At 43.0% G+C, this 51,191-nt stretch overlaps 4 protein-coding genes across 4 annotated transcripts in view; all 4 read left to right on the forward strand.

Moving 5' to 3' along the window:
* LOC138427655 (scavenger receptor cysteine-rich domain-containing protein DMBT1) overlaps positions 1-3,419 on the forward strand; it is a 26,011-nt gene extending 22,592 nt beyond the window's left edge. Inside the window, exon 6 of the mRNA XM_069567429.1 lies at positions 2,693-3,419. Within this exon, the coding sequence (XP_069423530.1) occupies positions 2,693-2,984 (292 nt within the window). The 3' untranslated portion in view covers positions 2,985-3,419. The remainder of the gene's footprint in view (positions 1-2,692) is intronic.
* Positions 3,420-14,176: 10,757 nt separating this feature from the next.
* On the forward strand, positions 14,177-14,682 carry LOC138427564 (ubiquitin-ribosomal protein eS31 fusion protein-like). The gene has a single exon (XM_069567182.1). It carries the CDS (start codon positions 14,200-14,202, stop codon positions 14,665-14,667), a length of 468 nt encoding a protein of 155 aa, XP_069423283.1. The 5' UTR covers positions 14,177-14,199; the 3' UTR covers positions 14,668-14,682.
* Positions 14,683-18,328: 3,646 nt separating this feature from the next.
* Positions 18,329-38,378, forward strand: LOC138427453 (ATPase PAAT-like). Its single transcript, XM_069566777.1, has 6 exons — positions 18,329-18,668; positions 19,584-19,787; positions 20,590-20,662; positions 22,955-23,161; positions 31,697-32,151; positions 36,658-38,378. Exons 1-6 carry the CDS (start codon positions 18,505-18,507, stop codon positions 36,890-36,892), a joined length of 1,338 nt encoding a protein of 445 aa, XP_069422878.1. The 5' UTR covers positions 18,329-18,504; the 3' UTR covers positions 36,893-38,378.
* A 5,004-nt stretch (positions 38,379-43,382) lies between these two features.
* Positions 43,383-46,877, forward strand: FAM24A (family with sequence similarity 24 member A). The gene is made up of 2 exons (XM_069566790.1): positions 43,383-43,503; positions 44,594-46,877. The coding sequence occupies exons 1-2, from the start codon at positions 43,394-43,396 to the stop codon at positions 44,778-44,780; spliced, it is 297 nt and encodes a 98-aa protein (XP_069422891.1). The 5' UTR covers positions 43,383-43,393; the 3' UTR covers positions 44,781-46,877.
* Positions 46,878-51,191: the final 4,314 nt, after the last annotated feature.

Here is a 51,191-nt window from a genome sequence, read left to right on the forward strand (position 1 = left end):
GCTTAGTTGCCCCGTGGCACATGGAATCTTCTGGAACCAGGGATCAAATCTGTGTCCCCTGCATTATCAGGCAGATTCTTAACCACTGGACCACCAGGGAAGTCTGACCATTGTCTTCTTAACTGGCAGTCCTAAATCAGAACGTTGTGCCCAGTCTTCATCCTGTCCAGAGGCGGAGCCCAGACCCTAACCATCCCTCTGATTCCAGCTGAGGGCAGATAATTATAGGAAGTCCAGACAATGTCCCTTGAATCCCCAGAGTCCTAGGCAGAGCCCGTGCTGTCTCAGGCTCTGCTGACTCATGCTTCTCTTCTCTCCAAGTTTTATAACTATTGCATTCCCCATTCCTCAGGGTATTTGGCCAGCACTGATGGGCTGCTGAGTTATCAGGCTAAGCTCTTACAGTGATGAGGTTTATTCTGGCACCCTTGGTTAGACAGAACATTTGCCAAATTAGAACTCAGGCAAAATGTTTGCCTTTATAGCTCTCTTATCCAACCCGTGCAAAATGCTTACGGATGGGTAATTGGCAACCAGTGAGAAGACATCAAAGCTCACTTTCTGATGGCAGCTCCAGAGTGGTGAGAGCCACTAAAGTGGTGAGCACTTCCTAAAGCCCCTGAGAGGCATCATGGTGCCTGATTCCAAAAGTTGGGGAGGGCAAGAGGCAGCACCTTCCACAGGCAGAGTGAGCCACGGTGTGGGAGGTGCACAGATGTGAGTCAGAGAGAGAAAGCTCTTCCCTTTTCAGGTCTCCTGTTTCAAAACTTGTCAAGGAGAGGGAGTTCTCTAGTGGTCCAGTGCTTAGGACGCAGTGCTTTCACAGCCATGGCCCAGGTTCAATCCCTAGCCAGGGAACCAAGATCCTGTAAGCCGAGTGGCTATCTACATCAGAGAGGCCAGAATTTAACAACTGTCATACTTCCGCTTATTTTATTAACAGGTTTTACTAGCTCTTCTTTCTCTAGTTTCCTAAGGTGGGAGCTTGTTGTTCAGTTGCTAAGTCATGTCCAGCTCTTTGTGACCCCACGGCCTATGGTATGCCAGGCTTCCCTGTCCTGCAGCATCTCCATGAGTTTGCTCAAACTCATGTCCATTGCGTTGGTGATGCCATCCAACCATCTCATCCTCTTTTGGCCCCTTCATCGTTGTGTAATGCCCCTTTTTGTCTCTAATTATCCTGGCTCTGAAGTCTGTTTTGGCTGAAATTAATGTAGCTAATCCAGCTTTCTTTTGATTGGTATTAACTTGGTAAGTCTTTCTCTATCATTTTACTTTTAATTAATCTTTGTTTTTCTATTTAAAATGGTTTTCTCATAGACAGCATATAGTTGGATCTTGGTTTTTAATCTACTCTGGCAGTCTGTGTCTTCAGATTGGCGTGTGTGAGTCATTCACATTGACAGTGATAGCTGACATAGCTGGGTTAAAATCTGCCATCCTAGTAACTGTTTTCTGTTTGTTGCATTTGTTCTCTGTTTCTGCCCTCAATTCTCCTTTTGCTGCTGTTTCTGGTTTTAATGCAGGTTTAATGCATTTTATATGCTGGTTTTAATTGAGCATTTTATTTTATTCCATTTTATCTCCTCTTGATATATCATTTACTTCTCTCTTTTGTTTTTCAGTAGTTACACAAAATAAAATTTAAAATAAATTAAGTTCACCTGCAAATAATATGTACTGTGCTATGCTTAGTTGCTCAGTCATGTCCGACTCTTTGCGACCCCATGGACCGTAGCCTGCCCGGCTCTTCTATTGATGGGGATTCTCCAGGCAGGAATACTGGAGTGGGTTGCCATGCCCTCCTCCAGGGGATCTTTCCAACCCAGGGATCAAACCCAGATCTCCTGCATTGCAGGAGGATTCTTTACCGTCTGAGCCACCAGGAAAGCCCAAGAATACTGGAGTGGGTAGCCTATTCCTTCTCCAGGGGATCTTCCCAACCCAGGAATCAAACTGGGATCTCCTGCATTGCAGGTGGACTCTTTACCAGCTGAGCTACCAAGGAAGCCCCTCAGATAATATAGCTACCACTTTTAATCTACCCTTTTGAAAAAACAGAGTAGGTAATAGTTTTGGCTCGCATTTGCTTTGTTTTGTTTTTCTGTTGTGTTTTGTAGTGCCTTTCTGTTTCTGGCTAGGAATGGTGGTTTTTTCCTCTCACCAGTTTAGTTCAGTTCAGTCCCTCAATCATGTCCAACTCTTTGTGACCCCATGGAGTGCAGCACGCCAGGCTTCCCTGTGCATCATCAACTCCCAGCGCTTGCTCGAACTCATGTCCATCCAGTCATCCAACCATCTCATTTTTTTCATAAAAGAAAGAAAGAGTAGGTAGTGGGAGGAACTCTGGTTGAAATTCAGAGGTTTGTGTGCAAGCCCAATTATTTGAGCCAGAATTAATCCACACCATGCTTTAAACTGGGATTTCCCAAGTGGCACAGTGGTAAAGAATCCAGCTGCAAATGCAGGAGACACAGAGATGCAAGTTTGATCTCTGGGTCAGGAAGATCCCCTGGAGTAGGAAATGGCAACCCGCTCTAGTATTCCCACTGGAGAAATTGCATGGATAGAGGAACCTGGCAGGCTGCAGTCCATGGGGTCAAAAAGAGTCCAACACGACTGAGCGACCAAACAACAAATGACAGCGTGCTTTAAGTTAATCCTCTTGACCTGGGGTTTTTCTTCTCATCAGGTGCATCAAAGACAATAGTTATATCAACCTGCACTCCCAGCAAAAGAATGTAGCCCAATTCAAGTTCAACATCTTCAGCATTCTCACCAGCTATGACGTGATCTATCTGCAGTGCAAGGTCACCATCTGCAAAGTGGGGGACCATTCCTCCCGCTGCTCCCAGGGCTGTGCAGGGCGGAGTAAGAGGGGCACAGGCCCCAGGAAGGCCACAGAAGAGCAGGCTGAGCATTTCCGAATGGTGGGACCCCTGGAAATCCACAAAGGAGCTGATCAGAAAAGGACTCATGGGTGATTTCTCCGAGTTCCACATCAACCTGTTAGAAACTAGAAGCAAATTCTATTTCTGCTCAGCAAAGTAATGTTGGATGAATCTGAGGTAGTCCTTGTAGAGACAGATAAAAGAGCTAAAGAGGTTCTCTTCGAGGTTGATTGCTAAGTAAATCTTGTCTGATTACCAAATTTCTAAGGCAATTGCTGTCTTTGCAGCTAGGAGTCTTGTGTTTTATAATTCTTCACTATCAAGAACTCGATCACAGTCTTAAACTGTACAACATGTCATAAAGAAAAGTTATTTCTTGATACCACACTGCACTTAAAGATATTTTTGACTCCTTAATGTTAAGATGCTAGTAGGTGGATCTTTTTGTTTCTGTCCCTCTAGTGGTGGGAGAATTTATTTTCAGATCTTGCCAAGGGCCCTGTGAAGAATAAACTGTCTATCAGAAAATCACTGCTCTTTTTTTTTTTTTAAACTATAGTCATTGGTCAGTTGAATCAAATGTCATTTACTCGTTGTTTACGCAAAATGAGCTTTATTTGTCTGTTTCAAAGAAAACAAATTGGGCCTTGGCTTTGTTGAGCTTGGGTTAAGCTTGCGAATGAGAGCCTGAGCAATAATCACAGGAACCCCTCAGGACTGCTCTGTGAGCTACCACATGCTTAGTCTGTTTCCCAGATCTTCAAAGCCTTACGGGAAACCTGAAAAGCAGACAAAGAAAGATTAGCATAATCTCACGTCCTCCCTGAAAAGAAGGGCAGCACCCACATAATCTAATTTCTCATTATGTCTGAACAGAAAGAATTCTGCACTAGGCTCAGTGCCCTCAAAGTTTTCTTTATAGAAACAGACTTTTTTTTCTCTTGTTTTTCAAGACATATTTAGTAACAGTATTTAACACATGAGCTCTCAAGTCCAGGGGATATTGTTCCCATCTCTGTCAATAAGTAGCATGTACCAGATGATAATACACCATTGTCAAGTCCCTCAGGGAGGAGGGCAGGGTTTGATGGGGCCCAGAAGTGAACCCCAAATTCCTGAGAGATAAAAATCTGATAAGTGACCGGAGGAGGGACATTGCCTCTAAAGCGAGACATGTCAGTTTCACTGCAAACATGCCCTTCACCGAAAACCATCTTGGTAAAAGTAAGTTCCCTGCGGATACATAGTAGAAGTTGATATGTAATTAATGGTCAGTTTGATGAAGATAGCATCTTTATATCCAAAGTTAGTTATCTCTCACAAGTAGCTTCGTCCTCAGTCACATGAAACAGTGATTTTAGCATCTGGCATCTATTTTGTGCAAGTGCTTCAAATTGAAAAAAAAAAAAGGTTTTCCAGATTAGCAAGAGCTGCTAGAGTTTCCACTTTTAAAAGTTCGCCTGCCCATTAACTGTGCTTGTCTAAATCTTGCAGAGAAAGGCTAAGAGCTTCCAAAATTAGCACCTTATGGCCTTTAGCAAATCCCTAATGTGAAAAGTGTTGGCAATGAATGAAATGAATTTTCAAGAATAAATAAATAACGGACTTCCCTGGTGGTCCAGTGGCTAACACTGCACACTCCCAAGGCAGGGGCCCTGGGTTTAATCCTTTGTCAGGGAACTGGATCCCACGTGCCACAGCTAAGAGTTCACGTGCTGCAACCGAAGTTCCCACACGCCTAGCTAAGACCTGGCACAGCCAAATAAATACAGAAATAAAACTTTTTTTTAAGAAAAATAAATAAGGGTCCAGTGAACTTCCAGTTCAGGTACTCTGGGTGTAGTTCAGGGAATGGGACCCAGGAAGCTGCTTTTTCCAAAAGCACTCAGGTGATTCTTAGGAATGATGAAGTTTGAAAACCACAGCCACTGTCAGCATCTCATGTCGAATGGATCAAAATGCACTTAACAAAAAGAAAGGTACAAACCGGAAGCTCCAATTAGTACAGACAAAAATGGCCTGAGAGAAGCCTGCTCTCTCTAGCCAGAGGACCAACAAAGAGGCAGCCGGGCAATTCTAGAAAACTCTGAGTCCATAATTTACTTGCTCCACGGGTGAAACTGTGGCCCCACCCCTTGCCTAGCCAGCAAAGGTAAAGGGGGGAGCCTGGCCTTCCACCTGCTCTCTATCCTCTCCCCTCTTCTCCCCTCCCCTCCCCAGGGTGTTATCAGAGAAGGCAGAGTAAAGAGCTGGGCAATGAGGAACCCCCTGCACCCTCAAGTCAGGTGGAGCCTGGACTTTCAGCTCCACCCAGCAGGTTTGAGATACTCCTTTGAGGCTGCTAAAACTATAGAAAAATAGCGTTGGTATTATTAATCGTGCATTGTATATAGCTCAGTCACTCCACAACAAAGGAGTTTCTTTTTTTTTAAATAATTCCTGGTGATGGGACTTTACACTCCCTAGTGGGTCACACTATTTGACAGGTTTCATAGTATTACGCTATTCCACCTGATGCACCTCTAATACCCCTCTTGCATGGCCATCAGCAGGTGTTCAGTCAGTTCCTGATAGAAAAATGGTTGATGGGCCAGTAACCAGGCAGTTTTCAAGTGCTGCTTGTAAATACTTAATTTGATTTTCCCAACCTAGTTAAGTTCTTTTCACATTACGAAAGATCTTGCCAGTAGCTGCGTTTAAGATGTATGAAGGAATGCAGAGGAGACTGACCCACATGGCCACTGGGGGAAGTATTTGGAAGATCTACATGAAACTATTAACAAGAAAATGGGGGGAATCTGTTTTGATTTGGACCTGGAATTCAATCAGGCACCTAAGGACTTGTTTGCCTTTATCTCCATGGTGTATCCCCTGGCACACTGTATACTCATACATAGGAGTAAAGAGAAAGCCTTTGGGCATCAGGAAAGCGGCTGCTGGTTAGGCGGCCCTCTCTCCCATTTTACATTAAGGAAACTGAGGCTCAGAGAGGCTAAGCAACTTCTGCAGTGGCACGAGCTTGTGAAAGGCACCGTTGATTTTGAACCAAATCTGCCCGGTTCTAAAACCTCTCTGTTACGTTCTGTTCCTACTGCCTGCCAGAGGGGTGTCTCAAAGAACCCCTTACTCCATCCTGCCTCCCTCAAGGACCCTGCAATGCCTGGACTTAGGGTGTACGCCCCACATTTGGAACACACTTGCACAGGGCCTCCCGGGTTCTGGGCACTGTGCTGACCACTGAGTGGGGCTCAGAGGGAAATTGCACTGATGCTCAGGAGCTTGCTGGTGACAAGAGAAAATCCAAGTGCACTTGAACTCCTAAGATGAGGCAGAAAGTAGCAGATGCCAGGAGAGGAAGTGCTCCGGGGACACCCAAGAAGGACTCATCACTTCCAGCTGGCAGGTTTGGGGCAGGCTCCAGGGAACGGGCAGCCTTGAATTTGCCTCTCGAAACACTTACTGAGACTGGGGGCACTCATGTCACCCTCTAGGGAGCTTCTCGGCCACTCCAAGGCCTACTGTGTGAGAGCAGCTTGCCCTGCTGGCTCTAAAGGGCTGAATAGACCTTCCTTAGCCAAGCCCTCAGCTAGAGGACTGCCTATCCGCCAGCAGGCGACCTCTTCCAAATGCTTAGTTCTACCATCACTTTCTCCCTGTGAGCCTAGAGGTAGTAGTTGTTTCTCATTATTTCCTGTTTTCCTTTTTCATCCTTTTTAGTAGGTAACCAACCACTTGTTACTAGTTAATTCCTTGAGTAAAACACGGGATGCTGACTAAGCCAAGGTTGTGCTAATGAGGTAAAGTACAAACTCTGGTTACAAACAGAGAGTCTGGGGCTAGAAGGGGGTTTCAGAGGCTCAGAGAAAAGAGCAGGGACAGAAAGGAGCAGCCCGAGCAGGAATGAAGAGGGGTGCATCCTCCTGCCTGTTGCTGAGACCAGAAGGATCTGGGCTTCACCACTCAGCAGGTTAAAGACACTGTCTGCAGTTAAAGATACTGAAACAGGCGAGTCAGCAAAAATCAGTGTTAACAGTGATGCAAAAAGAAGGAAAATCGGCTTCTGAAGATTTGGAGGCTAGCAGGAGGAGGCATCTCAGGTTTTTAAAATGTCCTTTTGACACCACAGAGCTCAACCCAATCGTTACACAAATCAAGTGCCCTTCACCCAGAGAAAGCCAGCCTGGCTGATACCCTCTGGGATGAATGGCGGTTCCGTCCTGGCCATATAACAATGTCCATGACAGAGCAAGCTGGGTGAGAGTGAAAGAAGTCGGTAGAAGGAGAAGGGCTCGGGCACGAGAAATTTATAGCGGAGTCTGAAACTGGAAACACTCTAACATCTATTTTTTTTTCCTTGGGGTTGTATATATAGATGTATTTTCTACTCTTAACTCTCCTTATATTGCAATATAACATGATAAGCTAGTTGCCCCAAGTCCCAAAGTAGGTAAGACACAAATGTAAGTACTTTTCCAACTAACAACAACAACAATACTGGAGGCAGAAAGGGTTATTTTCAATATTGCATTTATTCAAAAGCACATAAATATGGTATATAGTACATGATATAATGGAAACAGTATAAAACTTGACTTGAATAATAAAAGACTCTACTAAGAAAGAAATATTGTTCATGAAGATATTTGTACCCACCCAAGTCAGAGCCCCTCGTTTACATTACAGCAGCATGGAGGCAGGGCATCGAAGCCGGGATACAAGTTACATTCGTCACAGCACTGGAGGGTGGGATAAGACCCAGTGGTGAGGGCCGCACTGACCTTGTCCGGGCTGACCATGGCTGGATTATTTTTCAAAGCCAAACAAACAGGTACCTTTGGCATGCTTAAGAAAAGACACACACAGAACATAGGATTAGAATTTTTCTTCTTAGTCCACCTGTTACAACTGTCAGGGGGATCTGGAAAGTTTGGGCCTGGAACCAATCAAACCCATGACACCAGCCCGAGATGAAAGCAACTCTGCCCTCATCTCAAGTTCCTGTCCAATCCCTTCCTCTCCTAAGAGTGCCAGAAATGTAAGATCAGGTTCCAGCAAATGAGGGAGAGTGAGTTACAAGTGCGGGTCACCCAGGTGATCACTGCAAGTCAGCCAAGTGCAGAGCACAACCCAGGAGGGTGCCAAGTCAGCCACCCCTGAATGCTGGGAGTTACCTTCCTGCTCACAGACTGAACTTCCCTACAATGGGAATGCGACTGCTGCTTTTTTTTTGTATTATTCTCCCCACTTTTCACATAAAGAATCTGAGGCATGGAGAAGCACAGTGACTTGATCAAACACATACAAGTAGAGGAGGAGCTGGAAATAAAAACGTGGTCATTCAAAGCTTGATGCAGGACTCTGTTCAACAAACATGCTGTCTCCTTGGAACGTTAATGCGTGGGGACACCACTGCTTCTGGCAACCAGTCTTGCCCATATTTGAAGGCTCCTTTCCCCCAAACTTAACCCTCCCTTTTCAGATCTACACTCCCTGGTGAGGCAAAGCCCAGGATCTTCACACAACTCAGCTTCCCCAGGGTCCTACAGGCCCATCCCACTGTGCCCAGAGCCAAGGACCTGCTGAGAGCTCCCCCACTCAGGCGGGGGGAACATCAGCTCAGCCCATCCTCTGAGTGAGCAGAGGCAGACAGTCACACCATCTGCAGCCTGCAGTCCTGTGGGATCAATCCACTGAGGGTGAGGGAAGGCAAGGGAGGGCAAAGCAGCGCAGACCCAGCAGCTGAGAACATTCTCCTTGTGAGCTCACAGCCCCAGACCAAAAGGGGTAGAAAGCCAGATTCTACCCTCCCCGCCTCGGTCCTCTCAAACCCTCCCCAGGTGCAGCCACAGGGCCGGGGATGATCCCGCTCAAGCACGGAGCCCCAGGATCCCATGTGAGGGGGTGTTAGCCCTTCTTACCACATCACTCACTTCAGTGCGTTGGCTACTTTGTAGTAAAGACAGATGACGACAGCCATCAGAATGAGCATGGCCAACAGGATAGCGCCACCAATGCAGAACATAATTATCGCGTTAACTTTGGAGCTTTTATCTAGGCAGAGAAGTACAGGCAAGCAGTGAATGTGGCTTCCCTCCCCACAGTCACTTAGCAACCACAATATGCTTCCTTCAGTGGAGGAAGAATGAACCCAATGCTTGTAAAGCACAAATGAGTCTTCCTAGGGGGGTGCCCAGCACCATAAGCGGGCCCAGAGATGGGGAAAAAGGTTCATTTCTAAGTAAGATGGACTGAAATATAAAGTCCAGAGAGAAAGAAGGAAAGACAGTGGGAAGAATCTTTTTCTCTCTTTCACATGCAGCAAAGTGCAGCTGTAAATAACAAACCTGCTTACATTGGAGCAAATGGTTTTACTTCCAAACATCTGGGCCTCCAGGTTCACTTTCAGAGTCACCTCTGTTCACTCTCAGAGTTAGAATTAAACCCCTGCTGTACATTAGGCTTAAAAATCGCCAACAGCAATTATTAAGGGAACAGCTTTCTTTAAATGTTATGTTCATTAATCTTAAGACTATACTTATCTCTTTTGTAAGAGATACGTGTTTCAGGAAAAGGAAGTTTTTCCATTCTCCCTCTGACAACCGTCAATTTTCTCCTGAAACCTAAATCTTTCCAGGAAGTCCAAGTTTTGTGGAATAAACAGTTTATTTAATCTAACGCCCTTAAACTGGGGTAAAGTAACCAGGAAGAGAGAATGAAACCATCCAACCACCAAAGCATACTTACGAGAATCTAAGTCGTCAAAGCTGGATGAAGGCTGACAGTAAAAAAAAATTACAATTAAAATAAACTTGAGGGAACAGTACATCTTATCAGGGATTTCTCAAGCGTTTGAGAAAGAAAATTCTAACTGTCCGTTAGGAGTAATTGAGATGTAAGTTTGAAGAGCTCGCTTTAGAAGTGCAGCCTCCACCAGAGCAGAATGGAGAATCAACTGTCCAGCTGCAACTTCTGTGCCAATCAGGCCATACTCTGTGTGACATCAACTCTTTGGACATTAGCTCTCTTTCATGGAGTTCTGAATTCCATTCCATGTTCAGATATACTGTGGCACCAATGGACATGTAAATGCCCAAATACTGTTTTAAATCATTTCATTTCAATATCACATTTTCAGGTTCTGTTTCTCTCAGAGGACTTTTTTAAGGTTTGACTGTTAATCAAAACCAAATCTGGGGGTTCAATATAATAAAAAGACAGTGATGTGGGGCGGCTAATATCTAAAAATGCTCAATATTTCTAAAAGTACAATTATAAAAGTCTGCTTAGACTCTGTTTTAGCAATACAAGGAAATAGTGTATACTTATAGCCACTTAATAGAATTCAAATATAAGTTCACTGGAGGAGGGCATGGCAACCCACTCCACTATTCTTGCCCAGAGAATCCCATGGACAGAGGAGCCTGGTGGGCTATGGTCCATGGAGTCACAAAGAGTTGAACATGACTGAAGCAACTTAGCAAGTATAGGTTCACTGACTTCAAAATATTATATACTTTATGGTTAAGCCAAAAAGATTTCAAAAAGCAATTTGGATATCAGGGTATCTTTTAAATCAGGATTCTATGATTTCAAGGCACTCATACCAGCAAAGCTGGGTCCATTAAATGAAAGAATTAATTTAACTATGAAGAGTTAGTCCTTGCTGCTCTGGCTAAACCCTGCATGAGGCTACAAACAGCAAGAGAGTTATCACCAAAAATGGTGGCATAAGATCTCTGAATATTTTCTCCTTTATAAAAGCAATGAAAATCTGACCAAAAAAAAAAAATTTGTCAGAATCAGGTTTTTCTGACTTTGAATACTAACTATAAGCTTTCAGCAGCTCAAGGAATATTTAAGAAGTGAATTTCAGTATGAACAGCATGCTAGTATGCTTTGTAGCACTGTTTCATCATTCATTCTCCAGCTCCATGGAAGCCTTACTTTCAACAGCCCTGATTCCAATGCAACCAACCAGATGGAGCAGAATAGAAGCAGAGCTCTTTCAAAGCCTCATTCCAAAGAACTGTCATTATCTGACTCATCTGCTGTTTTTCTGAAAGACCTCGCTTGCAAAAGCTATCTGTATTTGACCCAACTTGGAGTCCACTCAGTGCAAGAAGTCTTCTCACAGAAATTTTGGCAAAAAGTTTTCACTTCCTGGCTCTCTGAGCAGTGGATAATATTTGGGGCAAATGATTGTTGTCAGTCAGTTGCAAAGTCATGTCTGACTCTGTGATCCTATGGACTGTAGCATGCCAGGCTCCTCTGTCCTCCAGTCTCCCAGAGTTTGCTCATATTCATGTCCGTTGAGTCAGTGATCTCATCCTCTGTCATCCCCTTCTCCTCCTGTCTTCAATCGTTCCCAGCATCGGGGTCTTTTCCAACGAGTTGGCTCTTTGCATTAGGTAGTCAAACTATTGGAGCTTCGGCTTCAGCAACAGTCTGTCCAATGAACATTCAGGGTTGATTTCCTTTAGGATTGACTGGTTTAATCTTCTAACAGTCCAAGGGATGCTCAAGAGTCTTCTCCAGCACCACATTTGAAAGCATCAATTCTTTGGTGCTTAGCCTTCTTTATGGAAAAAATGGTGAATTAGATTCATACAGGTTTTGAACAGATCTAAAGCCTGTGCACATATGTAGAGCTGTGTGCATGCAGAGTTATGAGTATTCTCCAGAAGGACAGGAGATGGCCCTGTGCATTATATCCCAGCTGACCTTTTTCCAAGCAGGAAATTGAAGGTAAAAGTAGTTTTCAACTTCTTGGATACTACTGAAGGCATGCTCCAGTATGCACACAGAGTCCCTCATGAAAGACTGGGCAGTATACTGGATCCCGGTGGCTCAAATGGTAAAGAGGCTGCCTGCAGTGCAGGAGACCTGGGGTGGATTCCTGGGTTGGGGAGATTCCCTGGAGGAGGAAATGGCAACCCATTCCAGTATACTTGCTTGGAAAATTTCATTGACAGAGGAGCCTGGCAGGCTACAGTCCATGGGGTCGCAAGGAGTCAGACATGACTGAGTGACTTCACCTGTCCAATCATTAGCTGCCTATTAAGCTAATCAATAAAGACTTCAGTGTTCACACATGACAAAGAATACCGACTTTACACAGAATTAGTTGAGAAAAGTCACTAAACAAGTATAACAAAACTTGGAGAATGGAGAGAACCTGATTTCCAGAGTTGCCATATTGTATTACAGTGTTTTATCTTGCTTTTGAGGAATAGGGAGGACACAGCATGTGACCTAACCAGGGACTGAACTCAGGTCATGTGATAAAAGCCTGGAATCCTAACCACTAGGCAATCAGGGAACTCTATGTTATTTTAAATGTGCAATTTTCAATAAAAGGCAAGACATGCAAAGAAATAGGAAAGTATGGCCCGTACAATGAGGAGAGGCAAGAAATCAGTAAAAACTTTTTGAAGAAGCCCAGGTGTTGGCACTGCTTGACAAAGACTTTAAATCAGCTATTTTAAACATGTTTAAACATACCACTGGAGAAGGCAATGGTATCCCACTCCAGTACTCTTGCCTGGAAAATCCCATGGACGGAGTGCCTGGTGGGCTGCAGTCCATGGGGTCACGAAGAGTCGGACACGACTGAGAGACATCACTTTCACTTTTCACTTTCATGCTTTGAAGAAGGAAATGGCAACCCACTCCAGTGTTCTTGCCTGGAAAATCCCAGGGATGGGGGAGCCTGGTGGGCTGCCATCTATGGGGTCGCACAGAGTCAGACATGACTGAAGTGACTTAGCAGCAGCAAACACACCACTTCTAAAGAACTAAAGGAAAGTATGAGAATAGGAAAAAAAAGAAAAATTCACTGGGGGGGTTCAACAAATGATTTGAGCAGGCAGAAGAAGGAACTAGTAGATTTGAAGATAGGTCAATTGAGATTATCCAGTCTGAGGAACAGAAAGAAAAAATAAACTAAATGAATATGAACTTCCAATTTCCACTCCAAAACGTAGAGAGTTTGGGAACTGTCATCCTCAAAACAAGAAAAAACTCAGAACAAACTGAAAACCAAGTCTTCTTAAGTAAACAAGAGAATTGAAGTCACAGGGAAAATAGCCACCCCTCCTCCCCAAGGGCTTCCCTGTGGCTCAGCTGGTAAAGAATCCACCTGCAATGCAGGAGACCTGGGTTTGATCCCTGGGTTGGGAAGATCTCCTGGAGAAGGGAAAGGCTACCCACTCCAGTATTCTGGCCTAGAGAATTCAGTCCATGGGGTCACAAAGAGTCAGACACAACTGAGTGACTTTCACTCACTTCACTCCCCAAAAAAGCTAAGAGGCAGGTGAATACAGAGAATCATAGCATACAGCGTACCAGGAGCAGAAGCCACTGCTGGAACCAGCAACGGGTAGCAACACTTAAATAGTAATTGAGGAATTGCTGGAGAATCAATGAGGACTAGCTTAAGAAAAAGGGAAAAAAAACCATTCCCCTTGGGGTCTCGGTTTTGGTTTTAGTGAACAGGGGTACACGTTCATGAGTTTTATCTCTAAGAGATCAATTAGATTCTTATGGTGAACACTAAAAAAAACTCTCATGCTTTTGGTCTCCAATGACACCACTGTGCAGGTGTCTTTGTTACTGCTGGGAGATAGTAAAAATCCTGAATTGCCTCTAGGCTTCTCTGATATCACCCCAGCAGTTAAGTGGAATAGTATTTCATATCTACCAGGTGAGTGTGGGAGTCCAGAGTCCCCATGGTCTCCACTGACACCACAGAGAATAAGAAGAGGTGTTACTTGCTACCCAGGGATGAAAGTCTCAGCTCTACTCAGCCTTCTCTGGCACTAACCTGGAGAGAGGGGCTTGGGAAATTTCTTTACAGCCTGGTGGAATGGAAGTCAAGTTTCTCCATGCAGTCTCTGCTGGGAGAGGGGAGTAGTGGGGAGATGGGGAAGAATAGGGCCATAGTTTTTTCTCTGGTATTTGGCTGGAATACTGTCTTTTTAGGCTGCCTGTTTCCTACTCCTTTGGATAGAAACATAGGCTTTTGTTGGGCTTTTTTGTCTGCCCCCAATAGTGTTTGCAGGTTGCCAGCTTCTTCAGATCCAAGTCTGGAAATGTGAGGAAAAAACAAAATCCAGGGGACTCACCACTAGGTTTCCTTGAATCTCAAAGGTTACTAGCTAGTCTGTTTTCTTCTCTCCATCTTTCAGAGTCTTGCTTTACATGTTCAGGGTTTAGCTGCACAGTTAACACAGAACATAAGGTAACTAGACAACATATTAAAAAGAAGAGAGCTTTCGGATCCGCCATCTGCAGCGCAACCGCCGCCAAGATGCAGATTTTCGTGAAGACCCTGACGGGGAAGACCATCACTCTTGAGGTCGAGCCCTCTGATACAATTGAAAATGTAAAGGCCAAGATCCAGGATAAGGAAGGAATTCCTCCTGACCAGCAAAGACTGATCTTTGTTGGCAAGCAACTGGAAGATGGACGTACTTTGTCTGACTACAACATTCAAAAGGAGTCCACTCTTCATCTAGTGTTGAGACTTCGTGGTGGAGCTAAGAAAAGGAAGAAGTCTTACACCACTCCCAAGGAGAACAAGCATAAGAGAAAGAAGGTTAAATTGGCTGTTCTGAAATACTATGAGGTGGAAGAGAATGGCAGAATCAGTCGCCTTCACCGGGAGTGTCTCTCAGATGAATGTGGTGCTGGAGTTTTTATGGTCAATCACTTCAACAGACATTATTGTGGCAAATGTTGTCTGACCTATTGTTTCAACAAACCAGAAGACAAGTAATTGTATATTGGTTAATAAACATATGAGCTAACATTTAAAAAAAATAAAAAGCAGAGACATTACTTTGCCAACAAAGGTCCATCTAGTCAAGGCTATGGTTTTTCCAGTGGTCATGTGTGGATGTGAGAGTTGGACTATAAAGAAAGCTGAGGGCCAAAGAATTGATGCTTTTGAACTGTGGTGTTGGAGAAGACTCTTGAGAGTCACTTGGACAGAAAGGGGATCCAACCAGTCTATCCTAAAGGAAATCAGTCCTGAATATTCATTGGAAGGATGGATGTTGAAACTGAAACTCCAATACTTTGGCCACCTGATGCAAAAAAACTGACTCACTGGAAAACACCCCAATGCTGGGAAAGATTGAAGGAGGGAGAAGAAGGGAACAAAAGAGGATGAGATGGTTGGACAGCATCACCAACTCGATGGACATGAATTTGAGCAAGCCTTGGGAGTTGGGAAGCCTGGCATGCAGCAGTTCATGGGGTGGCAGAGTCGGACATGACTGAGTGACTGAACTGACTGAAGGAAAGGTACATCTACTCCATCTTACCAGAACATGGGAGATTTTGAAATCAACCCTCTACTTAACGATGTGCCAACCCTTCACTTGTCTGACTGAGTGAACATCTTAAATTCTGCACCCCAGGCACTGCACGTGTCAGGCCCCTAAATGAGGCCTGTCCACATCTCAATGTATCTTTCCAGCCTCATTTCCCGCTGTATTTCCCCACAGCCAATGTATCTTCATGCCTGAGCCTTGGCTAGATGGCTCGCTAGTCTCTCCTTCTCTATCTGCTGAAATACTAATCCTGCAAAGCTTCACTAAAGCACCATCTCTATAAAATCTTCACTGATTCCCATCCGGCCCGCCTCCCATGTTAGTTGCTCCTTTTTCTCTGCCTCCATGACCTTTGCTTGTACATCTCTGAAAATGTGAATTTCATTTACCTTAAGGTTTTCCAGCTCCTGCTTTAACTCTAAACAAACATTTGTCTTAAGTAAAGGAACCTACTATGCTTACCCTCACTGAATCCAACACTTTGAATTAACTGTGGGTTTCCTTTCCTCTCACTCAAAAATGTTTTATTTTTCCTTTTTTTTTTTTCCTATTCCTTCCTGTTGAAGCACAATGATTCTGAGATAAACTGTTGTGAATGAGCTAAGTCATAATTAAGGACACAGGCTATGTTGGCTTTCCTTACAGAGCTGACTACTTCATCTCTTGGTTTCCTTCTATTCCTGTGGTTACTTGATTGCTGAGTTACTATACATTGAAAGTGTTTTCTTCAAGGTGTGAATGTTATTAGGAACAAACTCTGGATCCCCCTAGTATCAGAAAGAGTCTAGAACCCATCAGGTGTTACCATGTGTCATGGACAATGACTCAAACATGAATTTTATCGAGTAACAATTTACCCCAGCAGAGCCTCTAAATTGAGACATAGAAATAAATTCAGACATACCCATTTACCCCACGAAATCTTCATGAAATTCAAAATGTCAGTGTAAAGATTCTGAAACACAGTGACATTCATTTGTTGAGAACTTGTCTACTTTTGCTGTCAAGGTGAAACAGCAGCCTCAAGTAGTGTCAATAGAAAACAGCCTACAAAATTTTAAAATTTTATTCAGTTTGGTTCAGTTCAGTCACTCAGTTGTGTCCCCATGGATTTTGCGACCCCATAGACTGCAGCACACCAGGCCTCCCTGTCCATCACCAACTCCTGGAACATACTCAGACTCCTGTCCATAGAGTTGGTGATGCCATCCAACCATCTCATTCTCTGTTGGCCCCTTCTCCTCCTGCCTTCAATCTTTCCCAGCATCAGGGTCTTTTCCAATGAATCAGTTCTTCACATCAGGTGGCCAAAGTACTGGAGTTTCAGCTTCAGTATCAGTCCTTCCAATGAATATTCAGGACTGATTTCCTTCAGGATGGACTGGTTGGATTTCCTTGCTGTCCAAGGGACTCTTGAGTCTTCTCCTACACCACAGTTCAAAAAAAATTATCGGGCTCTTTACAGAAAGCTTGTGAATATCTGATGGAACATCAGATGTATCCTCTCCTCAGACTGTTACATGTCCTTTAACTTCTGTTTCAAGTCTCAAAGTGGATAATATAAAAACTTAAAATAAAAAAATAAAAGGTGTATCACAGGAAAAGGATACGAGTCAAAGAAATTTTTTTCATAATTGCATATTTACTGAAAAATGCATCAGAATAATGTAAATAAGACTTACTAAAGCAAGTGAAGAAATAAAAATATACTTCAACCAAAATGCTAAAAACAAAATAAAAAACCTCCTCGGTAAAAGAAATAAAAACCATAAAGATATTTGTTCCCAGCATTTTCAGGTTAGATTTCTTCACACAAATGAACTGTGGCAGGGATGGAAAAAGAGAGCTCACCTGTAATTGGTGAAATGCCACAATATTATTCTCTAAGGCTCCATAACTTAAGTATCTAACAACTAAAGACGTAGGAGATACTAGATTTTTCAGGATTATCTTCTTCCAAACTCTATTACATGCTTCTTGTGTCAATGTCATTGCTTTCAATGTTTTGCTTCAACACTCTTGAGATATATTTTTTACCATTAGATTTGTGACGTTTATTCTAAGACCATGCTGCTGCTGCTATTTAGACCCTAAGTCTCACCGGAGTCTATGTGACCACATGGACTATAGTCTGTCAGGATCCGCTGTCCATGGAATTCTCCATGCAAGAATATAGGAATGGGTTGCCATTTCCTTCTCCAGGGGGGTCTCCCGACCAGGAATGAATCTGAGTTTCTCGCTTGGCAGGTGGATTCTTTACCACTGAGTCACCTCTACGGTCCATTTTTTTCACAAGGTGGGGCTGACAGAAAGGGGCAGAAAGGCATCATAGGTCTAGCTATCCCCCGGGCATCTGGAAAGTTCCATCCAATACCACTTTTCCGGACCAAAGTTTAAAGGCCCTTCAGGTCCAGCTCAGATTCTACAGCTCCACAACAGACCCAAGGCCGCCTTCCTAATCGCTCCTCCTGGGGCCTGGAGTGCAGACCAGTGGGGCAAGCCCCTTCCGGCCCTTGTCTTTCTCCACTTTCCATCCGGCCCGGTGGGGCCCGGGGGATACGAGAGGGGCTCGGATCGGTGACGTCCCAGGGCCCCAATCCTTCCCTAGAAATTCGCCCCGGCCCCACAGCTGCGGGGTACACTGTCCAAACCTTCTCGGCGAAAGCCGAACTGCGGGCACCCACCTGATACCCTCGGAGTAAAGTGCGTGTGGGAGCCGGGTGAGGAGTGACAAGTCGACTCCACGGCCCGCCCGCGCCACCCCCAACCCCCAGCACCACAACTGCCATCGGCAAAAACTATCAGCGTCCACTCGAGACACCCAGGGTCGAGAAAAGGTCCTTCAGATCTCGAGAGGAACGGACACCACACCGAACTCGCGATGGACTCTTCTCAATGGACCAACCCAACTCGGTCAGGCCAGCAAAACGGGAGCAACACCACCTGCTTCAGTTCTAGGGGTAACGTCGAATAACCGCGCCGTTCCCGCGCGCTCTGCACCGCGCCTGCGCAAATCCCAGGGTTTAGACGGGGCTCCAGTGCGCATGCGCCTTCCGCCAGCTCTTTCCCCAGCAGCTTGGGAGCACCGCCACCTAAACCGGCCGGCACGCGCATGCGTGTTTCGGTAGCTGGTCTCTTCCCGACGCCGCCGGGAAGCCGCGGCTGTCAGGTTTGCCGCCAGCCGAGCCGGAAGTTGTCCTTAACCTTCCTTGGTCTGACGGAAAATTAAAGAGCTATAAAGAGAGGTTCCGGAGCCGGCCTGGTCCGTGGGTGGCCGAATGGAGACCGAGACCGTACACGGGTCGCTGACCCGCCGCCTGACCCTGGCCTCTTCCTGGGATGCCGCGTGCGGAGCCTTGGCCCAGAGTCTCCGTCTCACCCGGGCTGGTCTCGGCTCCCGGGACGCCGACTGGGAGGAGCTGCTGGCGCCGCCCGCCTCGGGGTGCGCTGGGCCGGCGGGGCCTGGGTTGTGCTCGGGGACAGAGTCGCGCTCCTGGGGGAGCCGCGAGGGGAGCCGGGGACCCTGAGGGGAGAGGGTCTGCGCCCGAAGCGGAACCGAGCTGGTGACGGGGCTGTGCGGGCGGCGAGGGCGAAAGGGCGGGGCCCGGGTGGCGGGAGGACAGAGGGGCGTCCGCGGGAAAGCTGAGGGGACTCGGGTGTGAATGTTGGGGGCGGGGGGCCGGTGAGCGGGAGACAGCGTTTCACACACACCCCTTGAGTCCATCTCGTTGGCTCCTGAGGCTCCTTGTCGGGATCAGAACCGGCCTCTCTTATCCTGAAACAAAAACCTCCTGTCTACCAAAATAGGCATTTACAAATCCAAATGTCGAAAATCTTCATAAACTTGATTTTGAAAATGGCACACATTTGTCCTTTACGTCATTAACTATTCAGGCAGTTACAGGAAGTCGCATACAATGTAGATAGAAGTCAAGGTAAAACAGTGGAGACCCTCGTCTAAAGCATCATTTCGTCATGATTTCTTTATTGAGCATTTATTTGGTCAGTGTTTTGGAGTGGGCACCTCCCTGGTGGCTCAGACGGTAAAGCGCCTGTCTACAATGAGGGAAACCCGGGTTCGATACCTGGGTCGGGAAGATCCCCTGGAGAAGGAAATGGCAATCCACTCCAGTACTCTTGCCTGGAAAATCCCATGGACAGAGGAGCCTGGTAGGCTACAGCCCATGGGTGGCAAAGAGTCGGACACGACTGAGCAACTTCACTTTCACTTTAGAGTGCACTTGGACTCCAAACGCAGACCTAAGTGAATTGGATAATATGTCAACCCTGTGGCCCAGTAAGTGGATTAACGAGAATGTCCAGAGAACTATAGGTATATTCTTCATTTTCTTTTCAGCCAGGATCAGGTGATTTTGAAAAGGAACCTGAACAACCAAGATGAAAACCTCTGCTTCCTTTACCTGAGATGTGACCCTCATGGAGGTGAAGAAATCGTTTCTATTGGCATTTTAAGTTCAGCAAGAAATATGGAAGTGTACTTAGGAGAGGAGTACTGTGGAACCAGTAGGGGCAAGAATGTTTGTAATGTTCTGGATAACAGGTTTGTGCCTTATGCATGTGGAAGTGTTCTTCTGAAGTAGTGTTTTATTTTCTTGAGCTTTTGCAGTATTTGTTGATTCTGACATTGGTGCTAAACACTAGGAGAGAGAAGATAAGAACATACCAGCAGACGCAGAAGTTTAGGCCTTTAGGGATCTTAGAGACAGTCTAGAGCAGCCTAGTTGTTTTTACAAATATGGAAATGGAGAGCTAATGGAAGAGAGAGAAGTTGAAATAAATAAAATATCATAGCTAGTTAGTGGAAGAGCTTTATTAGAATGAAACTCTGGTAAGTGTTTCACATTTGTTTTATTTAACTTACAAGGCTCTGTTTTCCAAAAATTAATTTGTCTTATCAGTCTAGAACTTTGAACATTTTCCTGTAAGAAACCCTTTACAAAGAGTACATGAATTTAAGACTGCCATGTCAGCATACTGAACCCATTATTATACTTTTTAATTTTTCCCCCCCAATTTCTTACGAAGATTCTGTCTTAATTGTTCCTTAATATGAGTTAAAATGTGAACCGTGCATGTTGTATATAATGGATATATTCTTGAGCTTTATGGTGTGCTCTGTGCTACGTGATTATACAGTTGGTATAATTTAATTTTTGCATGTAGCTAGTAAGTGGCATAGTGTTTTTATATCCAGGGCAACTCCACAGGAAATCCCCACTGTTTATGTTTCACCAGGAAAACTGAATTTCAGGATTTAAATATTGTCCTGGAAACCTTTATTTTTAAATGTAACTATTATAAATGATAATGTATGAAACTTTTTACTATTTTTTTATTTTTAGTGAACATGAAAAGATTACTTTGTACAAAAAATATCTAAAATTGGAGTCTCCCACACATGCTTGTAAAATAAAGGTAAGTCATTCCTAAATTTTAACTAATTTGAAAACTATAGTTGTTTTTCTACTGTATATACACTTACTTTCTGTTGATTTGGTAGAATAATTAGTCCAACTTGGTCTATAGTTCTAGTTCAGAAATAGTAAACTGTAAAAAAAAATTCTTTTCTAAAAAATTATGCATTTTTCTTTTAAAATTTGAACATTTATTACATTGCTATGTCATGACATGTACTGTTGATAATACAGTGGTATTTTACTTTTAAGCCTCCAAAAACTGTGATTAAAAAATTTTTTTTTAACTAAGTTATAGTTTATTTACTTGAATATGTAAGTTTAAAAGATTTGTTATCTTTTTATGAAACTTAGGTGTCAAAAAAAAGCACATGCAGTTTTGGCCCCAAAATATTTAGAAAGATAAAATATAATTAGAGAACTTTCAGACAAGGGTAACACAAAGTTGAAGAGAATTGGACTGGTGTCTTCAGCATGAACAATATTGTTAAAGTGAAGTTTACTGATGTCGTTGGGTGTAGGGAAAGGCTATAGAGCTGGAAACCATAAGCCCTGGCTATCAAGTAGGCTCTTTTGCTGACTAGCAGAATAATCTTGAACCAGTTTCTTCATTTTTGTTTGGACCTACTTTATGGGTAATATTAGGGAACTGAAGAAAATAAATTATTGAATTGATTATTTTTATCTCTAAAATTCTGTGCTGATTATTACAGAAGAGCAAAGATGTTATTTAGGTGTATATACTAATAGCTTCTAAAGTTGTTTAAGGTGATTCATTCATCCATACATATTGGAATGCCTATTAATGACAGCTGTGGTACTTGACATTTAGGAATTAGCAGTTATGAAATAAATTGGAATGAAGCCATCACATTGCTAATATTATAGTGGGCAAGACAGATAATAGGTTGATTCAGTGTGGAAAATAGGCACCACATTCACTCCTGAGAAAGGTTTGGGGATTAAAAAGCAGAATAGGAATAATATGGAAGTTGAAATCTGGGTGTATACATTTCATGAGGTATTTACTCACTTGCTGATGACAGTCACATCTTTGGTGCAACAGATCATAGACCTGTATTCACCTGTGTCTTTGTGTGATGTATGGGTTTGTTGTCTCTGAAGGTGAAAGGGATTTGTAACTGTGCTGTTACCAGGGAGTGCAGAGAGTTTCATTTAGGAAAATCTCTGGGTTTGTATGAAGGCCTCTCCTGGGCCAGTGGTACCTTTAATAGTATATGAAAGTTAAATGATAGTTACTGATGCGTATCTTTGAGCACTCACTCAGTGATATATATTGGACATTTTAACACACAATCCTTATAACAACCATGTGAACTGATTTTACCCCTGACTCCAGTTTGGCATCTGCCCAGGGTCACCCAGACACAGCCCTCACTGAGCTCAGGTCTGTCTGATTCTAAATCCTGTTTGCGTTCCACTTTGAACTTCCCTGGTGGCTTAGACAGTAAAGCATCTGCCTACAATGCAGGAGACCTGGGTTCAATCCCTGCGTCGGGAAGATCTCCTGGAGAAGGAAATAGCAATCCACTCCAGTATTCTTGCCTGGAAAATCCCATGAACGGAGAAGCCTGGTAGGCTACAGTCCAACAGGCCTCAAAGAGTGGACATGATTGACTTTAATTTACTTTACTTGCTACTTTTCAGTCCTACAGCACACAGGAAACATCTTGATTTAGAAGCATGAACAAAATGAGGCAGCATAAAGCATTGGAAAAGCTCCTGGGAGAGAAGTCAGAAGAACTAGGCTCAAAGATTGACCTTTATTTACTCTCTTGACAAATTAGAAAATCACTGGGAATTCATCTTTTCTATGTGCAAACTATTGAGCTGTCTTAAGTGATCTGGACATTCTGTTAGAATTCCTTTAGAATTTATTCTAAATTCTAAAATACGGAACTGTATTAACTATCAGCCAACATTTTGCATGGACTTCTAGTGAGTCTTATTTAACATCACATAATATTATGGAAAGTTTCAGTATGTTAACGACTCAGATTGGAATAGTTTATCTTTAATTCTTTATTAAGTAAAACATTAATTACACTTAACAAAAATTACACTTAATTTTTTTAGTTACAAAAAGACTTTTTAAAGTTGATGTAGTTCTTTATAGCTTTTTCCTGTGACTAGAGAAACTTTAAAATATACTTGAGGTTATTTTAGACTTTTGAATGCTTCAGTGTTACTTCAATATTGACAAGAAATGACCTTAAATAATGGATGTTTTTATTACCATTATTAATTTTCCCGGTCTTTTGTATTATAATAGCTGCTCTCCTTTGGTGAAAAGAACTGTGTGTTCATCAGTAAAGTTGTGGTACACATAAGGCCAGTCTCGGCACCTTCTTCAGCAGGCTCTCCCACTCTAGGATCAAGGATAGACCTGGAGAAGGTCCAAACCATCATGGAGTCCATGGGGTCAAAGTTATCACCTGGAGCTCAGCAGTTGATGAATATGGTGAGATTCCAGCAGCAGGTGAGTAGGAATGGATTTCTTTCCAAAAACCATTACAATTCTTTAAATGATAGCACTTTATTACAACATGTGGTGACATAATTTTTTTCCTTTTAGCTTTTATTATTATTGATTTCCCTGTTATCTTTACTGATTTATGTAAAAATTGCATCTTGCCCCCCCTCCCAAAAAAAAATGGTTTTTACAGACTTCACAATTTTCTGTGAATTCTCTAGCTCATTCATTCAGCAACCATTTACTTGGCCCCTTTTTCATAAATAATGCACTGTTCCGATTACTTTAAAAAGTTCTAAGGTAGAATTAGTCTACAGCCTGTCTTTAAGGATTTCCACAGACTTAATAGGGAACTCAGGGCATGTAAGTGGGAAATGTTGAGAAAGACTGCTGCTGCAGCTGATAAGTCGCTTCAGTTGTGTCTGACTCTGTGCGACCCCATAGACGGCAGCCCACCAGGCTCCCCTGTCCCTGCGATTCTCCAGGCAAGAACACTGGAGTGGGGTGCCATTGCCTTCTGTGTGAGAAAGACTAGGAGAGGCTTATTAAAGAAAGTGGCATTTTATCTGGGCCTTTAAAGAGAAAGGGTGGGATTAAGCAAGTGAATTTGGAGAGATGCAACTTAAGAGATAGAGAATAGTTCAGATTAAATCTTCAGTGCTGGAAGGAGTAGGATGTAGCTAGAAGTGGAATAGAAGTTCATTTCTCTGGAATGACTCAGGTGGACTGGGGCTGGATCATAGAGGATTTTGAATGCTGTTATAAAGTTTGTGGGTGTCTTTTAGCTTTGTATGACAAAATGTGGTCCACTGGAGAAGAGAATGGCAAACCACTTCAGTATTCTTACCTTGAGAACCCCGTGAATGGTATGGAAAGGCAAAAAGATAGGACACTGAAAGATGAACTCCCCAGGTTGGTAGGTGCCCAATATATTACTGGATATCAGTGGAGAAATAACTCCAGAAAGAATGAAGAGATGGAGCCAAAGCAAAAACTACGCCCACTTGTGGATGTGACTGGTGATAGAAGCAGGGTCTGATGCTATAAAGAGCAATATTTCATAGGAACCTGGAATGTTAGGTCCATGAATCAAGGCAAATTGGAAGTGGTCAAACAGGAGATGGCAAGAGAGAACGTTGACATTTTAGGAATCAGCAAACTAAAATGGACTCGAATGGGTAAATTTAACTCAGATGACCATTATATCTACTACGGTGGGCAAGAATCCCTTAGAAGAAATGGAGTAGCTATCATGGTCAACAAAAGAGTCCAAAAGGCACTACTTGGATGCAATCTCAGAAATGACAGAATGATCTCTGTTCATTTCCGAGCCAAACCGTTCAATATCATGGTAATCCAAGTATATGCCCTGACCAATAACGCTGAAGAAGCTAAATGGTTCTATGAAGACCTACAAGTCCTTTTGAAACTATCACCCAAAAAAGATGTCCTTTTCACTATAGGGGACTGGAATGCAAAAGTAGGAAGTCAAGAAACACCTGGAGTAACAGGCACATTTGGCCTTGGAGTACAGGGTGAAAAAGGGCAAAGGCTAATTGAGCTTTTCCAAGAGAAGGCACTGGTCATAGCAAACACCCTCTTCCAACAACACAAGAGAAGACTATACACATGGACATCACCAGATGGTCAACACTGAAATCAGATTGATTATATTCTTTGCAGCCAAAGATGGAGAAGTTCTATACAGTCAGCAAAAACAAGACCGGGAGCTGACTGTGGCTCAGATCATGAACTCCTTATTGCCAAATTCAGACTTAAATTGAAGAAAGTAGGGAAAACCACTACACCATTCAGGTATGAATTAAATCAAATCCCTTACGATTATACAGTGGATGTGGGAAATAGATTTAAGGGTCTAGATCTGATAGAGTGCCTGATGAACTATGGACGGAGGTTTGTGACATTGTACAGGAGACAGGGATCAAGACCATCCCCAAGAAAAAAAATGCAAAAAAGCAAAATGGCTGTCTGAGGAGGCCTTACAAATAGCTGTGAAAAGAAGAGAAGCAAAAAGCAAAGGAGAAAAGGAAAGATATACCCATCTGAATGCAGAGTTCCAAAGAATAACAAGGAGAGGTAAGAAAGCCTTCCTCAGTGATCAGTGCGAAGAAATAGACACAAACAATAGAATGGGAAAGACTAGAGATTTCTTCAAGAAAATTAGAGATACCAAGGGAACATTTCATGCAAAGATGGGCTCGATAAAGGACAGAAATGGTATGGACCTAACAGAAGCAGAAGGTATTAAGAAGAGGTAGCTAGAATATACCGAAGAACTGTACAAAAAAGATCTTCATGACCCAGATAATCAGGATGGCGTCATCACTCATCTAGAGCCAGACATCCTGAAATGTGAATCAGGTGGGCCTTAGAAAGCATCACTACGAACACAGCTAGTGGAGGTGATGGAATTCCAGCTGACCTATTTCAAATCCTAAAAGAGGATGCTGTGAAAGTGCTGCACTCAATGTGCCAACAAATTTGGAAAACTCAGCAGTGGCCACAGGACTGGAAAAGGTCAGTTTTCATTCCAATCCCAAAGAAAGGCAGTGCCAACGAATGCTCAAACTACTGCACAATTGCACTCATCTCACACGCTAGTAAAGTAATGCTCAAAATTCTCCAAGCCAGGCTTCAGCAATATGTGAACCATAAAATTCCAGCTGTTCAAGCTGGTTTTAGAAAAGGCAGAGGAACCAGAGATCAAATTGCCAACATCCACTGGATCATGGAAAAAGCAAGAGAGTTCCAGAAAAATATCTATTTCTGCTTTATTGACTATGCCAAAGCCTTTGACTGTGTGGATCACAATAAACTGTGGAAAATTCTGAAAGAGATGGAAATACCAGACCACCTGATCTGCCTCTTGAGAAATCTGTATGCAGGTCACAAAGCAACAGTTAGAACTGGACATGGAACAACAGACTGGTTCCAAATAGGAAAAGGAGTACATCAAGGCTGTATATTGTCACACAGCTTATTTAACTTATATGCAGAGTACATCATGAGAAATGCTGGGCTGGAAGAAGCACAAGCTGGAATCAAGATTGCTGGGAGAAATATTTATTGATATTTCATATATGCATATATGCAGATGATACCACTCTTAGCCTATATGAAAGTGGAAGAGGAGAGTGAAAAAGTTGGCTTAAAAGCTCAACATTCAGAAAACTAAGATCATGGCATCCAGTCCCATCACTTCAGGGCAAATAGATGGGGAAACAGTGGCTGACTTTATTTTTTGGGGCTCCAAAATCACTGCAGATGGTGACTGCAGCCATGAAATTAAAAGACGCTTACTCCTAAGTTATGACCAACTTAGCATATTAAGAACCAGTGATTGCTTTGCCAACAAAGGTCCATCTAGTCAAGGCTATGGTTTTTCCAGTAGTCTTGTATGGTTGTGAGAGTTGGACTATAAAAAAAGTTGAGCGCTGAAGAATTGATGCTTTTGAACTGTGGTGTTGGAGAAGACTCTTGAGAGTCCCTTGGACTGCAAGGAGACCCACCAGTCCATCCTAAAGGAGATCAGTCCTGAGTGTCCATTGAAAGGACTGAGCTGAAGCTGAAACTCCAGTAGTTGGCCACCTGATAATGAAGAGCTGACTCATTTGAAAGGTTGAAGGCAGGAGGAAAAGGGGACAGTAGAGGAGGGGATGGTTGGATGGCATCACCAACTCAATGGACATGAGTTTGGGTAAACTCCGGGAGTTGGTGATGTCCAGGGAGGCCTGGTGTGCTTGGTCCATGGGATCACAAAGAGTCGGACATGACTGAATGACTGAACTGAACTGATTCTGTATAAAGATGGGTCAACAGTAAGTGAGGCTGCAAGACAGAAAACATCTGTTATTTCTCATCCAGATGAAGGTTAAAGAGGGCCTAAACTTGAAGGAGGAACCTGGTGCTGGGCTGTGAGATGCTACAACAGTGGTACTGGGAAGACTTGACCATAACTTAGCATGAGTTTTGTGGGAGAAAAACAATCCAGTGAGAAACTAAAGTTTTGAAGATGCTGATACCATAATACACATGGAACACAACGGAGGGAGTGACTTGGGGAAAAAGGAGTTTAATTTGGAAGTATTGAATTTTAGATGTGAAACTTTAAAACAAGAAATGCAAATTAAAAAATCATATAACTTCTGTGAGATTTGCCAATATTAATTTAATAGGAATATCATTGGAGGGACTTCCCTGGTGGCTCAAATGGCAAAACGTCTGCCTACAATACGGGAGACTTGGGTTCAATCCCTGGGTCGGGGAGATCCCCTGGAGAAGGAAATGGCAACCCACTCCAGTATTCTTGTCTGGAAAATCCCATGGATAGAAGAGCCTGGTAGGCTACAGTCCATGGGGTCGCAAAGAGTTGGACACAACTGAGCAACTTTCTTTCATTGGATGGATGGGCAGACTTAGGAGAGCTGGTGATGATCTTGGAAACCTCAGAATGGAGAGCTTCAAAAAGAACAGAGTCCATCCTCTTCGTTCTCTGGTACAGTGATCTCACTTGCATAGCTCAGGAGGTCCTAACAGGTGCTCCTGCTCCAGTGCTCCCTTTCCACAGAGCAACCAGAATGATCTCAGAGGGTCCATCAGACTCGACTTCCCCTGTGTTATGTCCCCAAACTGCTTCCCCTCACCCCAGAGTTAATCCAGATTCCTCACCCTGTCATCTCAGATCTGGGCCGTCGTTCCCTCCTCAACACCATCTCCTGTCACATCTCAGATGCCCGTCTCTAGACATTCTGAGGTGTTTGTTCGCCAGATATCCACCTGTGCTCCCACCTCAGGACCTCTGCACTCTTAACTGTTCTCTTTGGCCAGAATCCCCTCTTCTTGATCTTAGCAAGTCTGCCCTTTTCTTGTTCTTTCAGCCTCATCTTAAATGTTCCATCTTGAGTGAGACCGTCCCTAACCACCCTGTTTAAAATAATTAGCCTCTTCCTCCAAATCTCTATCATATTTTCATTAGAGCTTTCTTGACTATTTTTGTTTTTATTCATGTATTGTTCTGTTTATCTCACTAATATATAAACTTCATGCAAATAGGACCTGGCTGTCTTGTTTATGGCTCCAGGTAAGTACATAATATATATGCCCTTCAGATTATCAACAAGTACTCCTTAGAGATCTTCAGGGAGTCAATTTGAATAGTGATAAGATGAAAGTGTTTAGTTACTCAGTTGTGTCCACCTCTTTGCGATCTTGAGGACTATAGCCTGCCAGGCTCCTCTGTCCATGGAATTCTCCAAGCAAGAATGCTGAAGTGAGTTTCCATTTCCTCCTCCAGGGGATCTTCCCCACCTAAGGGATAGAACCCAGGTCTCCCACACTGCAGGCAGATTATTTACTATCTGAGCCACAAGTTAGGTGATAAGATGTAAAGTGTCACATGAGCTCTGTAACTATCTGTTGAGTATAAAGTGGGAATGTTTCATAATCAGAACCCCTCCTCCTGTGGAAGGGGGGTAATAACACATACTCTTTAGAACCTTCATGTGTTAATTGGGGCAGGGCCTGTCCAGAAGGCGAAAGGAAGGACCTGGGAGCAGCTTATCGGCCTCTCCCTGTTTCGCCTATCCCTTGTGAAAAATTTTATTAAAGTGATTTCTTATTTTCTTGTTTTGAAGTTCAAATGTGCTGATTGTTTTTACTTCAGCAGTTTAGAATAATTGAGTGGGAATTCTGTCTCTAAATTCCTGGTATATGCTGCTGCTGCTGCTAAGTTGCTTCAGTCATGTCCGACTCTGTGCAACCCCATAGATGGCAGCCCACCAGGCTCCCCTGTCCCTGGGATTCTCCAGGCAAGAACACTGGAGTGGGTTGCCATTTCCTTCTCCAGTGCATGAAAGTGAAAAGTGAAAGTGATGTCACTCAGTTGTGTCCAACTCTTAGCAACCCCATGGACTGCAGCCCACCAAGTTCCTCCAGCCATAGGATTTTCCAGGCAAGAGTACTGGAGTGGGGTGCCATCGCCTTCTCCACCTGGTATATGATTGTCATTTAAAGTTATCTGAGTGAAAGCTGTGAAAAAATATATTTTCTCAAAACATATTCAGTTATTCAAGATTTTTATTGTTTGCCTTTTACATCTTTAAAAAGATAAGATCTTTTTTCTTGCTTTTTTAAAGTGATACTTATACATGCATATTCTTTATAATTAAAAAAATTAAAGATCTTCAGAAATCCTATGAGATGTTCATAAAAAATTTTTCAGAAATCTTGGAGTATATGTATACATATATGAAATTAAATATGCATGTACAAGTATATGGACACAATTCTACATAAATGCTTTCATGATTTTTAGCCTGCTGTATGTTTTTTTCCCACATGGTAATAGGATATGACATGTGCCCTAAACAATCAGTTCATATGAATCATTTTATATATTTTTTTCTGCCTACTTTAAAAAAAGTTTGATGTCCCTTGCAAGGCAACATATGACAGCTCAAGAAAATTAAGAATTGAATAAAGGCAAACAAAAGAAGTAGAAGAATAGCCACGAGCATCTAAAGTTGGTTCGTTTCCTGCACTGTCATATAGACTAACCTGTGAATTTCTCAACATTTAATACAAAGTAAAGAGTAATCACCTTAAGAGCTTTTCTCTAGAAGGATATGACTAATTTTTATGATCAGTGAGTTTCTTATAATACTATTATATCAGAAAAGAAAAATTCATATAACAGATGCCTTAATTGCATTTAGATTTTTCTAATTAAAATTTCTGGCAAATTAATTGTCATTTACAGTTTTGACATTAAGTGAGTAAGTAAAGTCGCTCAGTCATGTCCGACTCTTTGCGACCCCATGGACTGTAGCCTACCAGGCGTCTCCCTCCATGGGATTCTCCAAGCAAGAGTACTGGAGTGGGTTGCCATTTCCTTCTCCAGGGGATCTTCCCGACCCAGGGATCAAACCCGGGTCTCTCGTATTCCAGGAAGACACTTTAACCTCTGAGCCACCAGGGAAGCCCATTGAGTCCGGTATTTATGTAACTGCAATTTTGTAGAATTTTCAATTTTCTATCATAAAGTTTTCTTGTAGTATCAAAATTATGCTACCACCAAAAATAATCGAGTTTTGCCTTTATGATTGAGTAAAGCTTCTTTTCACCAAAGGAGAGTGGTCTGATTTTTAAATTTTATAAGTATAATTGTGTGTAATCATCATTGTTTAGGAATAATTTAATGTTTACTTAAAACTTGCATTCAATAGAAGAAGGTAATATTTTGTTGTAAAGGGAGTTTCTCCAGTGGGCAGTTCAGTAGAAGTTCCTTAGGGCCCTATTGCTCCCACACACCAACTTCCCTGGCTCTCATTATTCATATGCCCTGTTGTATTTTCCCTAAAGTATCACCGTCTCCATCCACAGGATTTCTTTCTTTCTTTGTTGCCTGTCTCTCCCTGCTGCCTAGATTGTACTGTCCACACATCAGTCATTTTCATTTTTTGTTCACTGGCTTATTTCCAGGGCCTGAAACAGTACCTAACACAGAGTCGATTTTTGGAAAATTATTTGTTGAATAAGTAAGTTTGAGGCTCACTTAATCCAAGAATCATTTTTCAAATATCCAGAAAATATATGGACTGAGGGTCTTCACCTAATCTTGAATAATACTTTTCTTAGTCTCTCATACAGGATATTGAACAATAATATCACTGTGGGATGATATTCCCTGATAAGTATCTCTAGTAGAGATCTGGGTTTAGAATTTAGGATGGCACCATAAAATGTAACAGTTAGCTAGGCTAGAGGTAGTTTTGCTTTTCTCTTGTGGAAAAATTGAAGAACATAGCAAAAGTATGCCTCTCTATAGGAGACAGTAACCTCCTATCAGATGTGAGCCAGTCTTCTCAGGAACAAATATAGCCTAGCTGGTTGAGTTGAGGCCACAAAACATAATCATTACCCTATAAATTATTACAGCACATATGGCTAAAAGGTAGCTAGCTCATTTTAATCATTGAAAATGTCACAAAAATATGCAGACTTTAAGTATATAAGTAGAACATCAAACTTTAAGCAAGTATCTAATCTATCTTCCAGTGAAAACAAATTGTATTTCTTTAGGGTGGCCTACATTTGTGACAGTGGCAGGTGATTTTTAATTCTAGGAAAATTATCAATTATTGTGACTCGTTAGAAAATACCATAGATTAAGGAGGGCTTTGTAGTAGAAACATTAAAATATGCCTGTGCATTTTTACTAAGTAAGCTTGTATTTATTTGAAGATTTTACTTAGCAAAACTACACTGAAATGACTAGAAGTCCTGACTCTGGAGCTGGGTGTCCGGGGTTCCAGTCCTAGTTCTGCGACGGACGGCTGTGTTGCTTTGGCCGGGTTAGCTTTAGTCTTTTCTCCTCAGTATTGGGACAGTGGCTGTAGCCTACTCCATGTGAACGTTCTGAGGCTCAGATGGAAGATGGCACTTTGCCTGACTCTAGGTTACTCCAGAGTTAGCTGTCATTATCATTAATGCTCCTGCTGTTTCCTTATCTGCCTTCCTTAGAATGGTGTTGCCATCGGAGAGCAGCTGCAGTCGATACTGGGAAACACGGGACACAAGCACATGATGGGGCTGCAGTCCTCGTCTACTGCGGGAGCCTTCGACAAGTCATCCTCCACACCTTTTCCTTTCAGGACTGGACTGACATCTGGAAACGTGACTGAAGACTCGGAGGCTAACACTGAGGAAAGTCTGCAGCCAGCTGGTGGAGGAAGTATGAGCAGCCTCCAAGAGTGTAAAATTGTGCCGCAAAGCCATTCTCTTCTTGAGAATGATCTCAAGAATGCAGTATCTTCTTTCTTATCAAAGAAAGCAAGTGACAGCTCACACATACCTAACTCCGAGTTGCTGCCTCTTCTGCAGAATTTGTGTGGCCAGGTGAGCCATCTCCGGGTGGGACCCGGCACCAAGTGGCAGGACAGCATCACCAAGCCTGGTGGAGGCGCTGGGGGTGTCATGTAAGTGTTTAGACCCATGTGGTCGAGGTGGGGTGTGGGGGAGGGTGTGGAGGCAGGTGGAGGAAAGAGGTTTGTTTCAGTAGCTTCTGCCTGAAATTGTTTCCGGAGAGAACTGTAGAAGCTTTGACTTTTCACCATTGACACAGATAGAAATAGAGGAAAGAAATATCCTGCAGAGTAGAATGCGTTGCTTTGAAAGAAGTGTGTAAATTGGAGGTGCTGAGCACTTCTCAGGCGTTTGGTGGGAGGAGTATAAGGAGGAAACAAGGGTCGGAGTAGAGAGTTACCTGTATGAAAGGAGAGGAGCTGTGGTAGCCATGATGTGTACACTGTTTGCCTGATTGTATGAAGTGAGCCATTGCAGTGGATTTTCCGTAGATCATGTGTGACCAGGCTAATTTTGGAGTCATCCAGACAGTTTTAAGCTCTTAATTATTTATGGTATACAGCCTCTTATCCTCTGGTTTCATAATTCCAATTTTTTCCAGTCCTGCTATTTAGTAGCTATTTAGTATGTTCCCCATCCTTTGTATAAATGGAATGTGTCCAAATATTGCACTGGAATTCAGGACTCTAATCATAGTCCTGGCTTAACTATTTGACTTAACTATTTCAGTCTTTGGATTTATACTTTTATTACATATAAAATGAAGTAGTTCTGTTGGTTGAATTTTTTTTATAATGTTCCAAAATAGCATTCAGTTTGAGGAGTTTAATAAGTTATTGAAACAGAAAAGTGGTTCTTACTGAGAAGAACAAGGAAAGATAACATTAGTCTTTACTACTTTAAATTACTCTAGTATTAGGTTGGTGCAACCTAATTGTGGTTATTGGACCGTGAATTTTAAATCATTATAACTAAGCTCAAACACATCTTTATTAGTCAGTGTAGGAACCATTACAATGAACACATTTTTACCAACGAGAAATAAGTTTGTTTATTCCTGTAGTGTAAAAATCTGTGCCTCTGGATCCAACAAACTCTTGGAAAGCGTTTTCTGCCTCTTGCTGGTTGTGGAAGCATTTTCCGTGCAAAAAGCTGTTGAGATGCTTGAAGTGGTAGTCGGTTGGCAAGAGGTCAAATGAATATGGCTGATGAGGCAAAACTTTGTAGCCCAGTTCGTTCAGCTTTGAAGCGTTGGTTGTGTGATGTGCGCCCAGGTGTTGTCGAGGAAAAGAAGTGCGCCCAGGTGTTGTCGAGGAGAAGAGCTGGGCCCTTTCTGTTGACCCATTCTGGCTGCAGGTGTTGCAGTTTTCTTTGCATCTCCTTGATTTGCTGAGCATACTTCTCAGATGTAATGGTTCTGCTTGGATTCGGAGAGCTGTAGTGGATCAGATGGGCAGCAGACTACCAAGATGGGAAGTGATTTGGAGCTGCTTCTCAATCCAGCCACTGAGCTGGTCGGCTGTCTTATAAAATCCACTTTTCATCACATGTCACAATCCAATCGAGAAATGGTTTGTTATTGCATACAATAAGAGAAGATGATACTTCAAAATTATATTTTTTTTTGTTTTTGGTCAGCTCACAAGGCAAGCACTTATCCAGCTTTCTCACCTTTCCAATTTGCTTCAAACGTCAAATGACCATAGAATGGTCAACATTGAGTTCTTAGACAACTTTCTTGGGTAGTTGTATGAGGATTAGCTTCAATGATTGCTCTCAGTCGGTCATTGTCAACTTCGTGGCTGGCCACTGTGCTCTTACCTTCAAGGCTCTTGTTTCCTTTGCAAAACTTCTTGAATCCCCACTGCACCATATATTCCTTAGGAGTTCCTAGACCAACTGTGTTTTGATGTTGGGAGTTGTCTGCACTGCTTTATTTTCCATTTTGAAGTAGAATAAGAAAATCACTCAAAGGATTTTCCTGGTGGCTCAGATGGTAAAGAAAATGGCTTGAATTTGCTTTTTGTCTAAGATCATTTCCCTAACCTAATGTAAAATACACAACAAGTAATAAGTCATTAGCAAAAAAATCATAAAGCGAGAATGCACATTAAAATGATGTGTAACATAACTACATTTGTCTAAGAATGTATTCCATTGTCAAACAGCAGGTTTCAACAATGCAAAACTGCAATTACTTGTGTACCAACCTGATACTTTAAAAGTATTAAATTACTGTAATACTTTAGACTTCCTTACTTTCCTAATTATCAGAGAATTTCTTTCATCAGGAATAGGTTTCTGTCAAATATTTTTCCTATGGCCATTTATATGATCGTGAATTTTCTTCTGTAATCTGTTCTTATGGTCAATTACATTAATTTCAAAACTTAAACCCACCTTGCATACCTAGAGTAAATCCCACTTAGTTGTGGGCTGTAATTTTTATACAATGTTGGATCTGATTTGCTAATATTTTGTTGAGTATTCTTGCATCTAATTTATTAGAGATACTGGTCTGTATTTTTCTTATCCTGTCTCTGGTTTTTCCTGTGAGGATAATTCTGGCCTCATAAAATGAGTTCTACATCTTAAAAGAGATTGTGTACAAATGGCATTATCTCTTCTTAAGATTTTTCATATTGATAGGAGTCCTCAGTGCAACCAGCTGGGCCTGGATCGTTGTTTCTCAGAGACGGTTACAAATTCAGTTTTTAACAGTAAAGTTGTCAGTTCTCCCCATTGATATGAAGGTTTAATGCAATACATACTAAAATTTCACCACAATATTTTGTAGACATAGACATAGATTATTTTAAAAATTCTATGAAAAGCAAAAGAGGAAAAATAGCTAAGACAACCTTGAGAAAAAAGGATGAAGTGGGAGGAGTCCCTCTTCCAGTGTTGAGTCTTCTACAGCGAGAGTATCAAGACAGGTCAGTGATGGTGGAGGGGCAGACACGGGGTCAGTGGAGCCCAATAGAGGGTTCAGAGATAGACCCGCACAGGTGTGCTCAACTGAGTGTTGCCCAAGGTGCAACAGCAGTTCAGTGAAGGAAGAAGAGTCTTTCTAACTCATGGTGCTGAAGCAGATGGATATTCAAAGAGCAAAAAGTGAACTATGACCCAAACCTCATACCTTATACAAAACTTCACTCAGAATGGATCAGAGCCGTAAGTGTCAAACATGAAGCTATGGAAGTTTTCTGATAATCCACAGGAGACAGTCTTTGGGAACCTAGACAGGACTTCTTAGATATGACACGAAAAGCAGGATAATTGAAAATATATTGGACCACATGAAAATGCAAAATGTTGCTCTGTGAAAGACTCTGGGGGCTTCCCAGTGGCTCAGTGGTAAAAAAATCAACCTGCCAATACAGGAGACAGGGGTTTGATTGCTAATCTGATAAGATCCCACGTGCCACAGGGCAACTGAACCTGTGCACCTCAACTATTGAGTCTGTGCTCTAGAGCTGGGGAGCCACAACTGCTGAAGCCCGTGTGCCCTAGAAGCCCCTGCGCTGAGAATCCTGCGCACCGCAGCTAGAGAGTAGCTCCCGCTCGGCACAACTAGAGAGAAAAGCCCGCGCAGCAACAAAGACCTAGCACAGCCAAAACCAAAGAAAGCAAACTCTTTTAAAAAAGAATAACAATAAAAAAGACTCTGTGAAGTGGAATAACATACAAATTCCAAACTGGGAAAAAAATTTGTAAATCACAAGTCCAATAAGTGACTTACATCTAAAATATAGAAAGGGCTCTTAAAACTCAACATTTAAAAATCCAGCTAGCACATGGGCAGAAGACATAGAGAGACATTCTACCAGAGGGGATATACAAAAGCAAATAAGCACATGAAAGATGTGCTATTGACCTCGTGGCTATTAAGGAAAGGCACATTAAAACCATATGATACCACTCCACAGTTACTCAAATGGATGAAATAAAAAGTGTAAAATGGCGACAATACCAAGTTCTGATGAGGGTGTGGAGAAACAGGATCTCTCATACATTACTCATGGAGATGTAAAATGCTACAGCCACTCTAAAAAATACTCTGGCAGTTTCTAATAACTAAGCATATGTAGGTACCGTGTGTCTCAGCAGTCATGCTCCTGGGCATTCATCCCAGAGAAAAGAAAACATCTGTCCACATAAAAGCCTGTACACATTTGTTCATAGAAGCTTCTAGTAATTTAGTAAGGTTTTGTGGATTTAAAAAAAAAACACAACTATTTCAATTGTACCATTGCTTAGGGAAATACTTAGAAGAAGACCTTAAAAAATTCACAAGATGACTTTAGATTTGGAGCTCAAAATAGAAAAAGACCCTTTCTATCTAATGATCTATTCTTTGAGGGTAGAAGTTCCATCATCTTCATTTTTATACTCTCACTTCACTTTGTGCTTACATGTTTAATGAATTAGAGAAATAAGGTGGCTTTGGGCATTCAGCATTGTGGTTGCCTGCTGGGTATGTGTTGGAAATATGTTGCAAGGAGACAGAATAGAGTTCTGGAGATAAATTTCAAAGTTGTGGCTACTTTATTGTAGTACAGTTTGGTTGTTTTTGTTATAAGGAAAGTCGTTACATTATTATTTAAATTTACTTCTAGACTCGAAGAGCAATCCATTTGTTCCTACTTGGAAAAGATTCTTTCTAAAAATTTGGAACTGATGGAAAAGAAACTTACAGACTACATTGATCAGCAAATATATAAACTCCAGGAGCACATAGATAATAAGATTGCTTTGTTAATGGACTTGCTGCAGCATCCCAACTCCCCACCCTCGGGGATGCCTCTAAGACATTATGACTCTGGAGAAGGACTTTCAAATGGAGAAAGATAAGCACTCAACATGTACAGAGTACTACAGATATTTATTACATATTTATTATAAAACCAAACCGCCAAGAGGTAAAGCAGCTATTTAATGTCATTTGAGGATTGCTGTTTACTTGCATAAAGTGACCTCATGTTCATTTTACTGTACTTTTACTGTAAATCTGGTACTGTACACTAAGATTTAATGTGGTAGGGTCATAAATTATTCTTGTTTCCCATATTTTTCACTTTTGTAAGAAATTCACATACACTTCTGGGTTGCTCAGATGTTCAGATTGTTTTAAGGGTTTCTAAAGCATTTCATTAGTTTGTACTATATATGTGTTTGGAGTACTCTTGTAATTTTTACAAAGACCTTATGTTTGGGGTATATAAAGTGCTTAGAATATGTAAGTGATATTTTTTCTTTTTCTTATTAATTATTCTTATAAAACTGGGTACTTAAGACTTGCAACCTTTAATTTCAAATCACCATGTTACCTTTTTTATTGTTTATTTCAGATAAAAAATTATATGTGATGTTTGTTATGTGTAAAACTGGTTTACATTGGGGCTGTTAATTTTGTGTTCTGTCACATTGTAGCTGTGCATAGAAAAATAATAATTAGAACTGACCTATTCTCTGTTAGGCTTATTACTTTCAGATTCAGTGTTTGGTGTAAAATGAAAGAAGTCATCTTGTTTTATCTCAGTCAACCCAGAAAGCAGAAGAAACTCTCTCCTTTTCTGAACTGATACAAGTTATTCTTTCCAGAGCCCTTTTCTGTTTAATGTATGAAATGCTGAGATTCTGCATTGAAGCATTAAGGCACATAAATCAAGGAGATTATAGTTCTCTCTGGCAGACTTAATTTTCCAAAACTATACCTATCATTTATGTGTTGTTAGGTGATATATTTGCCTCTAAAAAATAAATGAATTCACTCTGGAAATTAAATGTTTTCACCTAATATTTTCGGTGAAAAAGGATGGTTTACACTCATTTAGTATTTTGATGAATTTAGTTCTTTCAAGTGAGAACTAATATAAAGTTTATTCATTTATAAATCACTCTGAAGTTAGGGACATGAGGTTGTCGTTCAGTTGCTAAGTTGTGTCTGACTTTCTGCGACCCCATGAACTGTAGCATGCCAGGCTTCCCTGTCCTTCACCATCTCCCGGAGTAGGATTTTACAATATATAACTTTTATCAGTCTTTTCCTAATTTATTAACATCATATGTAGCCATTAGATGGCATTTCTTTTAGCACAAAAGAGAAATGTGTCTCACTTAAAGTTGAACCCTCTCATTAATAGCTTACACAGCTTCTGATAATTGTGGTCTATTTTTTGATTCACAAATTGCTTAATGTAACTAGAACATATATGCTGTTTTATAAAATAATTAAGTATAATATTTATGATTATAAATAATTCACATGAGCTTTAATTCCTAATCTTCCATTTTTAAATTTTTTTCATGTTAATAAAGACCTAAATTACACTTTAAATGTATTAGAGATTCATGTGTGTGCTCAGTCGCTCAGTTGTGTCTGACTCTTTGTGGCCCCATGGACTGTAGCCCACCAGGCTCCTCAGCTCATGGAATTTTCCAGGCAAGAATACTGGAGTGGGGTGCCATTTCCTACTCCAGGGGGATCTTCCCAAACCAGGGATCATAGGTATTGATTTTCTTATATTTATAAATTTCTATAGATGTGTGTATGTAATTGCTTTGTTAAAAATCATTATTGCCTAAGGAAATACTGCCTGAATTTGCTCAAACGGGAGGAGCAGACTCACAGTATGTACAAAATCTCTATTAAAGTCTAATTTTTTCTCTTAACTTTTCTCCACTTGTAGGTGGCACAGCTGCCAAGTCCAGTCTGGGCAGTGAGGGTTGGCGGATGCACCCGTGTCAGGGTAGCCACGGCAGTTAGACGTGGCTGCACGGGATGAGTGGGTGATCAAAAATGAGATCAGGAGACAGGTTATGTATTTTAATTTCCACACTGCCTCCCCTTTGAGGATTGTTTCATCTCCATCTTTCCTATGGTGACATATGAAGGTTTCCATGCCTATGTCATCACTGAATTTTCAGCCGTTTAGGGGCAGGACAGTGAGAGTGTGCCCGCATGCTGCTGCCAGGTGACTCGTCATGAAGAGTCGAGCAGCTCACTGGAGGCGCTTCCTCACTCAGCCCCAGCGTAGCTCTCCAGGCGCACTGGCCACCACCACCATGTGACCCGCTGTTCCAGCCTGTCCCTTCTTCCCAAGCCCCCTTGGGCTGTTGGCCCCAGTCCTCCTGCACACTGACCCCCCCACCTCTCCCTGCCCTCATCACAGTCATCACACTACTGTCCAAAGCTCAGCTCCGGTGCAGCCTTCATGAAGCTGCCCTTGCTCTCTCCATTCCTCAGCAAGTGGCTGGACAAGTGAAACCTAAAGTGACAACACTGAAGGCTCTTCTTAGGGGGACGTAGTGAAAAAGTTGGCTTAAAGCTCAACATTCAGAAAACTAAAATCATGGCATCCGGTTCCATCACTTCATGGCAGATAGATGGGGAAACTGGGAACAGTAGCAGACTTGTGGCTGACTTTATTTTTGGGGTGGGGGGGGGGCTTCAAAATCACTGCAGATGGTGACTGCAGCCATGAAATTAAAAGACACTTGCTCCTTGGAAGAAAAGTTATGACCAACCTAGACAGCATATTAAGAAGCAGAGACATTACTTTGCCAACAAAGTTCTGTCTAATCAGACAAAGTTCAGTTCAGTTCAGTTGCTCAGTTGTGTCCGACTCTTTGCTACCCCATGAATTGCAGCACACCAGGCCTCCCTGTCCACTCCCGGAGTTCACTCAGACTCACGTCCATCAAGTCAGTGATGCCATCCAGCCATCTCATCCTCTGTCGTCCCCTTCTCCTCCTGCCCCCAATCCCTCCTAGCATCAGAGTCTTTTCCAGTGAGTCAACTCTTCACATGAGGTGGCCAAAGTACTGGAGTTTCAGCTTTAGCATCATTCCTTCCAAAGAAATCCCAGGGCTGATCTCCTTCAGAATGGACTGGTTGGATCTCCTTGCAGTCTAAGGGACTCTGAAGAGTCTTCTCCAACAAGGCTATGGTTTTTCCAGTGGTCGTATATGGATGTGAGAGTTGGACTCTAAAGAAAGCTGAGCGCTGAAGAATTAATGCTTTTGAATTGTGGTGTTGGAGAAGACTTTTGAAAGTCCCTTGGACTGCAAGGAGATCCAACCAGTCCATCCTAAAGGAAATGAATCCTGAATATTCATTGGAAGGACTGATGCTGAAGCTGAAACTCCAATAATTTGGCCACCTGATGCAAAGAGCTGACTCATATGAAAAGACCCTGATGCTGGGAAAGATTGAAGGTGGAAGAAGAAGAAGATGACAGGATGAGATGGCTGGATGGCATCACCAACTCAACGGACATGAGTTTGGGTAAGCTCCGGAAGTTGGTGATGGACAGATTTCTTGGCATGCGGCTTTCCATGGGGTCACAAGAAGTCGGACACAACTGAGGGACTGAACTGAACTGAACTGAAAGCAATTTAGATTGACTCAAGCATATGACACATGTCAGAGGAAAGGCTTGAAAAGGTAGTAGGCTTGGTCTGGCTCAGGAAAACCATCACTGCTTCACTGCAGATCTTTAGCACCAAGTTAGCACAGCTCAAGCAGGAAAGTGACCTGATTACCCTGGGCCTTGGGAAGAAGACCAGAGTAGAACTTTGTTCCTGGCCTCGCTTGCAGGATTTCCTGGCATCCTGCTTTGGGTGCTGTGAATGGATCAGTAGAACCATGTAACATCTGACTGATGAGTTAAGTCAGTTGCTACTCACTTGTTCTGCAGGCTTTGCCAGAATCAGCTGGAGAACTTGTTAATCGTGCAGGTTCTACAGCCCAACCCATTCTAAGGAATCACACCAGAGGGAGACGCAGTCCCTGAACAGGGGCCTTTCAGAAGATCTTAGGGTTCTTATTATGTGACGGGCTGAGCTGGTACAGCTCGGCCCAGAGCCATCCCATCAGCCTTACCTGGGAACTGGTTGAAAGGCAAATTCACCAGCTTTTACCCCCAAATCAGTGAATCAGAATCTCTGTGGTGGGGCCCAGCAGAGAACCCTCGGTGAAGGTTGCATCAAATCAATCTTTTCACTTCCACACTTTCCATCTGGATCAAGCTCAGGAACACAACACATCTGTGGCTGGATCAGAGCCACCATCAAAGGGGTCAGCTACTCACACCGGCATCACAGTTTACAAAGTACTGATACATCTGTTTGCACCGAAACCTCTCACACATTAACAGCCGCCACCACCGTCAGATCACACTGCGTTCATTATCTTTTCACATTTGAGAAGAAACAACAGGCTCAGAGAGCTGAACTACTTTGCCAACCGTTCTATCAAGTAAATGGAGGGAAAGGGCCTGGAATGCAGGACTGCTTTCCTTCTCCTGTTTCCATCCTGTTCTCTGTGCCCATGGAGGTCAGACTCCCCAAGACTCCAAAGGTGCAGAACCCATGGGTTGATTCCCCCTGAATTTAATGCAAGTCCTGCTGACAAGCTCAGGCTAGCCCAGCACCAGTGGCAAGGTGAACAGTGCAGGAGACCCCCAACAACTGTAGCTAGGAGACATGCTCTGCTCACTCCCTGGTCATGAGACTCCTCCCCTCCACTGATGGGTGTGCCAGTTGGCAGCCCAGAGGGGATCCCACCATGACAGTCATCTTTGCCCCCATGGGCCAGAGATTCCTTCTCCCACCTAGATCTACCCATGGCTCTAGCTGGGGAATCTGCAGTCCTTTCAAGCGGCACTGCTGGGGGCTCAGGAGCCCCAGTATCACCAAAGAAAATGGATCAAAACAGCATCTGGAGGGACTTGCCTGATGGTCCACTGGCTAAAGCTCCACACTTCCATTGCAGAGGGTATGGGTTTGAGGCCTGGTTGGAGGAACTAAGATCCCTCATGCCTAAAATCAAGTGAAAACAAAACGGCACCTGGAGTCTCCACTTTTCGTGTTACTAGACTGGCTGGGTACAAGTACCTTTATACACTTGGCTTAGAACAGGTATCCTATTCAGCTTTGATTTGTAACCCTTTTAACTTATAAAGTATGAAAATCTAAAAAAAAAAAATCTTCCAGTGTCAGTGAACATATGCTTGAATCCTAGTAAATGCCTCCATATTATTTTATTGTGTGGTAACAATAAAATTTTATTGTAACATAAAGTCTTCTATAATCAAACTCTTAAATGTAAGAGTGTTTTTCACCTCCCCACATTTCTGTTTATTTTTTTCACTGAAATTTTAAACCTGCTTTTGATTACCAGTCAAAACCTGAAAATTATTGTAAGGGACATAAGACCTGAAAAGGTAAAGACTTAGAATTAAGTGATTCAAAATGATCTTTCTGTTTCATGGGGGCTAAAATATACCTACGTGTAGAACAGAATTCAGAACTCCATGGAAGAGCTGGTGTCCAGAGTTGATGTCACACAGGCTGTGGCTCAGTAGGGGTCATAGCACCGGAGCTGGGGAGAGGCTGGGCTTCTTAAGTGAGCTCTTCAACCTTGCATCTTAAGTCCTCTAACAGGGATGATTTGATCCCTCTTTCTCAAATTACAAGTTTGATAAAATATCCTGTTCCCTGCAAGGTTTTTTTTTTTTTTTAATTTTTTTTCCAGTTGGCCTTCATCCAGATCTAGAGGATTTAACTCTAGTAAGTATGTTTAGCAATAGAGTTGTTGATGCTTCTTTCCTGACTCACTGTTCCCAAATTTCATTGTGTTAGGTTAAGCAAATTGCTTATTCCAGGCAAATGATTTCCTGGGAGAATAGAGAGGGGAAAAGGGCAGAAAGGCCTCTTGTCTCCTGTAGAGATAGAATGAGGAGAAAAAGGCTCCATGAATCTCCCTAAAACCATGAGATGGCATGACAATTGTCAGTGGGAGGATTGAAAACCTTTTCCTTAGGACATAATCACTTATAAAACGGGTGTGTATATTTTATTACACAGCATAATGTTTTGAAACAAAGAGTCTTTCCCTGAGTCATTCCCATAAAATAGTATTTTTAAATTTGCTGGACCGCAAGGGGTCAATCCCGACTCATCAGTAAACGTATTTCATGAGACCCAAGTGTTTGGGAATAAAATCCTTTGCTCAAGTGCAGGCTTGTTTTTGACAGACAGCTGCATGTTACTGCCTGTGAAAGGAAAAGATTCTTCTCAAGTTTCTGTTGATTGTGTTCCCTCTGGACTTTCTCTTTCAGTCCTTTTTCATCCATGAATAAACCCTTTACCCGACCTGGACCACTTTGGGATGCTAGGCTTCTGGGAAGATTCATGTTTCCATGCATAAGGAAGGCTCTGTGGTTTGGGTTCCCTGTCCGCCCTCTGAAGGAAGCATACTGTGGTTGCTAAGTGACTGGGAGGTGGGGGAGGGGTGGGAGCTCACACTCAAACTCAAGGCTCGCAATTCTCTGCCCAGGTGTATGAGAGATGTTTGACCTCGAGATCATGATCGCCATTGGGAGCGCCTTACTGATTACAGCTTTCGTGCTCATAGGTGTCGTCATCTGTCTTTACTACAAAGTAGCCAACACGTTAAAGTGAGTGATGTGGGTAAGAGGGGCTAACACCCCCTCACATGGGATCCTGGGGCTCCGTGCTTGAGCGGGATCATCCCCGGCCCTGTGGCTGCACCTGGGGAGGGTTTGAGAGGACCGAGGCGGGGAGGGTAAAATCTGGCTTTCTACCCCTTTTGGTCTGGGGCTGTGAGCTCACAAGGAGAATGTTCTCAGCTGCTAGGTCTGCGCTGCTTTGCCCTCCCTTGCCTTCCCTCACCCTCAGCGGGTTGATCCCACAGGACTGCAGGCTGCAGATGGTGTGACTGTCTGCCTCTGCTCACTCAGAGGATGGGCTGAGCTGATGTTCCCCCCGCCTGAGTGGGGGAGCTCTCAGCAGGTCCTTGGCTCTGGGCACAGTGGGATGGGCCTGTAGGACCCTGGGGAAGCTGAGTTGTGTGAAGATCCTGGGCTTTGCCTCACCAGGGAGTGTAGATCTGAAAAGGGAGGGTTAAGTTTGGGGGAAAGGAGCCTTCAAATATGGGCAAGACTTGGTCGCCAGAAGCAGTGGTGTCCCCATGCATTAACGTTCCAAGGAGACAGCATGTTTGTTGAACAGAGTCCTGCATCAAGCTTTGAATGCCCTGGTTTTTATTTCCAGCTCCTCCTCTACTTGTATGTGTTTGATCAAGTCACTGTGCGTCTCCATGCCTCAGATTCTTTATGTGAAAAGTGGGGAGAATAATACAAAAAAAAAGCAGCAGTCGCATTCCCATTGTAGGGAAGTTCAGTCTGTGAGCAGGAAGGTAACTCCCAGCACTCAGGGGTGGCTGACTTGGCACCCTCCTGGGTTGTGCTCTGCACTTGGCGGACTTGCAGTGATCACCTGGGTGACCCGCACTTGTAACTTACTCTCCCTCATTTGCTGGAACCTGATCTTACATTTCTGGCACTCTTAGGAGAGGAAGGGGTTGGACAGGAACTTGGGAGGAGGGCAGAGTTGCTTTCATCTCGGGCTGGTGTCATGGGTTTGATTGGTTCCAGGCCCAAACTTTCCAGATCCCCCTGACAGTTGTAACAGGTGGACCAAGAAGAAAAATTCTAATCCTATGTTCTGTGTATGTCTTTTCCTAAGTGCTGCAAAGACACCCATCGCTACGACCGTTACCTGTAGAGATCAAGATAAGGTCACCGAGGCTGTAACCTCCACCCCCGAGTCTTACCCCAGCTTCCAGTGCTGTGAAGAATGTAACTTGCCTGCCAACTTTGATCCCCTGACATCGTGCTTCTGTGACATAAACAAGGGACTCAATACAGAATGAGTAATAGAAGGTGGTTATAAACACCAACTGCCACCATCTGACTAGTTACAGAAACAAGGACTCTGTCGTGAATATTTCCTCCTTATTTGTTATGAATATGTTGTATTTACATATATTAAGCAAATATGTTTTCTTCTTATTTCCATATCATGTAACATAAGATGTACTGACTTTATGTCAGTATTTAGTATTTAATTTTACATCATAGTATTTATGTTCTAGGCTTCCCAGGTGGCTCAGTGGTAAAGAATCCATTTGCCTAGCAGGAGACTCAGGTTCGATTCCTGGGTCAGGAAGATCCTCTGGAGATAGAGAGGGCAACACACTCCAGTATTCTTGCCTGGGAAATCCCATGGACAAAGGAGCCTGGCGGGCTACGGTCCATGGGGTTGCAGAGTCAGACACAACTTAGCAACTAAACAACAACAAATATCCTATTCTGTTTTTCTGGAGAATCCTAATAGAGTTGGATAGGACATGAAAAGCACTTGCAAACTAAAGCATTTTTAGTAACATGAAAAGTGAACAAATCCCCTTTCTTCATCTCAGGGCTTCCCTAGTGGGTCAGACAATAAAGAATCTGCCTGCAACTCAGGAGACCCAGGTTTGGTCCCTGCGTCAGGAAGATCCCCTGGAGAAGGGAGTGGCTACCCGCTCCAGTATTCTTGCCTGGAGAGTCTCATGGACAGAGGAGCCTTGGGATCGCAAAGAGTCGGGCATGACAGAGCGACTAACAGTTTCCTTCATCTCAGTGTATATTTTCTTGAGCAGCTTCTGGATTTAAAATAGTGGATTCAGCAAGACAAAGTACAGATACAGCTTTGGTTCCTGAATTCAAGTATCTGTTCAGGGTGCAAAATTGTGCACTGGAAACTGGAAACCTATAGGTCAAACAAGATTCAGAATCTGTTAGAGGCACAGCAAAGGGCATGGAGGCAGCAGACGAATGATTAATGGCGGCGGGCAGGGGGGCGCAGGTGAGAGCCTCGGGAGGCTTTCAGGAGAGAAGACATTAGCATTTGAGCAAGTGGAGGAAGAGATGGAGAGAAGGCCCAGGCTGAGGTGTGAAGCTGGTTGGCTGGAAGAGTGAGCTGGGCTGAGACAGAGATGGTGTCAGGGGCCATGCTAAGGGGCGTGGCTTCATCCTACCTTGGGGGCTCCCCCACTGAGTTGAGGGTAAATCTGTTAGGAGAACCACTGAGTTATCTTACAAACAGGAGACCCTGGTAAGGAACATGGGAATAACAAGCTACCACCAACTGGAAGAATTCAGGAAAGGTCAAAAGGAGAGAGGAGGGACCTCCCTGGTGGTCCAGTAGCTAAGACTCTGAGCTCCCGATGCAGCAGCCTGGGTTTGATCCCTGGTCCAGGAAGTATATCCCACATGCAACTAAGGCTGGGCACAGGCAAATTAATTAAAAAGACTGAGGAATGTCTAAAGCTTAGGACATCTTCAAACCTTGTAAAAACTCATTTTTTTTCTTTTCCATGTTAAGCTGAACAAATCACTTGACTATTTTATCATGTAAGATTAGGTGTGGCTATAACAAAATTTCAAATAACAGTGGCTTGAACAAGTAAGAATTTGATTTCTCTCCTCTTCAAGATGCCCAGCAGCAAGCGGTCAGGCTGGCTGTCTTTGCCACATCAGGGGCCATATTATTGTATGTGGGTTCTTTCCCCAAAGTCACAGCATGGTCCAAGGTGACTGCTGGTTCCCTAACCTTCATGTTTAAATTCTAGAGAAGGTTGAGAAAAGCTGTGCCTTCCATTTCTCTTTAAATCCCCTGTGCTAGATAGAACTGAATGACATGGTCTCAATTAGCCACAAGGGAAGCTCAGAAATGTTTTTATTCCGGCTGTGAATGTGTACTTGAATTTTGCTAAGTCAGTAGATATCAAGTGTTCTCACCACACACACACACAGAAACACAAAAACACACAAATGGTAGCCGTGTGAGTGGTAGCTATGTTAATCAGCTTGATTTTGGTAATCATTTCATGATGTACACATATACCGAAACATCATGTGGTATACCTTACATATATATAATTTTTATTTGTTAATTCTACCTCAATAAAGAATACTTACTGGGATTTCCTTGGTGGTCCACTGGTTGAGACTTTGCTTTCCAGTGCAGGGGGCGCAGGTTCAATCCTTGGTCAGGGAACTAAGATTCCACATGCCTCATAACCAAGGAACCAAAGCATAGAAGGGAAGTAATATTGTAGCACATTCAATAAAGACTTTTAAAATGGTCCACATCAAAAAAAAAACTTTAAAAAGTGTCCAACTCTGCGACCCCATGGACTGCAGCATGCCAGGCCTCCCTGTCCATCACCAACTCCTGGAGTTTACCCAAACTCATGTCCATTGAGTTGGTGATGCCATCCAACCATCTCATCCTCTGTCATCCCCTTTTCCTCCCACCTTCAATCTTTCCCAGGATCAGGGTCTTTTGAAATGAGTCAGTTCTTATCAGTGGCCAAAGTATTGGGAGTTACAGTGTCAACATCAGTCCTTCCAATGAACACTCAGGACTGATCTCCTTTAGGATGGACTGGTTGGATCTCCTTGCAGTCCAAGGGACTCTCAAGAGTCTTCTCCAACACCACAGTTCAAAAGCATCATTTCTTCAGTGCTCAGCTTTCTTTATAGTCCAACTCTCACATCCATACATGACCACTGGAAAAACCATAGCCTTGACTAGGTGGACCTTTGTTGGCAAAGTAATGTCTCTGCTTTTGAATATGCTGTCTAGGTTGGTCATAACTTTCCTTCTAAGGAGTAAGCGTCTTTTAATTTTATGGCTACAGTCACCATCTGCAGTGATTTTGGAGCCCAGAAAAATAAAGTCAGTCACTGTTTCCCCATCTATTTGCCATGAAGTGATGGGACTGGATGCCATGATTATAGTTTTCTGAATGTTGAGCTTTAAGCCAACTTTTTCACTCTCTTTCACTTTCATAAGAGGCTTTTTAGTTCCTCTTCACTTTCTGCCATTAGGGTGGTGTCATCTGCATATGTGAGGTTATTGATATTTCTCCTGGCAATCTTGATTCCAGCTTGTGCTTCCTCCAGCCCAGCGTTTCTCATGATGTACTCTGCATAGAAGTTAAATAAGCAGGGTGACAATATACAGCCTTGACGTGCTCCTTTTCCTATTTGGAACCAGTCTGTTCTATGTCCAATTCTAACTGTTGCTTCCTGACCTTCATACAAATTTCTCAAGAGGCAGGTAAAAAGTGTTATTTTTACTAAATACTGTTTTTATAAGTATATCACCCATCAGCCAGAGTGAAGAAAGAAAAACAGAGACTTCCGTGGTAGTCCAGCAGTTAAAACTGCCTTGCAATGCAGGGGTATGGGTTCAATCCCTGGTCAAGGAACTAAGATCCCACATACCTGAAACCAAAAAACCAAAACAGAAAAAAACAGAAAATTGTAACAAATTCAATAAAGAGTTTAAAAAGAAAGCAAGATAAAAGTTAACTGTTAGATTCCATGATGAAATATGTGTTCATTCACATTCAGTTAATTTCTTTTTAAAGCTTTCCTCCTTCAGGCTCTAAGAAATCTTTCCTCTTTGTGAACCCTGTGTCGTGACATCATACGTGTGTTCTCCCCAGAGCTTCACGCTGCAGACATAAAGTCCTGGTAGCTAACCCTGTGATGGGGGAAACACAGTTCACTTCTAGCAACGTGGCAGAGTGGGGATCTCCCGGTGGGGAGCGGAAACCCACAAAGCCCTGACCCTGAAACTCAGCCCCAGTGAGGATGGCACCTGGACAATGAGAGCAGACAACGCATCAGAATCATCTTTCCCCACTTTCAGCAAGTGGAGACTTTGATTTCTGAACAAGGAAGGCTGAAGTCTCTGCCCACACTGAAGAATCTGTTAGTCAGCTGCTTGTAGATCATGACGATGGGCATGGCTGATAAGCCACTGATGGCTGTGCCCCAGCTCGAGCTCACAGGGAGGTTGAGAACTTGTCTCAGATCATACAGTTTGTAAATGGGATGACCAGAGTTAGTAGGCAGCTAGTCTAGTCCCAGATTCTTGTCCCCAAGACACTGAACTTCTAGCTCTGGGCTTTTCTGTGCATTATAATCAGCAGGGGGGCTTCCCAAAACCTAGACCTATGAGCTGAACACCCGAGACTCAGATCACAATCTCCAGGGGTGGGACCCAAGAACCAGTGGATTATATTTTTAACATTTTAGTTTGAAATAAATATACACCCACGGGTGGTTTTGGTTTTTCTGTTTTTTACTTTTTTGTAAGTGCCCAGGTGATCTCAGTGTGAGGCCAAGCTGAGAACAGGGCACTAAACTACAAGACTGTCTCAAGGTTTCATGAGAACTGCCTCATTGATCTTCTCAACAGCCTTCTCTCAGGGGTAGATGTGATCGAATTCCCAGTCAATGGCTAAGAGAAAGCCCAGTGTGCTGTGCTCCATCGCTCAGCTGTGTCCGATCCTTCGCAACCGCATGGAGTGCAGTCCCCAGGCTCCTCTGTCTGTTGAATTTTCCAGGCTCCAATACTGGAGTGGGTTGCCATTTCCTAGTCTAGGGGATCTTCCTGATCCAGGCATAGAACCCACATCTCTTGTATCTCCTATGTTGGCAGGCAGGTTCTTTACTAGCTGAGCCACTGGAGAAGCCCAAGAAAGTCCAGAGAAGTCACTTAATGTGACCAAAGGCACATACTAATGGAAGGCGGAGAGGAATCGATTCCAAGCCACCTGGCTCCAGAGCTTGCACTCTTTCTTACCCTATCCCAGTGGTTCTGAAACTGGACAGAGTATCAGAAGCACTTGCAGAGTTACTAAAAGCATAACTGCTGTGCCCCACCACACCCTCAATTCGATGACTCAAACAGGGTGGGTGGGGCCTGAGAATGTGCACAGGTAACAATTTCCCAGGTGATACTGATGCTGCCACACGTTGAGAATCACAGCCCTACACCACTGACAGAACTGACTTCTCTTTAAGCCTCAAGGAAATAAAAGAGAAGTGGGGCTTTCAAACTGCCTGGAATTCTAGGGTTATTAAGAATCATATGACTTCTCTGGTGGTGCAGTGGATAGGAACCCATGCATAGGGTACCTGGGTTCAATCCCTGGTCTGGGGAAGATTCCATGTGGAGCAACCAAGACCACACACCACAGTGACTGAGCCTGTGTGCCCTGAAGTCTGTGCTCTGCAACAGAAGCCCCTGCAATGAGAAGCCTGCACGTCACAGCTAGAGAACAGCCCGCACGCAGCAAGAAGATTCAGCGTAGCCAAAAATAGGGAAGAGGGGGATTAACATTTAATTGTCACCTCCTGTGTGCCAGACCTGTACTAGCTGCTTCATAGTATTCAGTTGTTCAGAGTATTATAAGCTCATGCAAGGTGGAAGCTGTGATAGTCCCATTTTACAGAAGGGAAAGCTGAGGTTATTAAAAATATTGAATCCCCCACGCAAAGTTAGACAGCAGTTATATGACCAACAAGGAAGAACTCAGATTTATCTATCCTGCTGTTTCTTCCTCTACATCACCATGGACACGTTCTCCAAGAACACTTAGAGAGAAAATGTCCGAATGGGAGACTACTGAAACCCTGGGCTGCTGTCCAATGCAGGGCATGGGATTGCCTTAAAGAAGGAGGAAGTAGTGATATGAGGGCAGGAAGGGACAAGGAAGATGTTGTATTTGCTTTCCCTTGAGAGATGAGTCACTTCACCTTTCAACAGCCCTGGATTTCATATGTCAAAGGAGATCAATTCAAAATAAGAAGGTTCTACACCAAAATCTACATGGGCACCTGGAACAGAGGATGGAGGCAAGGAGAAGGAAAGGAGTCCTGGATTCCAGGCCCATCTTCCCCACATTTTTTTAAGAGAGAGATTTTGGTGTCTACAAGGTGGAAAATGCAGTTGAAGAATATTTGATACCAGCTCTTTCCAGTCTTGAACCTTTATATGTCTTTTTGATATGATTGTATTTCTGTTTCAGATGTAATCACGGTGAGACTTGTAATATGAATCACATATCTGGAAGGAGGCATTTTTAAAAATAATTTAATTTGGGGCTTTGCTGGGTTTTTGTTGCTGCGTGGGCTTTTCTCTAGTTGCAGCGAGAGGGCTTCTCACTGTGGTGGCTTCTCTCACTGCAGAGCAAGGCTTAGGTCACGCAGGCTCCAGTAGCTGCAGCTCCCAGGCTCTAAAGCACAGGCTCAGGAGCTGGGACACATGGGCTTAGGTGCTCCGAGGCATGTGGGATCATCCCAGATCAGGGATCGAACCTGTGTCGCCTGCTTTGGCAGGCCAATTCTTTACCACTGAGCCACCAGGGACGCTCTGGAAGGAAACATTTTGTAAATCAACAGACTACAACTACCAGAAGCTGTAAAACTGGTAAAAC

The sequence above is a fragment of the Ovis canadensis genome, chromosome 22 (assembly GCF_042477335.2).
Source record: "Ovis canadensis isolate MfBH-ARS-UI-01 breed Bighorn chromosome 22, ARS-UI_OviCan_v2, whole genome shotgun sequence".
Lineage (NCBI taxonomy): Eukaryota > Metazoa > Chordata > Mammalia > Artiodactyla > Bovidae > Ovis > Ovis canadensis.

What these genes read in the sequence shown, in the direction of transcription:
- LOC138427564 (XM_069567182.1), top strand. Translation starts at nt 14,200, where the DNA reads ATGCAGATTTTCGTGAAGACCCTGACGGGGAAGACCATCACTCTTGAG.
- LOC138427453 (XM_069566777.1), top strand. Translation starts at nt 18,505, where the DNA reads ATGGAGACCGAGACCGTACACGGGTCGCTGACCCGCCGCCTGACCCTG. An exon ending in TGTAATGTTCTGGATAACAG is followed by an intron (nt 19,788 to 20,589) that starts GTTTGTGCCTTA and finishes TTTTATTTTTAG; the next exon opens with TGAACATGAAAAGATTACTT. An exon ending in TGGTGAGATTCCAGCAGCAG is followed by an intron (nt 23,162 to 31,696) that starts GTGAGTAGGAAT and finishes TGCCTTCCTTAG; the next exon opens with AATGGTGTTGCCATCGGAGA.
- FAM24A (XM_069566790.1), top strand. Translation starts at nt 43,394, where the DNA reads ATGTTTGACCTCGAGATCATGATCGCCATTGGGAGCGCCTTACTGATT. An exon ending in AAAGTAGCCAACACGTTAAA is followed by an intron (nt 43,504 to 44,593) that starts GTGAGTGATGTG and finishes TCTTTTCCTAAG; the next exon opens with TGCTGCAAAGACACCCATCG.